The sequence below is a fragment of the Cervus canadensis genome, chromosome 7 (genome assembly GCF_019320065.1).
Source record: "Cervus canadensis isolate Bull #8, Minnesota chromosome 7, ASM1932006v1, whole genome shotgun sequence".
Lineage (NCBI taxonomy): Eukaryota > Metazoa > Chordata > Mammalia > Artiodactyla > Cervidae > Cervus > Cervus canadensis.
Genome location: NC_057392.1, coordinates 52,941,192 through 53,013,280, shown reverse-complemented (window position 1 = coordinate 53,013,280; position 72,089 = coordinate 52,941,192). Strand labels below are relative to the sequence as shown.

Sequence of the window (72,089 nt, the reverse complement as noted above, 5' to 3'; positions counted from 1 at the left end):
TATGGATGTCCCCGAGGCTAGACCTAACCCTGGCTTTTCAGGTATCCCTACCTTTTCATGACAGCTCATTTAGGGCAAGTGGGTTTCTATATAATTTACGGAGTTCTGGTTAATACTTCTAAAGTATCTAACAAGTAGACTGGCTCACAGACTGAGTACCCAGTAGTTGTTAAATCAATAAACGTTATCCTAAAGATCTTTCATTTTTTTTTTTTTTTTTTTTGGTGAGAAAGGGCACTATTATATTTACCAGAAGGAGAGAAACTAAAAAGAATCTCAAACATATACAAAACATTTAAAACGTTATTATTAGGACTCCCTTGTGTTGGTCTTACTGTTACACACAACAAATCTTCCTAGTAATCTGGCCTCTGTTTCTCACACCATCATTACACACTTCACAGGTAATTAAATGTCTATGACGAGTAGGGATTACCATGGCTAGACTTGGACTCATTTGCTTTTGACTTGTTGACACCTTTAACTTTGTTGTTTTCATATTTTCATTTCTACTGACACATTAATTTCTGTAATCTTTCTTTACCCTACTTCAGCCAAATATTTAAACAATTACTGATTTGTAGAAAATCTCCAAGTCCTAATCCTTTCTCTTTCAACTCTTGATCTGAGACTACAAAGGCAATGTTCTGTACACTTCTGTTTATTCATTGCTTTTTGAAAACTTTCTAATAAAAATTATTTGAGAATTAATAATTTTGGAAGCTTGACTTTTTCTCTAGTTTGATTTAAAAAATAGTAAGAATTTTAAAGAAAATATCAGGTCTCAGAATATTAGAAAATTTATGGACTTTAAATATCATTCTCAGTAATTCTAATAGTAAACATTTAGGTTGTTATAACCTTTTAAGAAATATTTCCTAACACTCCTGTGAGAATGAATATAGGGAATTTTAATGGAGGGTTCCCATTCACTAACATTCCAGTGACATGCTTATAGTCAATTTTAGGAGATGGCCATATAAAAGGAAAATTGCAGTATAATTAATGATCAATGGAGGTTTGGTACTCAAACAGAAAAGAATGGAACAGTATTCAGGTTCATAATTAGATTTTAATTTGTGTATCTTTTTAAACTTTTCTATTTGACAGACATCTGAAGTCCTCAACTTTTACCATTTAGGATCTGTCACATGAAGATCATCAGTCATTAAAAACTGAACTGAATCTAGAAGAAATTAAGAGAAAACCAATATTATTTTTCAGAAAATGGTAAAAACCATCATCTTGATGGATAGGGAATTTGAAATCTTTTTTTTTTCAGGTCCTTATATCAAACAAGTGCAAGCAATAATTAATAATTGCATCTTCAAATATTTTTATAATTGACAGTAATTAATAATTGCATCTTCAAGTTATATTTATAATTGCATTTTATAAGATTAACAAACAAGTGTGAGTATACCTTTTTTAAGATTGTTCTGCTTTAACTGCTGATATAATACTGCTATAGCAAACATAATATGGGATCATAGAGCTGTAATAACTTTCAAATTTAAATGGTTATTTTCTGTAACACATAGTTATATACATTGGGCTTCCCTGGTGTCTCAGCCCGTGAAGAATCCACCTGCAATGCAGGAGATGAAATGGCTGAACGACTTACACAAGCATAATATTATCATGGAGCCGTAATAGTTTTCAAACTTAGATGCTTCTTTTTTGTAACACATTGTTTGTATACATGGAGCATAGATTCATGTCTGGACGAATCTGAAGATTTTCAGACTAATGGAAAGTTTTTGAATTGCCACGCACAGATAATACTGTAGTAAATTACCTATCTGTGGTAAACCAAGGGCATGTTTATCCAAAATTATTATATAACCCTTCCCTAGTCTCATCTAAAACACAATGTTATTCATATTAAAACACAAAATGATTTACTTTGTAGCAAAGCTGGCATTTAAAACAGTAGGGATATGATATTCAATAAATAGTATTGAAATAGCTCTCTATTTTGAAGAAAGTAAAGTTATATCTTTCCCTTACACTATAAAGTCTTGCTGAAATAAATATTCAGTGTTATAAAAGAGAGCAAGGATTATCATTATGACTATGAATCATTTATATCATTTTGAATTTTAATAATTTCAGGTAACATTCTTTATTTAGGTTTATCTTAATATTCAATGATTAAGTGTGCTATATAATACTGTATCCAAATTTAGAATTTATCGTGTGTGAACTAGCAATTATGGAATTAGTATAGTAGGTATATTCTTTATATTAGATTATGCAGTCTTGCATATATATTCTCAAAAGATGAAAATTAATACTTTATATTAATTTTTCTTCTGATTGCTCTGTTTAGTTTTCTTCTAAAACTATCTTCTGATTGTTATCTGATATATGCAAAACCCTTTTCAGTGTACCCACTTTAAAGGAATTCTACTTAATCACAATTCTAATTTTTCTTTTAATTTAAGAAATTGCCTTCATTTTTACAGAAGATGTTCACGTGGCATGACTATCCTTCTGTGGAGTGTGTCATAGTAATTGAATTTTGGCTGGATTCTGGAGATGTGCTCATAATACATGAAACTTCTTCAAGACTATGGAACTAGTAAATATCAGAGCTAGGATTAGACTCATGATAACCTTGACTATTCTTAATAATTAAGCTATATTCTTCGCTGAGAACTTTGAATTTTGCTCTGCAAAATTTTCACATTCAATGCTTTCTCTTTACCCTCACAACCAACAATTTGGATCAAATGTCTTCACCTTTGAAAAAACTATGTGGTAAAATACAATAATAAAACTTGCCACCCTACCCATCTTTATACAATGCAATGGTATAAGGTACATTCATAACATTGTGTGACCATCACTGCATCCATCTCCATAACTCTTTTCATCTTGTAAAACTGAAACTTTGTACCCATTAAACAATAACTCTCCATTTTCCCTTCACAGAAGTCATCCATGAACCCACCTAGAGTCATCCTGTTAGAACAAAACGTACTCCTAGTGCCTTTGTCACAGAAATTTACAATGGCTTAAGGAGCCCTTTGTCAAGGTTGGGGTCAAAGACACATAACAATAAGAAATGCTCCTCATGCTCTTGTCACTTAGGAAATTACAAGAGTTTTACATCCACTGAATCACAGGAAAAGCAAGGGAATTCCAAAGCACATCTGCTCTTGCTTCATTGACTACACTAAAGCCTTTGACAATGTGGGTCACAAAAAAATGGACAATTAGAATTGGGAATACCAGACCTATCTCCTGAGAAACCTGTATTCAGGACAAGAAGCAACGGTTAGAACTGGGCATGGAACAACAAACTGGTTCAAAATCAGGAAAGAAATACGTCAAGGCTGTATATTGTCACATTGCTTATTTAACTTATATGCAGAATACTTATATGCATATCTAATTTAACAGATATGCAACTGATAGCACTCTAATGGCAGAAAGTGAAGAGGAACTAAGAGTCTCTTGAATAGAGTGAAAGATAAGAGTGAAAAAAACTGGTTTAAAACTCAGCTTTCAAAAAAATAAGATCATGGCATCTGGTTCCATCACTTCATGGCAAATAGATGTGGAAAAAGTGGAAACGGTGACAGATTTTATTTTCTTGGGCTCCAAAATTACTGTGGATGATGACTGCAGCCATGAAATTAAAAGACGCTTGCTCCTTGGAAGAAAAGCTATGACAAACCTAGACAGTGTATTAAAAAACAGAGACATCACTTTGCAGACAAAGGTCCGTCTAGTCAAAGCTATGATTTTTCCAGTAGTCATGTATGGATGTGAGAGTTGGACCATAAAAAAGGCTGAGTGCTAAAGAATTGATGCTTTCAAACTGTGGTGCTAGAGAAGACTCTTGAGAGTCCCTTGGACTGCAAGGAGATAAAACCAGTCAATCATAAAGGAAATCAACCCTGAATATTTATTGGAAGAACTGATGCTGAATCTGAAGCGCCAATACTTTGGCCACCTGATGGCAAGAGCTGACTCATTGGAAAAGACCTGATGCTGGGAAAGACAGGACAGGAGGAGAAGGGGACAACAGAGGATGAGATGGAATCATCAACCTAATGGACACAAGTTTGAGCAAACTCCGGGAGATAATGGTGGACAGGGAAGTCTGGCATGCTGCAGTTTATGGGGTCCCAAAGAGACGGACACGACTTAGCAACTGAACAACAATGCCAGGAACCAAGGCCGGAGACCTAAGTTTGAATGTGTATGTATATAAATATATACATGTGTTTTTCCTATTGTCTCAAATACAGTATTTGTCTTTTATGACTTCTTGTTTCAGTTAGTATAATTTTCTTTAAATTTATTCATGTTGTAGCAAAATTTACTTCCTTTTTAAGACGAATAATACTTCATTGAATATACTACATTTTGCTTATCTATTTGTCCTATGATAGGCACATAGATTGCTTCTAGTTTTAGCTGTTGTGAATAAATTTAATATGATCATGGATGTACAAATATTCTTCAGGACCTTGCTTTTAATTCTTTTGCTTGTATACTAAGAGGTGGAGCTACTGAATTATATGGTAATTGTATTTTTAATTTTTTAAGGAACTTACACTGAATGTATGTGTCATTTTACATCCCCAACAATGGTTCACTAGGGTTCCAGTTTCTCTACATTCTTGCCAACATTTGCTTTCCATTTTTTAAAAAAGTAGCCATTCTAATAGATATGATGTAGTATCTCATTGTAGTTTTGAGATTTGCATTCTCCTAGTTGTGGCATTGATTATATTTTTATGTGTTTATTGACTATTTATGTATCTTTTCTGGAGAAATGTCTATTCAAGTCTTTTGTGTTTTTAAATTGGATTATTTGCGTTTTTTTGTTGTTAGTGAATTTCAGGAGTTACCTATACTGTTTGTTTTTCTCATCAGTTATATGATTTGCAAATATTTTCTCCCATTCTGTGCATACCTTCTTTATTCTATCAATATTATCTTTTGATGCACACATTTAAAATATTCATGAAGTCCATTTTGTCTATTTTTTCTTTTGTTATTTATGCCTTTGGTTATATCCAAAAAATCAAAGTCAAATCTAATGTTATAAAGATTTTGTCTTGTGTTTTGTTCTAGGAATTTTGCTTCAGGTGTTATATTTAGGACTTTGGTCCATTTTGAGTTACTTTTTTATATGGTATTAGGTAAGAGTCCAACTTCATTCTTTTGCATGTGGATATCCAGTTTTCTCAGTACCATTTGTCAAAAAGCCCGTCCTTTCCCCATTGAATGGTCTAGGTGCAGTTAAAATCATTTTTACATATACAAAAGAGTTTATTTCTGGGCTCCCTATTCTATTCCACTGGTCTAAATACCGTGTTTATGTCAAAATTACACTGATTTGATTACTGTAGTTTTATAGTAAGTTTTGAATTAAAAAGTGTGAGCCCTCCAGTTTTATTCTTCTTTTTCATAATTGTTTTGGCTGTTTAGGGCCCCTTGATATTCTATTTTAGGATATAATTTTACATAAACCATCATTGGGATGTTGATAGGGCTAATATTCAATCTGTTGATTGCTTTGGGTATTGGCATTTTAACCATATTAAATCTTCTAATCCATGAATATGTGATGTGTTTCCATTTATTTGTGTCTTTTTAATAGTAACATATGTCTTACTATTTTATCTTCTTTATTTTAGTGATGTTTTCTAGTTTTCATTATACTAGTGCTTTAGTTCCTTGGCTAAGTTAATTGCTAAATATTTTATTTATTTGATGCTATTACAAATGGGTTTGTTTTTGTAATTTTATTTTTAGATTGTTCACTATTATTGTATAGAAATGCACTTTTTCCATTGACTTTGTGTCCCACTACTATGGTGAGATCATTTTAGTTTTAACAGGTTGTGTGTATATATGTGTGTGTGTGTGTGAAATCACTAGGGTTTTCTACATGAAAGATCATATCATCTGCAAACAGAGATACTTTTTACTTCTTCCTTTCCAATTTGGTTTCCCTTTATTTCTTTTCTTACCTAATTTCTTAGGCTAGAACTTCTATTAATCTACAATCTCTATCTTTGTCGGGACTAAAGCAGTCTTAATTTTTTTCCTTGTTTTTATTTTATTTATTTTTTCTATCCTCATTTCAGTTATTCTTCCACACTTTACTCTGTTATAGAGTAATCTTTCTACATTTTAAACATGATCTTTAAGGGCCGCTGATATCCCCAAAGCTGAAGTCCAATTTCTTAGCACTGCACTTAAAGTAAAAGGACTCCTACACCACACCCTACACTCCTTGGACATAGATTGCATTTTTATTTTCCGACTTTGGTGCTTTACCCATGGTTTTCTGTCAGCCTAGATTTCAAGTCTTTCTTATCATTCATAAATCTCTGCCTTTAAAATCCAGTTCAAACATCTTAACCTGTCTAGAGCCATCTTTGAGTCTCCCTGTCACTTAATTTCTTTCTAATTTACCCCATGGCACTGTCTCGTGGTTCTTTTCACACTTTAATTCATATTAGCATTAGTTTCTCTCTCTCTGCCACAACCTTTAAATTCCTTGAGGGGAGGAATTGCTTATTTTACTTCTTCTCCAGGTTATATGGAGTAGCACATAGGCCTGTAAGTATTATTAGTAAATGTTCAATACATAGTTGTAGAATGGGATTCTAAACATATTTATATATGTTGAGGAATAAGAAGTATAAAATAGTAGGAATCTGAAATATTGATTTCTGTTTTCTGAGTTCTCTCATCTTTACATTTCTTTCACAAATGAGATTGAATATATTTTTTGTTGGTGATACAGGAAAAATCATTTTCTTCTTGTTTCAAATTCTTCTTTTGTAAGCCCAGAGTGTGACTGTGAATTTAAATCATAATAAGGGCCACTGAGAGATGCTATAAAGATAAACCTGAAATAAAATATATTTTATAAAGCAAGTTTTCGCTCACAATGTAAGAAGAATATCTAACCATCAGTGCACTCATTTCTCCAGTTCAGCAACTTTTAAGAAGTGCCGCATATAACTGAATATGTAAAGTAGAATAAAAATCTGACAAATCCCTCCTGGGTACAAAAAGATGGATCAGTCAGAGAAACTTACTCCATAAATTCTGCAGCACACACAAAAGGTGGATTGGAAAGTCAGAGCATCTCCAGAGACACCACCACTTGCAAGAGGATTGTAAATTGTGTGGGATTTTGAGATGAGAGCTAGATGCTTATTCCCAGGGTGTCATAATTAGTCTCTTCAGTGAATTTTTCCTGAGAAACTCATACATAAGTCTATTGTTCAAGACTTTTAAGAAGTCAAGATTGCATTAGAAAACAGATGATGGCTTGACTCATTGTATTGGCCTGTCTAAATTGAAATTCAAAGAATGTAATCTTTTAATTAAATCAAACTCTGCTACAGATCAGGTATATTTCTCCCAGTTGTCATTCTTGGAAAGGCTTCAGTAGTTATTGAAATGTATAGTTCAGTTTAGTTGGTAAATTTACCTGAACGAAAGATATTATGGCCCTTCCTTTGGAAAATATTTAAAAACCAGAACATTACTGAAAACTTATTTATTATTATTCTTTTTAGAATACAATTTTACAAATTGCAGGTTGTCTCATTCTGGAATAACTTCATAATGCTGTTATTTTGATACATACATGTATTCAAATTAGTTAATAAACTATTGTTGAATAGAAGCCTTTTGAACTTACAGCACAGTAAGTATGATTTATAATAAGGTTATCAATTTTCTGTATATGATTGGATACTTTTAAATGCTAAAATATGTTGAAGTGTTATTTCCTCAATCTTGTTTGTACTATAGTTTGTCCTATCTGTGCAAATGTTTTGGCAAGGAATCATTATTACCAATTTTGCTTTTGAACAAATAAACGTTAACATTCAAGTTAACTTCAGACAGACGGTAAAGCGTCTGCCTGCAATGTTTGAGATCCGGTTTCAATCCCTGGGTCAGGAAGATCCCCGGGAAAAGGAAATGGCAACCCACTCCAGTATTCTTGCCTGGAAAATTCCATGGAGGGAGGAGCCTGGTAGGCTAAGTTCCGTAGAGTCGCGAAGAGTCAGACACAACAGAGCGACTTCACTTTTTTTTTAATACACCTTATATGAGAGACATAAATTTGACCTCTCTCTACCTATTTTGTATTATTAATCGTAAGTTCCTTCCCAAGACTCTTGGACTCTAACACTATGTAAGTTTTTAGTAAATTCTGGTTGAATTAAATAAGTGAATTCAGTGCAACTTTCTTGCACTCCTATAGTTGTTTCTAACCGGTTGGTGGATATAACTCTCCATTCTTTTTTTGTTTTTTGTTTTTTGAATAGGTTTCTTGTTCTAGACCTGATAAGCTATATGTTTCCTCAACTATTATTTAGTGAAAATCTTTTTAATATTAATATCTGCGTTAGTATTAAGAGCAAAGACGATACAATGATAAAATCTTGTTCCTTGCAGATTGATGGTTGGAGCAGGCATACAGTTCTTAACAATTTAATGTGACCTGTCCAAAGTAACTTGGGACACTGAGGACAAGAAGGCAGGCTGACTCTGTTTCTTATAGTATGTGTGAGATTTCAGCCACCACTTAGAGGATCAGCAAGAGTTCCCAAAGCGAAGAAGACAGTTAGAGGATCAGTAAGAGTTCCCAAAGCGAAGAAGACAGTTAGGGTATTTCAGAAAGAAGAGAAAGCATAACAATGCAAATAAATGACATGGAAATCCTGTCCAGGGAATTTCTGAAATTTTGTAGCTATAAAATATAGTTTAGGAAGGAGCTGTGAAGCATGGCATGAAGGAAACCGTATAGTCGAGTTTTGACAGTGCAACGGTTTTGAATTCTCCTGCTGGGTTCGATTCCTGGGTTGAGAAGATCCTCTGGAGGAGGGCATGGCTACCCACTCCAGTATTATTTCCCGGAGAATCTCCATGGACAGAGGGGCCTGGTGGGTTACAGTCCATGGGGGTCACAAAGAGTCAGACATGACTAAGTGACTAAGCACAGTGTGCGGCTGGCCAAGCTAGTGTATTCTGACCAAGACTGGGATTTTTAACTGGGTTTAGCTGCCTTTGTTGATTGGGCTGAGTTGAAATTGAGGCTTGGTTAACCTTTGGTCTTTAATTATGGAGCAAAGAAGAAGCCAACTACAGTATATATGACAAAAGAAAACCTTTAGGAAACCTATAGGAAACAAAGAAACCTTGCAAACCAAGTATAGATGCTCAAAAAACTAGAGCAGGCACTCAGAAATCTAGTCCAAGATAAAGGGTCTGCATATGCTGGTACTGATGTAACATGTGAGAAAGTTGAGACAGGATGACCATTTTAGGAAGCCTTCTCAGTCTTTAAAATGGAGATGATAAGAAACTGAACCAGTATAATAAGAGAAAAAATGGAGAGGACGAATGAGGTAAGAACAATACGTAGCTAGAGCTTTCAGGCCACTTACATTTAATACAATTATTAGATTTTAATCTTTTTAAAATTTTTAATTATTTATTTTTATTTTTAAATCTTAATTGGGGTATAATTGATTTACGTTGTTGTTAGTTTCAGCTATACAGCAAAGTTATCAATTATACATAAATGTATATCCCCTCTTTTTCAGATTCTTTTCCCAAATAGGTCATTATAGAGTATTGAGTAGAGTTCTCTGTTATACAGTAGGTCCTTATTAGCTATCTGTTTTATATGTAGTAGTGTGTATTGATTTTGTTTGACTTAAGTCTATCATCATTCCATTTTTTTTTTTCCCCGTTTTTTAGAACTTTTCTCCCTTTGCTGCTTTCTTTAGATGAGCTATTTTTTCTTAGTGTTTCATGTAATTTTCTTTATTACTTTTTGACTGTATCCTTTTATTTCTTTTTTCCCCACCAATTACTCTAGGGATTAAAATATATATTCTTAAAATATCATAGTCTTATTGTTGCTGTTCAGTCACTATGTCATATCCAACTCTTTGTGACCCCATGGACCACAGCACAGCAGGCTTCCCTGTCTTTTACTATTTCCCAGAGTTGGCTCAAACTCATGTTCATTGAATGGTTGATGCTATCCTACCATCTCATCCTCTCTCGCCCTCTTCTGCTCCTGCCTTCAGTCTTTCCCAGCATCTGGGTAGTTTCCAATGAGTTGGCTCTTCTTATCAGGTGGCCTAAATTTTGGAGTTTCAGCTTCAGCATCAGTCCTTCTAATGAATATTCAGGGCTGATTTCCTTTAGGATTGACTGGTTTGATCTCCTTGTAGCCCAAGGGACACTCAAGAGTCTTCTCCAGCACCACAATTCAAAAGCATCAATTCTTCAGTGCTCAGCCTTCTTTATGGTCCAACTCTCACATCCATACATGACTACTGGAGAAACTTAGCTTTGACTAGATGGACCTTTGTCAGCCAAGTGTTGGCTCTGCTTTTTAATATGCTATCTAGGTTGGTCATAGCTTTTCTTCCAGGGAGCAAGCATCTTTTAATTTCATGACTGCAGTCATCATCCGCAATGATTTTGGAGCCCAAGAAAATAAAATCTGTCACTGTTTCAACTTTTTCCCTTTCTATTTGCCATGAAGTGATGGGACAGGATGCCATGATCTTTGTTTTTTGAATGTTGAGTTTTAAGCCAGTTTTTTCACTCTCCTCTTTCACTTTCATCAAGAGGCTTTTTAGTTCTTCTTCACTTTCTGCCATTAGAGTGATATCATCTGCATCACTGAGGTTATTGATATTCCCCCCTGCAATCTTGATTCCAGCTAGAGCTTCATCTAGACTGGCATTTCGCATGATATACTCTGCATATAAGTTAAATAAGCAGGGTGACAATATACAGCCTTGATGTAACTCCTTTCTCAATTCAGAACCAGTCAGTAGTTCCATGTTCATTTCTAACTGTTGCTTCTTGACCTGCATACAGATTTCTCAGGAGGCAGGTCAAGTGGCTTGGTACTCCCATCTCTTTAAGAATTTTCCATGGTTTGTTGTGATCCACACAGTCAAAGGCTTTGGCATAGTCAGTAAAGCAGAAGTAGATATTTTTCTGGAATTCCCTTGCTTTCTCTATGATCCAGCGGATATTGGCAATTTGATCTCTGGTTCCTCTGCCTTTTTAAAACCAAGATTGTGTATCTGGAAGTTCATAATTCACGTACTGCTGAAGTCTAGCTTGAAGGATTTTGATCATTACCATGTAAGCATTTTAAATGAGTGCAGTTGCATCAGTCTATTTTGGGATAATATTATAATACTTAGAAAAGTTAGACATTTACAAAACATACATATATTTACCCCTCCTCTTCTCTGTGCTATTTTCGAATGTGATAAATTCCATATTTATTTGTTACTATTCTGCTTTAAACCATCAAATGATTTTTAAAGAAATTAGTTTAAGGCTTCCCTGGTGGCTCAGACAGTAAATAATCTGCCTGCAATACAGGAGACCCGGGTTCTGTAGAAGGGAATGGCAACCAACTCCAGTATTCTTGCCTGGAGAATTCCATGGACAGAGGAGCCTGGTGATGGGGTAGCAGAGTTGGACATGACTGAACTACTAACACACAAGGAATTTAAGGTGTTAGGTTTAGTGTGAATTTTCTGAGAGGAACTAATTCCCTCAATTTCTTTTTTTATTGCAAATGCCTTTTTTATCTTATTGGGATTTTTTTCTAATAAAGGGCAAACATTTATTATTATAATCACACAGACAGTAAACACTTAAATGTAATGCGATTCTTTCATTCAGCTAGTACTTATTGAGTGCCCACTACATGAAAGTCACATAATTAGGCAGTGACATCTTAGTCTATATACTATTTATGAAATGCCCATTATGGATTGAACATTTGGGCATGGGCATTTGATTGGTATAGTCAAGGCTATGGTTTTTCCAGTAGTCATGTATGGATGTGAGAGTTGGACTATAAAGAAAGCTGAGCACTGAAGAATTGATGCTTTTGAACTGTGGTGTTGGAGAAGACTCTTGAGAGTCTCTTGGACTGCAAGAAGATCCAACCAGTCCATCTTAAAGGAGATCAGTCCTGAGTGTTCATTGGAAGGACTGATGCTGAAGCTGAAACTCCAATACTTTGGCCACCTGATGCGAAGAACTGACTCATTTGAAAAGACCCTGATGCTGGGAAAGATTGAAGGCAGGAGGAGAAGGGGATGACAGAGGATGAGATGGTTGGATGGTATCACCGACCCAATGGACATGGGTTTGAGTGAACTCCGGGAGTTGGTGATGGACAGGGAGACCTGGTGTGCTGCGGTTCATGGGGTCGCAAAGAGTCAGAAATGACTGAGCGACTGAAATGAACTATCTCACTTAATTCTTATTTTAACTTCATGTTAGAAGGCTATTTTATTTGAATTAAAATTATAATTTGACCTCTTGTTTTGACTTGCTTTGTTTCAACTCTTAAAGTGTTATTCTATTTTTTTTTTTACTTATATTGTTTGACTGAGAAATCAGTAATCAAAATAGTCATTCTATTTCCCTATACATTATATACATATTTTTTCTTTATGTTTCTTTTTTCTTTGCTTCTGGCTTCTTTCAAGACTTTCTCTTTATTTTTGGTTTTCATAAAAAACTTGTCTAGGTGTACTTCTTTTTGTATTTTTCCTATTTAGGCTTATTGAATTTTTTGGATTTGTACATTGATATTTTTCATCAAATTAAAAAACAAAGTTGAGCAATAACCTTTAAAATGTATTTTTGCTTGCAATTTATTTTTCCTTTCATTCTATGTAAACACTTACAATCATGTTACACACTGATCATTTATTCACAAGTTACTAATACCTCAACCCCTAGCATTTTTTCTGTTTCAGTTTAGGTGATTTTTATTGGCTTATCTTCAAGTTTGCTATTTTTTTTTTTCTTTTACTTTCCAGCATGTGAGCCCACTCAGTTAGCATTATAATTTCAAATATTGAATTTCTCAGTTATAAACTTTCCTTTTGGTTCTTTTTAGAGTTTCCATTTCTTTCTCTCTAACTGTATCTATCTTTACCTATAAATAGTTTATCATATTTATAATTATTATTTTAAAGTCCTTGGCACTTTGAATAAATAGGTTTGGGTCATTTGTTAGACTGTGCCTGTAGACTCTATTTTCTTTCTATTATTAGTCACAAATTTCTACTTCATTGACTGTCTCATACTTTTTAATTATGTTTTTATCTATAGTTCAGATATTGTGAATAAAAATGCAGACTAAATTATAATTTTGCTTTGTTTCGTTTCTCTCCTCTGTCTGGAAATTAGAGTGTTATGCTTGTCAGTTAGATTTCTCCAAGTGTTGAGTTGAGGCTATCCCCGCAAACAAGTTATACTTACTGACTGATGTCAGCTGCCTATTTGTTTTTGTTTTTTTTTTGTAGTTTCTTTTTTTTTTTCTTTTCTTTTTTTTTTTTTTTTTTATTAGTTGGAGGCTAATTACTTCACAACATTTCAGTGGGTTTTGTCATACATTGATATGAATCAGCCAATAGAGTTACACGTATTCCCCATCCCGATCCCCCCTCCCACCTCCCTCTCCACCCGATTCCTCTGGGTCTTCCCAGTGCACCAGGCCCGAGCACTTGTCTCATGCATCCCACCTGGGCTGGTGATCTGTTTCACCATAGATAGTATACATGCTGTTCTTTTGAAATATCCCACCCTCACCTTCTCCCACAGAGTTCAAAAGTCTGTTCTGTATTTCTGTGTCTCTTTCTGTTTTGCATATAGGGTTATCGTTACCATCTTTCTAAATTCCATATATAGGTGTTAGTATGCTGTAATGTTCTTTATCTTTCTGGCTTACTTCACTCTGTATAAGGGGCTCCAGTTTCATCCATCTCATTAGGACTGATTCAAATGAATTCTTTTTAACGGCTGAGTAATATTCCATGGTGTATATGTACCACAGCTTCCTTATCCATTCATCTGCTGATGGGCTATTTGTTTTTTTTATTGCCTCTTTCATGATAGATGTTCTCTGGTGGACAGGTGATCCAAGAACCACACTTTGTGCCCAGCCCCACTGACCTGTCCCTAGACCTCTTTTTCCCCAATCTAACTTTCTTTCAGTCTCCCAGCCAACTATTTGTTATTGTTCTTGAATTTATGTATATTCTTACTAAGAAATATTTCTCTTATCACACATAGTGAATGATTACTTGAACCGCCTGAAGTTCTGCCTGTAGGAGGATTTCTCCTCAGTGCTGTTTTTAGTGTTGCCCTGAATAAGGCTACAATGTGAAATGGCCCATTTTGGTTCTCACCACATGTTGAGCGAAACTATCTGTGATGGAAGTTTGTCCTTTTTCTTCTTACTTAATCCAGCCAGATGTAAGAAGCCTCCATGTGAACAAAGTTTGTTTGTTTGTTTTTTTTGTGAACAAAGTTTTGACTCAAAGACAGGTGCCAGTATTCTAGAAATGTACAGTTTGGGAGTCTAGACCACCTAGCTCTGATCCTGTTCATGCCATCTTGGATGTGCCTCTTCTGTCTAACAATAAAATTACTGTGTATATTCCTGATATTATGACTCTGCCATTCTGATAAGATATAGTTCATGATGGGTAGCTCTGGTCAATTGTCTTTTTGTTGTCCCACAAATAGATATTCTTTCTATACAAGGCCCCAGTAGCACATAAGGACTATTCTCCAAAAAGTGTTTACTTGCATGGCCTTTTACCAGAACTTGCTTCATAAATCTAGGTATTTATATGTTATTCTCTTTTTGGAACTTGTCATACTTCTAATAACATTAGAGTTTGCTTGTTCATATGACTCAGGTGATAAGATTACCTTCACTGCTGTCTAAATAACAGAATCCTTTATGATCTGGGCCCATTCAAAGCTGGCAGCCTTGCAAATCATTTGGTAAATGAGGAAGTATGTTGTCTTCAAAGAAGGCTGCCCAGTGTTTTTGTTTGTTTGTTTGTTTATTTCAGAGAAGTCTTAGAAAGTTATGGGCTTCCCCGGTGGCTCAGACAGTAAAGAATCCTGGCAGGTGAGCCAGGTTCAATTCCTGGGTTGGGAAGATCCCCTGGAGAAGGGAATGGCTACCTACTCCAGTATTCTTGCCTAGAGAATTCCATGGATAGAGGAGCTTGACGGGCTACAGTCCATGGGGTCGCAAAGAGTCAGACACGACTCAGTGACTAACACTTTCACTTAGAATGCCATGCACCAGGAAAGTCCCTCAAAATACCCCTGGATGTTTTTTAGATGTTCTCATTGGGGCCTTGTCTCTCATTTCTCTCCTTTAGCCAATGGCTTTTGGTCTTGAGAACCGGCTCAGATCTTGAAACTAGGACTTAGATTAGACAGTTGCCCCCAGCCCCTCTTTATTCATCCTTGATTTGTTTGATTGTATAAATTAAGCAGCACTGTTTTGACTACCCAACTCTCTTGTTCCTGAGAACACGATGGTCTGTTAATCATCTTAGGTCTGCAGGTGTGCACATCTCTCATTTCCTCTGGCTGCCACTTTAACCTTTGCAACAACGATCCCTTTGCCTCCGATGGTCTATTGCCACCACTGGCCTGTGTTCTTTTGGGAATCCTCATTATCCTGTAACTGCCCCTCCTGGCATCAGTTTTGGTCTACTGCCGTGACTGATCTTTTCAACCATGCTGATGCATCACTCATTCCTTATTATATTAGTAAATGGAGCATCTTTTGGGCTTTTCCATGGAAAATAGCTGGGTGGTGGGCTTCCAGCCTTAGGTAGTATAACTGTTCTGGCATGCTCCTGTCTTCAAACCATTTGCTATCTCCTGCCACCATCCTTTGTGAGAGTTCTCATATTTTCACTTCACCTAGTAATGAGCCATTTCTTTCCTCAAGCTTCCTAGAGCCATCCTAGAAGCTTATTAGTATTGTTTTCTAGAAAATTTGACAAAGAATTAAATCTTGTATCAAAGAACAGCAATCACATATCAATCAAACATTGAGTTCTGCCCACCCTCTTCCAGTTTGCACTCTTAGGGCTTGTCCTCTACCTACTCTTTCAGCTCCAGCTCCTGTCACTACTTTGGGTAAATCTAGCAATTTTTTTCAGCATTGTGTCTCATTCCTCATTTTTGAGACCCATTTCTTCCCAGTCAAATTATGTTAGCATTATTGGTCTAGAGGAGAAACCTTGATAATATTCAAAGGTAGAGAGGGTATGTGTTGCTTTGCAAGGCAAAAATCTCTACATAGTTCTTAAATAGGGGGTAAACTAGGCTTTTAACTTGGAGGAGTGGCTACTCTTACAGGTCCAGGGGATTCAGGTTGGGGAGTTCAGTTTTTCAAGCACACCAACTTAGTTATTTCCATTTCAAGTCTAAAGTTCATACTCCATCCCAATGAGGGCCCTGATCTTGGCATAGGACACTCACTAGGCAGCAGTTCATTCTTTGGAGCTCTTGAGGACTGGATTGCTCTTACTGTATCAGTCTTCCAGCTATAAGAGATAAGAATCTCTGTATATATTGCAGCTGTTTTATACTTTAAGTTGATCATTTAAATAAATAATGACCTTTGGCTTTTAGTTGTCTTTCTCCAAATGTATGGTAAATTGTACCATCAAGGTATTCCATTCCAGTGTTATGCCATCCAAGTTAATCACCAGTGAAAGTTTCTATTTCACTAATGTAGTATACCAAAAACCATACTTACTCCATCAGTAGGCAGTCTGGCTTCTAAAGTCCCATTGTCAAAATCTGTCTTAGTCCCACTCTGAATACTAACAGTCTTAAGTTCCCCGGGAACAATGGTTCCAAGATGGAGACTAGAAATCAGATTTACTAAGAAATACTCACTGAAACATATCTGTAAGTGGTGAGAAGAGAAGGTTGGACAGAGGGAGAGGTTGAACTGGAATGTAGTTGCAGTAAGGATTTGGCTAATCCCATAGGGAACTCTTGACTTTGGATGCCTGGATTGTCCCAAACTAGGGAAAGGTCCCATTAATTTGTTTCCCTACATCCCAAGATGTGAGCTGCTTCCCTGGAAGGAGTATATGTTTGGTTAGGAGCTCCCTATAACTGAGAGAAATACTGAAAGAGGGGATTAGTTAGCTATGATTCACCAGTGTCCAGCACTCCCAGAATCTTAAGGGAGTGGATGCTTTAATTTTCAAGAAGGTTTGGCCAACATACCACAGCTTCCATTATATTTGATATGACATGAGCTGGGGCCTCTAAAAATAGGAATGTTTGAGGATTTCAAAAACCTTAAAATTGCTCTAGGGCAGGATGTGGGAGTGTTCAAGGAACAAGATAAATGAAAACATACAAAATGTTCAACACACCATTTGAAATCCTGAGTTATTTTTTAATCTTCTAATTTAAGTGAAGACTATCTTTCATATCCTGCTTCCTTTTGAGTAGGAAGATAAATTTTTCATTCTGAAAGAAAAGTTCTTTTTCTCCTTTGTTTTATGATGGGGTAATACATTCTGTACTGATAACTACAAATGTTTGTATTTGACAATGGATATAAAAATACATAGTGAAACTTAGAGTGTGATAGAAAGCAAGATAATATATATCATTATTACTTCCATGCAACAATCTTTCCATCCTGTGACCTTTTGGAAAATTGATATTGCCTAGAATTCTAAATTATAGGCATAAATTACCTTCCTTCAAGAATTTACTCACACATCAGCTGAAACCTATCAAATAATGAAACTTGGCATGTAAACTAGAGACTCAAAACTACTATTCTGGGGTGAATTTCTCCACTGAGAACATTCAAGTCACACTTGTTGACTAATCAAGGAGTATATAATATATTAGGATTAAAGGAGAAATCAAAGTGGAAATGTTCTCCAAATGTCCAGTTAAATGTTGCCAAAGAGAATTTCATAGAAAACAGGGCCTACAGAATGTTTTGTTTAAAAAGACTTTTATTTTCCCCAAAGAAACATGCTAATTTTGTTGCTTGAACTCTTCTATTCGCAGACTCCACTTTATTGTGGAACTTACAATCCATTAGAATTAGAGTTTCATGGGAACACAGTGAGATTTAATTATCTTAGATTCCTGCATGGTATTATAGAAGCCGATGCTGCTCCTGGCTGCAGAGTGCTGATTATGATTGTAGCCAGACTCCAATAAACCCCCAATGTTCTCCTTGCTCCTGGTATTTACATCCTGTGTAGTTCACTCTTACCTCTTACAGGTCTGTGTGACTGGTAAAATTTGGCAGAATTGATGGTATTTTTGAGATTAGGTTATAAAAATGATTGCAGCTTCTTTCTTGAAAGCACACTCTCCCTGACCACTCCTCTGTAGGCAGTCAGCTGTCGTGTCTTGAAGACACTAGGAAGCCAATGGATGGGCTTATATCATGAAGATCTGAAGTGATCAGAACTAGGGCCTGCCAAAAATAGTGGAGTGGAAGCAGATCTCTAAACTTCATGATAACTGTTTGATGATGTATGCAAGTCAGATCATTGTGCTATACACTTGAAATTTATAGATATACACACACACATAGAGAGAGAGTAAGTATAGTAAGTGAAAGTCACTCAGTCATGTCTGACTCTTTGCAACCCCATGGACTATACAGTCCATGGAATTCTCCAGGCCAGAATACTGGAGTGGGCAGCCTTTCCCTTCTCCAGGGGATCTTCCCAACCCAGGGATTGAACCTAGGTCTCCTGCATTGCAGGCAGATTCTATACCAGCTGAGCCACAAGGAAAGTCTGAGAATACTGAAGTGAATAGCCTATCCCTTCTCCAGCAGATCTTCCCAACCCAGGAATCAAACTGGGATCTCCTGCATTGCAAGTGGATTCATATATATATATATATATGTATATGTATATGTATATAATATGTATATATTTCCAGTTTTAATTAGGTTTTGCATATTTTATATTATATATAAAATATATCTGATGGATATATTTTAGATAATTTTAATTGATAGAGTAGTTTATTATCTAGATTTTCTAATTTTTCTATAATAAATATTCACTAATAAAAATGATAGAATAATCAAATTATACCAATTCTTTATATTCTGCCTTATGAATATTCATTTCTCAAGGTAAAGAGATCTTTTATTGCAACCAATATATATTTAGTGAGCAACTATTATGAAATCAGGCTTCCCAGGTAGCACTAGTGGTAAAGAACCTGCCTGCCAGTGCAGGAGATGTAAGAGACACAGGTTCAATACCTGGGTTGGGAAGATCGCTTTGAGTAGGAAATTGCAACCCACTCCAATATTCCTACACGGAATTTTATTTGAATCTTGTAATGGCTTTGTGAGTGAGCCAGTGAGAAGATATACTGGACCTGGAGCCTTAGTGGCAATCACCACAGAGAAAAGAAAAGGTAGTGTCAGGGTGAATGGACCTGTACTATACTGACTTTAGACTTGGCCACTCAAAGGAAGCTATGATCTGGGCATCCTGTCTGAATTAGAGCGTGGAATATGGAAGCAAGATTTTCTACTCAGGAGACAACCTAAATGGGGGTGAACAACAGTGTTTCATTGAAAGGAATTCTTCTGTCAAGAAGCAAAACTCAAGACAGTCTAATCCAGAGGAAGGGAAAGGTGAGCTAATCAGGTTGTCAAACCCTCTGACCAGATGTTTGAGATACAGAGACTCAGGATGTTTTACAAGACTACTCTTTGTGGTGTAATAATAGGTTATAAGTTAAGATGCTTGTTAAGGTTTAGAGACATGGTCTTGTCTTTGCCTGTGTATAGACTGAGTTTTATAGATGGATGAAACTGGAGCCCATTATGCAGAGTGAAGTAAGCCAGAAAGATAAAGACCAATACAGGATACTAACGCATATACGTGGAATTTAAAAAGATGGTAACAATAATGATAACCCTATATGCAAAACAGAAAAAGAGACACAGATGTACAGAACAGACTTTTAGACTCTATGGGAGATGGCGAGTGTGGGATGTTCTGAGAGAATAACATTGAAACAAGTATACTATCAAGGGTGAAACAGATCACCAGCCCAGGTTGGATGCATGAGACAAGTGCTCAGGGCTGGTGAGCTGGGAAGACCCAGAGGGATGGGATGGAGAGGGAGGTGGGAGAGGGGATCGGGATGGGGAACACATGTAAATCCATGGCTGATTCATGTCAATGTATGGCAAAAACCACTACAATATTGTAAAGTAATTAGCCTCCAACTAATAAAAATAAATGGAAACAAAAATGAAACAAAAGATAAAACAACGTAAAAACTCTTACTAAAAATCATCCTAAACTTCAGGAACCATTGGTAATTTTGTTTAACTTCTCACAGTAAGAAGCCATAAGCACTGGAAGACTCACAGAGATGAATACTTTCATTGTTAGCAGTCGTCTTGGGAAGGTCTACACAATAAAGTTTCCCTCCTAATTAAAAAAAAAAAAGAACTTGATGCTTTCAAACTGTGGTGTTAGAGAAGACTCTTGAGAGTCCCTTGGACTGCAAGGAGATCAAACAAATCAATCCTAAAATAAATCAGTCCTGAATATTCATTGGAAGGACTGATGCTGAAGCTGAAGCTCCAAAACTGGCCACCTGATGCAAAGAGCTGACTCATTCAAAAATACACTGATGCTGGGAAAGATTGAAGGCAGGAAGAGAAGGGGACAACAGAGGATGAGATGATTGGATGGCATCACTGACTCTATGGACCTGAGTTTGAGCAAGCTCCAGGAGTTGGTGATGGACAGGGAGGCCCGGCATGCTGCAGTCCATGGGAGTCGCAAAGAGTCAGACATGACTGAGCAACTGAACTTAAGCAGCTTAAAACAGTAAACTTTTGTTTTCATGGATCAGGAATACTGAGTCAGCTTAGTTGGATGGTTCTGATTCAGGATTGGTCAAGGGTGCAGTCTCATCTGGAGGCACAATTTTATTTACATGTATGTGTGTGTGTGTGTTGAATATTTGTTGTTCAGTCACCAGGTCATGTCCAACTCATTGCGAGCCCAAGGACAGCAGCATACCAGGCTCCTCTGTCCTTCATTATCTCCCAGTATCAGTTCAGTACAGTCACTCAGTCGTGTCCAGCTCTTGGCGACCCCATGGACTGCAGCACGCCAGACTTCCCTGTCCATCACCAACTCCTGGAGCCTACTCAAACTCATGTCCATAGATATGGTGATTCCATCCAACCATCTCATCCTCTGTCGTCCCCTTCTCCTCTCACCTTCAATCTTTCCCAGAATCTGGGTCTTTTTCCCGTGAGTTGGTTCTTCACATCAGGTGGCCAAAGTATAGGAGTTTCAGCTTCAGCGTCAGTCCTTCCAATGAATATTCAGGACTGATTTCCTTTAGGATTGACTGATTGGATCTCCTTGCTGTCCAAGGGATTCTCAAGAGTCTTCTCCAACACCACAATTCAAAAGCATCAATAATTTGGTGTTCGACTTTCTCTATAGTCCAACTCTCACATCCATACGTGACTACTGCTAAAACCATAGCTTTGACTATACAGACAAGTTTAGATTTGAAAAACCATAGCTTTGATTTTGTTGGCAAAGTAATGTCTCTGCTTTTAATATGCTGTCTAGGTTGGTCATAATTTTTCTTCCTAGGAGCAAGCATCTTTTAATTTCATGGCTGCGGTCACCATCTGCAATGATTTTGAAGCCGAAGAAAATAAAGTCTCTCACTATTTCCATTGTTTCTTCATCTATTTGCCATGAGGTGATGGTACCGGATGCCATGATCTTAGGTGTTTTTTTTTTTAATTTTGACTTTTAAACCAACTTTTTCACTCTCCTCTTTCACTTTCATCAAGAGGCTCTTTAGTTCTTCTTCGCTTTCTGCCATAAGGGTGGTGTCATCTGTATATCTGAGGTTATCGATAATTTCTCCTGGTGATTTTGATTCCAGGTTGTGCTTCATCCAGCCAGCATTTCTCATGATGTACTCTGCATATAAGTTCAATAAGCAGGGTGACAATACACAGCCTTGTCGTACTCCTTTCCCTATTTGGAACCAGTCTGTTGTTCCATGTCCAGTTCTAACTGTTGTTTGTTGACCTGCATACAGATTTCTCAGGAGGCAGGTAAGGTGGTCTGATATTCCCATCTCTTTAAGTATTTTCCACAGTTTGCTGTGGTTCACAGAGTCAAAGTCTTTGATGTAGTCAATGAAGCAGAAATAGATGTTTTTCTGGAACTCCTTTGCTTTCTTTATGATCCAGCAAATGTTGGTAGTTTGATCTCAGGTTCCTCTGTCTCTTCAAAACCCAGCTCAGCCATAAAAAGAATTAAATTTTACCATGGGTATCAAGAATGATGGACCTAGATGGTTTTATACTAAAAGGGTACTCTTGGCTGTTTCAATTTTGGAGTAAATTATCCTACCCCTTTTTTAAACAAGACTGTATATTTACATTACAAAAATGAGCCTTTACTATTTATTAACTGTCATTTTAAAATATATCTTTTTTGTCATTTAAAATATATCTTGAATATCTTTCCATGTCAAAAGAATATAAATATGTTAATTTGTTTACCGGGTTCAATGTAATAAAAATCATTCTGTTATTTATTTCTTCTATCTTTAGGAAAAACAGTAACTCACCTTCCTTATGATAAACAAAATCTTATGAAAGAATGGATGGAAAAATGACCAAACCAGCTTTGGCTTTGTCAAGACTTGCTAGAGGGAAGTACTAATGCTATTTTTCCTTGCGCAAATAAAAGTAGGTGTGGGTAAGTGAAACCTGTGAAGCGTCTGTGAACTGAGTCAGAATTAGCACAAAGTTTCAAGACAACTTTTATACTCTGAGAAAACCTGAAGCATAGAGATGGCATGCTGAATCTTTCACCATTTAGGTGACACTCTCTGTATGAAGGTCATGATAACATAGTGGACAGAGGACCAAACAGGCCTTCAGGAATCTGGTTTCTGAATCTGGGTCTGTCACTTGCACTTCTATAACGTTAGAAGAGTCTCTTTTCATTTCCCATATCTGTTAGAGGTGTTCTAGCTCTGCTAGTTTTTGAATCTTCCACGTTAGTTTGAAAGATGTGGATTTTTTTCTTTTAAAAACATGTGGAAAGTCAAATTTTGCTTCTTCAAGTATTTTTATCTTTTGCAAGTTCCTCCTTTCACTTGGAATAAGACAGGAGAAATATGATATTTCCTCAATTTATGCTTTATTTTTAGCAGACTACTTTAAAATTTTTAGTTTTTATTATATCTTATTATAAGATATTAAGTATAATTCCCTGTGCTATAAAGAAGGACCTTCTTTTTATCTGTTTTACATGTCACAGTTTGTATCTGCTAATCCAATATTCCCACTTTACCCCTCCTCATCTTTTCCTTTGGTAAACTTGTTTTCTATATCTGTGAGTCTTATTCTGTTTTATAAATATGTTCAGACTGAGAAAGACAAATAACATATGATACCATTTATATGTGGAATCCAAAAAATTTATACAAATGAACTTAGTTATCTCTTAGAAAAGTTTAAGACTGCTGGATATGGCCATTCAAGCTGTGAGCTGCACATCTGTAAGGATGTAATTCACATAGACTGTGAACTGAATGATGAACTAGACTTGTGTAATGTGGAACCTGCCTATATTTCTAGTGTGTCTATGGATGTTCTCATGATTATTAAGCTTCTAATATAGGCAACCAGGTAGATATGAATAAGTCATATGTGTGTGAGGGTTACATTTATTCATAATGTTGTTTGTTGTTGTTGTTCAGTCACTAAATTGTGTCCAGCTCTTTGCAACCCCATGGACTGTAGCATTCCAGGCTCCCCTGTTCTTTACTGTCTCCTGAGGTTTGCTCAAACTCATGTGCATTGAGTCGGTGATGCTATCCAACCATCTCATCTTCTGCCACCCAGTTCTTCTTTTGCCTTCAATCTTTCCAACATTTAGGTCTTTTCCAGTGAGTCAGCTCTTTGCATCAGTTGGCTAAAGTATTGGAGCTTCAGCTTCAGCATCAGTCCTTCCAATGAATATCCAGGTATAATTTTTAGGATTGATTGGCTTGACCTCCTTGCAGTCCAAGAGATTCTCAAGTCTTCTCCAGTACCACTATTAGAAAGCATCAGTTCTTTGGTGTTCAACCTTCTTTATGGTCCAACTCTCACATGTGTACTTGACAACTTGAAAAATTATAGCTTTGACTATACAGACCTTTGTTGGCAAAGTGATGGCTCTGCTTTTAATATGCTGTCTAGATTATTCATAATAATTTTAAAAATATATACCCTGACACCAGTAGTGACTCCTGCTGTTCTACCCTTCCAAACTCTACACTTTACAGATTCAATATCATTCTAGGATTTAAGACCAAGTATGACTTCCCTGGTAGCCCAGCTGGTAAAGAATCCACCTGCAATGCAGGAGACCCCGGTTCAATTCCTGGGTCAGGAAGAGCCCCTGGAGAAGGAATAGGTTACCCACTCCAATATTCTTTGGCTTCCTTGGTGACCTGCCTGGTAAAGAATCTGCCTGCAATGCTGCAGACCTGGGTTTGATCCCTGGATTGGGAAGATCCCCTGGAGGAGGGCATGGCAACCCACTCCAGTATTCTTGCCTGGAGAATCTCAGGGACAGAGGAGCTTGGTGGGCTACAGTCTATGGGATGGCAAAGAGTCATACACGACTGAGTGACTAAGCACAGCACAGCACATGTTCCTATTAGGAAGAAACCTTTAAAGTCTTAGGATAATATTTCAGGCTAAGAGAATAGAATCAGGCTCTCTGATGTTCTCAATTTGCCCAATAATGTCTGCTCTTCTAATTACATTCTTGCCTTGTTCCTTGGGACCTGAATTACTTGCTACTTTCTTTCTTCCAGTGGAAAGTAAGTTCTATGAAGGTGGGCGTTTTTGTCTGCTTTGTTCACTCAGACTATCACAGGTTAAAACAAGAGTTTGAGATCAGTACATACAAAATAAATTATTGATTTTAATTACTGGATGCATGCATATGTGCTTAGTCCTGTCTGATTCTTTGTGACCCTATGGACTGTAGCCCACCAGGCTCATCTGTTCATGGGATTGTTCAAGAATACTGGAATGGGTTGCCATTTCCTACTCCAAGGGATCTTCCTGACCCAGAGATTGAACCCACATATCCTGCATCTCGTGCATGGCAGGCAGATTCTTTACTGCTGAGCCATCAGGGAAGCCCCTAATTAATGGATAGAACCATGGATTATCCTATCCAAGTCAACTGGCAGCAGGGATTTTGCCTGCTCCAAAACCTGAGTTCTAAGTCAGGCACCCAGACATCTGCCCTCACACCTTCTGCCATTCTTCTTGGTTCTGTATGTTTCTAGACCCCAGACTCTGACAGTGGCGCCTACATGCATGCTGCCCCAGGGAGTTGAACATCTGCCTGACTAAAATGCTCCCTATACATGGCCAACATGATTTTTTTTCCCCTGTCTTCTGCCTTCTGAGCTGTTTACCTTGTTAATCTCTGAGGGCTTAGCCTGGCTCTGAGCACCTGCTCTAACGTGAAGCATGTCTCATTTCTGGGTCCCAGGCCTCCTCAATTTCTCCCAGCCTTCCTCATTTCCTGCTTAGCTCACGCCTTGGCAGGACTTACTATACTTGAAGTCTGATTATTTTTAGATTTTAATTTTGACAGCATTTGAAGTTGTTTCCATGCCCTCCTGACAACCTAAAGAACTGGGTGAAGTCACTCAGTCGTGTCCAATTCTTTACGACCCCATGGACTGTAGCCTACCAGGCTCCTCTGTCCATGGGATTTTCCAGGCAAGAGTACTGGAGTGGGGTGCCATTTCCTTCTCCAGGGGAACCTCCAGACCCAGGGGTAGAACCCAGGTCTCCCGCTTTGCAGTCAGAGGTTTTACGGTCGGAGCCACCAGGGAAGCATTGCAAAAAGAAACAGGGTTTACTTTCAGCCAAGGGGCTTATCACCAGATCTTTTCAGGATGGACATTCAGCTCTTTCATGTTCCCTGAACCTTAGGTCAGTTGGTAACATTCTCTGAACCTCAGTTTCCTCAAAAGCAAGTGGAATTAAAGAGCTCACATTTGTGAAAGGACATAATATGACATTTGACACCTAACAATTAGATGCATATTACTCTCTATTCCTTTTTGGTTCTTTTTTTAAACTTTTTTAAAACATTTTTTTTGATGTGGACCATTTTTAAAGTTTCTATTGAATTTATTACAATACTTCCTCTGTTGTTTATGTTTTGGTTTTTTTGGCCAGGAAGCATGTGGAATTTCAGCTTCCCAACCAGAAATCGTACCCCCACCCTCTTCATTGCAAGGTGAAGTCTTAACCGCTGGACCACCAGAGAAGTCTCTCTATTTCTTTTCTTTTTTTTTTTTTTTCTATTTATTTTTATTAGTTGGAGGCTAATTACTTTATGAGAAACACAAAGGCTTGGGATTTGGCAAAGGCCAGCCTTAGGTATTAAGGTCTTCCAAATGTAGCTGACTTGTTTCTGGTCTGTGGATATGATCTGCTTGCCAAAGCCTGCTTCTCAGGATTCTATTCCCTAACTATTGACATTAGCCTTTGACTGCTCACCTCTGGTATTTCTGTCTGTCTCTCATTCTTTATTGTATATGCTGAGTATCTATCCATTTCTCAAAATGCAGCCCTTTTGTTTTGTCTGCCTCCAGTACCTGACATCACCAGCCCGACTCTGTCTCCGTTCCCTTGTCTGGTTTAGGAAATTAAATTTAAAATAAGACTTTTATGCAGCGGAGAACCCTCTTCCTTTCCTCCCCTTGCTTTGAAAATGAGGCTGAAGGTAATGAAATAATTTAAAATAATGAATATACTTCTGAATTGGGGCTGAAACTTTAGTCCCCCAGTGCCTTGTCCATTGAGTGATTCGCTTTGCTCCCTGTTCCTCATTCATAACTTAGCTCCATCTCAAGGGTGTCACTGAGACTATTAGCTAGCAAATTCTTACTTCATACCTATGACAGCAGAAACACTTTATTAATGATTCCATAAACCATACAGGGAAAGAACATATTGTATTTTTAGAAGTGACTCATTTATGAAAAAGAAGTATGTTCTGTGATTCCTAGTCTGCTTGGCAAGCTCTAGTAGAGAAACTTTGACTTTTAGCTATGTTTTTAACAGAAGTCTTAAGAAACTCTTCTGTTTTGAAACTTCTTAAGTATGAGGAGTATATAAGTATCAAATATAGCTGTAACTCATGGTATTTAATGTACATTGTCCCAAGAAATGCTATTATGGTCAAAGTAGATTGTGAGCTCCTAGAAAACATCCTCTTAGTCATCTGTTTGTTATTCAATAACTCACGCAACGCTCAGGCAACATTTTTTTCTTTATGAATAAATTTCTCAGAACAGGTCAATGATGTAGAAAATCTATGACTAGTTCTTCAGAACCAATCAATGACAAAGAAAATATATGACAGTTCAGAATACACCCATACTTTTATAAATATTAGGCAATCAGAGTATTGTTTTCATACTTTGGTTAGGGATCTAAGAGATCCATATACATAGTTACCCTGCAATTAAAAAATCTTATCTTACTTATTAAGGAACTTCTGACTCCCCTTTTCTTCCACTTTTGTTAAGGAGAAACATCCTAAGGGTCATCTTGGATGTTTCTTCTCTCTTATGGGTGATGGCAGTAAGAGAAGGGATTTTAGGCAGGAGAGTTTGAGCTTGTTAGTTTATATCTTTTGTAATTATAGAACTCAGACACAAAAAAGTTCTATAGAGTTAAAAATGCAGGTAAAAACCTCCAGATACCGAGTATCTATATTGATCTACCATGTGATAGGTGGGGCCATCCATCACCGGAAGCAACAATGAGTTTCTCCATTTTCTTTCTAAGAGTGAAAATAGCCTCTGTGTGTGTGTGTGTGTGTGTGTGTGTAGTAGTTTCCCCTGAGGCAGAATCAGAGATCCTTAATGCCTATAGGGCCAAACTTGTAAGTTCTCAGCAAGTTCCATGAATTGCTTTAGAGCTGAAAAAGTTCACAGCTCTGAAGGAGGCCATTGAAAGGAGTGGCATATTGACTGCTTATTTTCTTCTTCTCCTGATCTTTCTAATATCATGAAGCACTCTATTCCCTATCTCTCTGCAGGACTGGACTCACTGTTGGCCATCTATTTGGAAAACAATCCTCTCGTGGTTGAACCTAATACGTGCAGCACATGGAGGTCAGCATGTAAGATTCTTGAGTTCTCACCCATATCTAGACACCAACTTATCTACCTAGATCTAGGTACATCACTTGTTAGACTTAATTTTTCAGTTGACACTATTTTTTAAAAAATTCAGCAATACCAGCTGTTAGAAAAGAGTTTTTTGTTGTTGTCTTTTTAAAAAGACTGAAGGCTACAATACCTAAAAGAATGTTTTTAAAAGTTTATACACACTACATGCTACATTTTAACACTAGATTTGCTGTAACTTGAGCATTTTAAATAAGAATATAACCAAAGATTAATTAGAGTTAACATTGTATGTGGTATCTTCAGATTAAAAGTAGCAGAATAGAGAACAGTTAAATAAGTTTAAGTGGCATTACAGATTTATATCTAAGCCATGTTTCTTTATTAAAAGGGGTGTATGCTTACAAAACTTTCAAAGACCTCTTGTGTGTTATTGTGAATTACTCTATTTCTGTTTTTCTCCTTTCTGTGCCTACCCCTGTCATTTTTACATATTCAGAATGAGTGTTCAAACTTCAGTTTAGTGAAACACACTTTAAGATAAATGGTAAGTAGTCCTACCTTTTCCTTTTACATATAATTCTCTAAGGTCAAATAAATGGTGTTTGCTTGAAAACTTAACTGACAGCATTTTTGCAAATGTTAACTGACCAAGGGGATTTAGGCTGTTTTATTCTGTTTTGAAGACTTAACATTTAATTTTGTTTCAACCCCTGGACTCTTTGGAATGTCAGGGTTATGAGTATAGCCTCATTCAATATCTGAGTTAGGTCATACTGGAGAAAACCCCTGGCCGTGCAGGAGCTTGGGGAAGGGAGACCCACATGAAGCAAGTCAGAGAACATGCTTCAGATATGAGTGTGACTCATAAAGGAAGAATCCAGTTTGTTTTGTGTTGTAGCCCAGTTACATCTGAGAGATTTAGACTTTTCTGTTTAAAGAGGATGACAGAAAAGAACAGAGTGTAATGGTACTACTTAAAATTATGGACATTAATTGAGCCAGATGATCTTTCAAGCATTTATTAATTAATTATTTATCTATTTATTCATCATTTAGTTGATCCCCTTCAAGCATCTACTCTCTACCAAACAAGGTATTTGTGAGTTAATCCAAAAATAAGTGCCTCATATGTTTTCTATTTTTAGACGATTTACCCTTTTCAACTTAAATGTTACCTTCTTCTGGTTATGTTTCTTCTCTAAACCTTGTCCATTACTCACTCTTGCCTGAGATTAGCTCTTCCTTTTACAAAATCCCTGACTGGTTACCTGGTTACACATTTATGTGTCTGTTGTCTCAGGATTTTGTTTCAGGTTTTCACATCTGCAGCAGTAAATCCAGTAACCACTTCCTTCACTTTGTCAATTCCCACAGCTATTCTCACTTACTGTTTTTACTGACAGGTCCTGCTTGACATAGTTTGGAGCTAAAGAGACATTAAGTTTGGCTGATTGAGGCACAATTTGCAAACTAATCCACATCACTGCCTTCAGAATAAATTTTACTGAAATCATCTATTACAGATTTACTTATTACTAAGAATTTGTCTCCCTGTTCTATTGCACTGATTACATTCTACTCCAAAGGTCTGAAACCTCATCTCTCTTCTGTTGGAGATGTGTGTGTGTGTATGTGTGTGTGTATATATGTGTGTGTGTATGTGTGTGTGTGTGTATGTGTGTGTATCTCACATATTGATATGAGTGTGGTCCTCATAAAGTTTGGGAATCAAAGCTCTGCATGTGAGATCAATTTAAGATTATTGGATGCATTTCTGCATACTATATGTTATGTAGTCATAAGGTTTTTATTTTAGGAATGTGAAAATTTTAGAATATTTTAGAAAATTAAATAAAATTTTGGTTTAATTCAAAAAGTGTGGGTAGGGTAAACTGATCCCAAAATTGAAAAAGACTTAGTCTCTAACATTGAGGGCTCAGAACTCAGTGGGAGAGATACACAAATACATAAATATAAGTCAGGCTATAAAGTGTTACAGGGCTTCCTTCATAGCTCAGTCAGTAAAGAATCTGCCTGCAATGCAGGAGACCTGGGTTTGATTCCTGGGTTGGGAAGATTCCCTGGAGAAAGAAATAGCAATCCACTCCAGTATTCTTGCCTAGAAATACTGGTGGGCTACAGTCCATGGGGTCGCAAGAGTTGGACACAACTTAGCAATTAAACCACATAGTGTTACAAGAAAAAAAGAAATATATCTGCCATAGTATTTTACAGCAAGGAAAGGTTAACCAACAGGATCTGAAAATGTTATCAGAAAATAAAGGCATAGATATGCTCATGTGTAGGTAGAGAAAACAATTTAAGCAAAGAAACGGATGATTTGCCAACTTCTTTTATTCATTTATTCCTCCACTGCTTATTACTGGTCTAATGCTAACTGGCATCAGAGAAACGGAAGGTATGTCTTTGCTGATAAGGAACTCTTGACCTGGGATGGAAGAGAGATTAAAAGGCAAGTTATCTATGACAGTGATTTCTCAGAATCTCCAGGAGATATTTTAAGAAATTATGATTCCTGTAAATCATAATATCTCTGGGTGTCTGCTTTTTGGTAACAACTATGCAGGTGATTCAGACAAGCAAAGTTTTAGAGTCAGCCAGCTAGGAAATAATGAAACCTGAGTCTATAAGGAGGCAAGAGGGAATTAGTTAAGTGGTGAGGAGAGGGGAAGTGCAAGGATCTTCCAGGCAGAGGGAAGAGCATTTTCTAGATCCTGAAGAGATAGTTATTGGTTCAAAAGAACATGCCTGCATGTAAGAAGTCATAACAGGTGAACCTAGAGAAGCAGAGAAGTGTCAAATTGAGAGAGATGTTGCATGCCATTCTAAACACTTTGTATTTTATCCTCAGAGTGATGAGAATCTTTAAAAGGGTAGTGGAGAGCAATGTGGTAGCGGAGGCACAAGGAATTACTGCTAATGTATTTGATTCTGAAAGCTTTTATTTTTTCACTAATGTTTGAATTTTGTAGTTGAAACATTTCACTAAAATGGAGGAATCACATGATTGATCTTCTGTCATAAGAATTTCCATCCTTGGGCTCCACTTTGGGTTTTATCACTTTTAGTTAGTTTCATCTCTGTGTGTCAGTTTAGCTAAGCAGACTTCAGTTGGTCCATGGTTAAGTAAATAAAATCACACCTAATACCAATGTTTTGCTATTCTGTTTAAAGCCTCCTTATATATGCAAATAAATTATCATTATTAGTTTGTATCTACATATGTAATTAGTAATCACAATATGCTAAGTGAAAGTGAAGTCACTCAGTCAAGTCCGACTCTGCGACCCTATGGACTGTAACCTGCCAGGCTCCTCTGTCCATGGGATTTTCCAGGCAAGAATACTGAAGTGGGTTGCTATTTTCTTCTCCAGGGGATCTTCCCAACCCAGGAATCGAACTCAGGTCTCCCACATTGTGGTCAGACTCTTTACCCTCTGAGCCACAAGGGAATCCCAATATGCTAAAATATGTATATTCTAATTAGTGATCTCTGATAACAAAACAACCCAATAAAATTAAATTCTTAAGCACTTACTATAAGCAAGATGTCTGTGCAGTACTGCAGGTGATAAGAAGATGAGTTTCTCACTCTAATCATGTGTTTCTTTATCCATAATTGTATACTAGAACTACCTCTTGCACTTGTTGGGAGAATGTAAAAACATAACACTCAAAAGTCAACCAGCTTAGTCCATAGCATATAATAAGTCCCCAATAAGTGTTTTACAAGCTAAAAGTTAATATTGATTCAAAGAGAGATTACATACAAATGGAGCCTCACAATACACTCAAACAATGAGAACATTTGAGAAGATCCTGGAAGATGGAAGAAGATCTCAGTGGATAGATTTGGGAGACAAGAGAGAGAAGAGACAAGAGTGGGAGGAGAAGGAGGGTAGAACTTCACAGCATTTATACATGTGCATGAAACAGGACATAAAGTACAACAGAACGGCCCATCCTTCATGAGTGATGTCACTGCCTCCCTGAGGTCAGATTGGTTGAAACTATGTCACTGATAAATTCAAATGAGTAAAATGACTTGCTTCATAGTTTCAGTAGAGAGCTTTCATTGTACCGGTATGATAATACAAATACCATGACTGCCAGGTCCTGATTCTTGCCTATTCAGTGGTGGTCATGATGGATCTTACACCTGACTCCTGCTTGAGGATTAAGGAGTCAGGATGTTGGACAGGTAACAGATAGAGTGGGACTGTCCCTGAACACTTGCCAGGTTTGAGTAGGCCTGTTCTCCTCAGGAGGACTTCCATTTCCCTGACTCATCTCCATTCACTTTTATAGTTTCCACTGGATGCTTGCCTGTGCTCCACTTTGGTATTCTTGGATCCTAACTCTGATTCTGCCACTTTCTAGCTTTGTCAATCTGGATAAGTCACTTAGCAAATAGCCCTTACATTCCTCATCTGTAAAATGGTGATATGATGCCTCTCCAATTGTGTCTTTAATACAAAATGAAATAATATAAGTGAAAATATCTACAAACTGCAATTAAATATGACTAAAATTCGGAATGTTGATTCAGAGTGTTTTCATTAATTCTTTAAGAACTGGTATGTAGACCTTTTTGCTCATTTGAGGCATAGGTAAAGAAATATACTTGAAATTTTGTCTTAAAACTAACATGATGTCTGACACATGGAACTAATTCATTCATTTTTTTCATTCAACATGTATTTATTGAAACCTAGCATTTAATAAAGCTAATCAACACAGTTTCTATTTCCACGGGGCATAAATTCTTAAATAATCAGGCAAATGTCCCCAGCAAGTGTGCTTCTACAATGATGCCATCATTGTACTGGATATTGTGGAACATTTAAGACAGGCAAGAACAAATAAACAAACAACTAAAAAACAAAGATCCCTGCTTGCTTATTGGTGTTTGCCTCAAACTCATTTCTCAATAATGTGATGATGCACATTCACCCTCCCTCTCATTTTTTCAAGATGTTTAATTTGTCTGCTCCCTTCTTTTATGTTTAATGAATTATCATCATTTTAGAACGAAACCAGCCATCTTCTCTTTCATGAAGCATTTTGTATTTGCCTAGAGATGTCAACCACTCCATCATTTATACTCCTAAAACATTTTTCAAAAACAGATATTTCAACAAAGGATTGGTCTTCCTTTCTATATTTATGTTTCTATCTATCTCTTCTCCCAAACAATTGCAAACTTCATGAATGGTGTTTTATTAATGTTTGGATATGAAATACTTAATGTGTGCCTGACACTCTCTACTTGGTAAATTTTTTTGTGTCTTTGTTAAACATCATCTGGAGACATCAAACTAATGTATCAGTTCAGTCACTCAGTCCTGTCTGACTCTTTGCCACCCCATGAATCGCAGCACACCAGGTCTCCCTGGCCATCACCAACTCCCGGAGTTTATTCAAACTCATATCCATTGAGTTGGTGATGCCATCCAGCCATCTCATCCTCTGTCATCCCCTTCTCGTCCTGCCCCCAATCCCTCTAAGCATCAGGGTCTTTTCCAATGAGTCAACTCTTCACATGAGGGAGCCAAAGTATTGGAGTTTCAGCTTCAACATCAGTCCTTCCAATGAACACCCAGGACTGATCTCCTTTAGGATGGACTCGTTGGATCTCCTTGCAGTCCAAGGGACTCTCAAGAGTGTTCTCCAACACCACAGTTCAAAAGCATCAATTTTTCGGCACACAGCTTTCTTCACAGTCCAACTCTCACATCCATACACGACCACTGGAAAAACCATAGCCTTGACTGATGAACACTTGTTGGCAAATTAATATCTCTGCTTTTTAATATGCTATCTAGGTTGGTCATAACTTTCCTTCCAAGGAGTAAGCATCTTTTAATTTCATGGCTGCAGTCACCATCTGCAGTGATTTTGGAGCCCCCCAAGATAAATAAACTAATGTATAGAAACCTTGAAATAATGGCATGCTAAATGATATTGTTAGGTAGTTAGAATAGGGAAAAAGAGTCCAAAATGGCGGTGGCTAAAAGACCTGGAAGGGAAAGCCCGCGAAATTAGAACAAAGGAAGGTCCGAGGACCGGAGTGAGAACCTCAGGTAAAACAAACAACGCTCCTGCCTAAGCCCAATTTACATAAGACAGGCCCAGGGACAGAGAAACATATAAAAAGAGGAGCCAAAGCCCTCTTCTCCCCTTTTTTTCTCTCTCTCTCTCTCCAGCGCGATGGGGCGATCTTCTCTTCGCGTCTTCGGATCGACGTGCCTTCACGCCTTAAAGATGGATTTTCCTGCTATTATCTAAATAAATAGAGCTGTAACACTGAGCTGTAACACTGATTTATTTAAGAGCTAGAACACGGTCTGTTTGAGACCTGAGAGCTATAACATGGTCTGTCCTCTGAGAGCTGTGACCCGCCAAAGGGCTTTAATGTCCGTCACTCCAAATTTTTGTTGTGACGAGACAAAGAACCGAGGAGCATACACTCGCGTGACAATATGGTTACTGATTACATGTCAAACAGATAGAGGAGAGTGAGCTAAAAATATCACATCAGGCTTTGTAAAGTTAATATTCATCCCTTGATTGATTATTCAGTTCAGTTCAGTTCAGTTGCTCAGTCGTGTCCGACTCTTTGCGACCCCATGAACTGCAGCACGCCAGCCTCCCTGTCTATCACCAACTCCCAGAGTTTACCCAAACTCATCTTCATTGAGTTGGTGATGCCATCCAACCATCTTATCCTCTGTCGTCCACTTCTCCCACCCTCAATCTTTCCCAGCATCAAGGTCTTTTCAAGTGAATCAGCTCTTCACATCAGGTGGGCAAAGTATTGGAGTTTCAGCTTTATTAGGATTATAATAAATAGCCAGAAAAATAAAAAGCATTCCATCCAGAAGAAATAGCATAAATATATGTTCAAAGACAGAAGTGACCAGAGGTTAAGAAAAAAGTGCATAATGTCTAGAATGAAACTCTATGGAGAAGGATTGAGTGAGCAAAGAGGAGTGATATATAATCTTATGAGATATTTATTAGGGTTCTCCAGACACACACACACACACACACACACACGCACACATGTACATACACATACTGGATTATGGAGGTGGGAAAGTCAAATTCCACGACCTGCTTGGTGAGTAGACAAGCTGGAGACCCTGGAGAATCCTAGGTTCAACATCCAAAGCTTTGAAAAACAGGAAAGCCACTGGTATATTTCTCATTTTAATGTTGGAAGTCTCTAGACCCAAGTTTAGCTTCAGCTCAAGGCTAATAGATGAGGAAAGCCAACGTTCCAATTCTAAGGCAGTCTGGCAGGAAGAATTCTCTCTCTTTGGGGGGATGGCCAGCCTTTTTTGTTCTACTCAGGCCTTCAATGGATTGAACAAGGCCCACTCATGTTAGGCCCATGTCTAACATAAATCGGCTTGATTTAATGCACTGATTTAAATGTTAATCTCACCCCAAACACCCTCGTGTTTGGATATTTTGACCAAATATCTGGTCACTGTATGGCACAATCATTTTGATACAGAAAGTTAGCTATCAAAAGACATACAGAGGAAATAGTAGAAAGATAATTTCATCCAGCATTATTGATAAGAGGTTTTATGAAAAAGATATCTTGAAGAATATGAAAATTTGGGATAAGTAGATTTTGGATTTTAGTAGGGGTCATTCCAGATGGCAAAGCAGCATGAACAAAGGTACAATTCGGGAAAGGAGAGGGTATTTGTGGTTCTGGCAAGAGTCACCTACATGGAGCATCACTTAGGATACAGAGAGGGAGTGGTGGAGTGACCCAACCTTACCTCCTCTCCCCTGGACAATTAAGACCTTTGGGTTTCTGTTTTCTTCTCACTCTCTCCTGCTTTTCCTGATCAAAGTTGACCGTGAAAATCCTGTTGGAAAATTATGAAGATTAAAAAAGTAGGACTGTAGATTTGTTTCTAAATTAGTAGAATTTTAGCTCACCTGTCAATGAATCAGAGAGACAACCAAGGCTTGGAGATACCTCCCCTCTGTGGACAGAGGGAAATAAGCCTGCTAATTAACTGATACAAGGTCGGGTCCCTGGGGCCAGAGCTGAGTAGAATACAATGGAGGTTATTCAGATTGGTGAGGGTGGGCATGAGCTGTGCCCTAGGGAGCACCAAAAGCTAGGCAATACAGTCAACTTCTAAGTCTGAAAGGTCCATGGTAGGATTTCAATGACAGATAAACTCCAAAGACTGAATCCAGGAAGACAGGACAGCAGTACAGGATGATGTGGGGCAAAGTGCTAGCTAGGCACAGAGTGAAGAGGGAGGACCGAAAATAGTTTTCTAAAATATAATTAATTGACTAGAACTTGTTTTTATTAGTTTCTTCATACTTTGTAGAAGATCACTCTGGTTTAAAGGCTAAAGATTAGGGTAGATAGGAATTAATTTTATAGATAGTAGTAAAAAGAGATGCTACCTGACCTGCCTACTACTTGACCACTCTTGCCCCCTTGTCTAAAACCTTCTGTGGCTCTCAACAAATTGTATGTTGATCCATGCTCCTTAGCCTAGGATTGAGGATCTTCTGTGATGCTGCCACTCCAGCTTGCTTTTCCTCTACTCTCCTAAACATACACGTAACTCTGGGCATAGCAGAGCACTCAGTGCTTCTTCATCTTATACTTTGTCCTTCTGCCTCTAGACCCTTGATAATGTTATTCTTATCACTGATATAATCTCTCACCAGTATACTGAATGAAACCCCAAATTTGCCATCTACTGTCTTAGATAAGGGCTTTGTGCAATTTCCATTCCAAATGAGCTGAGTTAAGAACCAATTAAGACAACTGGATTGTAAAGCTGAACACAAGGACAATGATAAGGATACAACTCAACAGTATATAAGGGCATCTTCTACAGTTTCCTGACAGTTTCAGTATTTTCCTACTCAGTGTGAACTAAGTATACAGTGAACATTCACTGTAAATATATTCATCATTAATATAGCCTTTGTAATTAAAAAAAAGAGCTGAAACTGACTCATAAGTGAATGCTTAATATGTGGAAAGAAAATAAGAAGGAAGTACAAAATGACGAGAAAAAAATTGTAATAGTCGAATGTGCTTGAGTCAATTAAAAGATGTTCAAATTATAAGATAACTGATTTTGATATATTTATTTAAAACCACTTTAATAATGAAAATAAGGATACATGTGGAAGGATGCAACCATTCAAGAGAAAAGTTTCATGTTAGGATGGCTTCCTGAGTTACCAGTTAACTCACAGGGAGTAAAACACTAACATTTGACACTGGGTTTATTATATTGTGGTTCACCCAAAGCACCCTTGATATCTTACTCATACTGCACCGTAATGAAAATTTTGGTTCTCAAGGGGAAATAAGTTACAGAATGAATAATGATATACACATTGCTGCTGAATTTGAGGTGTGATTATTGATGAATGATTCACTGAGTCATCTCTGAAGTTTGGCTTAAGAAGGTCTCATATTCTATGTGAGGTAAGAGATAAATTAGGAATACAAATTTTCCAGGACCCCATGCTCTCCAAGCATTCTCCAAATCAGAGTTCAATTATCCCATCATGAATTGACTCAGGAACCTTTGCAAATGGTAATCCTTTCTGTTTGAACATCTCCAGTATTAAGGAACCCATCAGACCAGACCACTTTCTTTTCTGTCAGTTCTGATTGTTGGCAATTCTTCCTGAATTGAGCATAACTTTTCCTTTCTGTGCATTTACAACATTTTGTTGTGTTCTCTGAAGCCTCCTGGAAAGATTATTACTCATTTCCCTTTTGACAACCCTTCTACTACTTAAAACCCACTGTCATGTTTACTCTCTCCTTTATTAAGATTTTAAATATCCTCTTCTTCCCAACTTCTTTCAGTTATACTTAATATAAGATGGTTATCAATCTCCTCACTTACTTCACTAACTGGAACCTTCTCCTCTAGGTAAGCTTAGGTCTATCTTAAATGATAAGACTCATGAGCAAACACAGTGATTCCAGATGGGGTCTAGCTAAGATGAACACCAGAGTTTCAGTTTAACACAAAGAAAGTCTGTGTATTAGGTTTTTCAGTTGGAACTGTTTTAGTCCCAGTTTCGACTGAAGTCACTAGACAGTAAATACCACATTCCAAAATGAGATGAGGGACCCCACACAGGAGTTGCAAAAGAGTTGTCTTTGAACCAGTTTTGCAACTCTTAGTGGGCCAGTTATCTCCACTCTGCCTACCCTTCTCAATCTCGCCACACACACATACAAAATAGACAGTTATCTCCAAGAAAAGAGATGGATATTAGGAGAGATTTTCAGAAAATTCTTGATACATATTGAGTCCCACTTCCCTGTCTCCAAGCAGAGTTCTCGCACTTTAATTTAAGCCCAGAGAAAGGAATTTCAACTTGTCTACACTGAGAACCTGGTATTTGTTCCCTGAACCTGGAAAGATATAGTGGACTGCTGTCCACCTTTGGGTCCAAGAAATCTAAAGGGTGGAACTGTGGTAGGCACATTGCTATGAGCCTTGCACGAAGGAAGACTGGCTACAAAGAGTTTGGCCATTGTGCAGGGTACGGATGTTTTTATCACTGGAATGACACTGTGTCTTTGTGCCTTGAAATGACTGCTAGAATGTATATTACCCAATAATGACAGCAATATCATGGGACTTACCCTAGATTTAATCCAAGAGGTAGGTGAAGAATTGGCCCCAAATGAATGTATTTGAAAGGACTGTAGGAGAGAAAAATGAGACTGCTTCATGATTACACCTTTTGTTTCCTCTGTGTTCAGTTGACTAAGTTGTTTTACCTATCTATTTATCTATCTATGTATGTATCATGTCTACGTGTATGTACATAGATATGCAGAGGCATACACAGATACATACCTGTACACACACGTGTATATATATATATATATGGCACATCTGAAGAAGAGCAAGATTGTAATGTAAAAAAATAGTAGCTAGAGTTTATTTATTGTTTCAGGCCCTGTCAGAAGATCTTTACAAATATTATTTATTTTTCATAGTCATCTTAGACAGAATTTGTCATTTTCATCTTATTGAGCCAGCTATTAATTAAGTAGCAAGTAGTGTGCCCATGAGCTCATGTATGTTAAGTGGCTTAGCCTGAACTTGAGTCTGCTGACTCTGAGCACCAAACTCTTTCACCGTGGATTTATTTTGCCCTTAGATGTGGGCAGTATGGTGTTTGACAGCAGCAAGTTGATTTTATTATGTACATTTTTCCATTGAGCATTGGGCAATTAAAAAGTAGTGAAAAGATTATTCATAAGATGTGGTATAAATCAGCTTATTTCTCCTAAGAACATATAATGAACATAGAAGGAACAGCGTGTGACACTAACAGAAACAAGAGCACAAAAACAACTTGCTGTTTTTTCCCAGCTGAAAATGCAGAGCTGCTTCCACCTGCCGGCCAAAGGAACAATTACAGCATTTCCATCTGAGCTGAGATCCGGAGTCAGGGTGCTCGGCTGAGGGCACCACTCACCTCATCACCAGGTGGCTCTAAATCTGCAACCAGCAGTCATTCAAATGCTGGGCCAGTGGGAACGTGGTGCTTGTGAATCAACCACAACATCTTATGGATCCTGAGGAATGAACAGCTATTCGGCTGCAAGTAATGGAGCCACCCCTGTTGGCCCAGTATTTATCCTAGGGAATGCTGGTCGATTCTGAAGGACCAAGTCCACTGTCAAATGTGAGAGCTGTGAGAAGTAAATAAAATGTATCATCTAGTTGCTGAGAGCTTGCTATAGAGCGGGCTGACTTTTAAGCCCTTGAGGGTAGATTGGTCAACAAAGCAAAACTGTCTGTCTTCATGGAGCTTAGATGAGACCATGGGTTTGAAACTATTTTGTAAACACTGCTGGGTCCCTTGCAGAGTGCTGACTGTCCTCCGTGTTCATGCTACACTGGGAAACCCTGCATGTTCCTAGCCGATGGGCCTCTGCACTACGCTCGGAAGCAGTACCATCATTCCGGTGGCTGACGGAGCCCTTCACTTCCTCTCGCGTGCCAGGTCTCAGGCCACCTTCTCAAGGACAGGGACCAGAGCTTCCGTATGCTACTTTCTCTGTCTCCAGGATCTAGCAGAGCACTGCTCAGAGTAGGCTGTATGTGTGCTGAATGGAATGGACCTAACCTAGGATTGAGTTGATAAAGCTAAGTATTGGAATCTAGAGCATGAGAATGAAGAATAGATTTAATTATACAGACTCATGAGTGTTTTTTTTTGCTTTTGTTTTTGTCTTATTGAAGTGTCATTAATTTACAATGTTGTGTTAGTTTCAAGGTAAAGAAACTCCCTGTATTGCAGGAGACCTGGGCTTGATCCCTGGGTTGGGAAGTGAGTAGTAACCCACTCCAGTATTCTTGCCTTTGTCCCTGTCCTTAAGAAGCTGCAGTGAGTGGCCCAGTGAGTGGCCCAAAACCTAACACACAAGAGGAAGTTAAGGGTTCCGTTCAGCCAACTCTGAGTACAACCTGGAGAATTCCATAGACAGAGCAGCCTGGCAGGCTACAGTCCACAGGGATTCAAAGAGTCAGACATGACTAACACTTTCACACTTCACACACACACACACACACACACACACACGGGGCTTCCCAGGTGGTGCTAGTGGTAAAGAACTTGCCTGCCAATGCAGGTGACATGAGAGACACAGGTTTGATCCCTAGGACAGGAAGATCCCCTGAAGAAGTTCATGGCAATCCACTCCAGTATTTTTGCCTGGAGAATCCCATGGACAGAGGAGCCCAGTGGGCTACAGTCCATGGGGTTGCAAAGAGTTGGACATGACTGAAGCAAATTAGCACATATTTTGTATATCCTTTTTTCAGATTCTTTTCCATCATACCTCTTATAGGATACTGAATATAGTTCCCTGTGCTATACGGTAGGTCCTTGTTGTTTACTTATTTTATATATAGGAGTGTGTATATGTTAACCCCAAGCTCCCATTGAACACCTCTGCTGTGTGCTTTGGTAAGCATCAGTTTGTTTTCTGTGCTCATGAATGGTTTATTCCACACCTGCACCTCCGTCCTCATGGCTCCCAGCATGTCTGTCTCCTCTTTTGAGGTGCACTCAGACCACACCTGTGACATCCTCCTTACTCATTGGTTAGTCTGCATGGCTCTCCTTTCTTGGATCTCCTGTCGTATGAAGGACATAGACATAAACCTTTAAACATGCTTGTCCTATGTTACCCTTTAAAAGTACTATACTTTGATTCAGGAATAATTCTATGGTCATATTAGTAGTCTCCCAATCCTTAACCACATACAACATCCAGTACAACTTTGGGAATGAAATAAATTAAGGTACAGCCTACATTATTCTTGTGAAAGAATCTCTGATTTCTAGATATATATAGATATATGTGTGTGTGTGTGTGTGTGTGTACATGTATATTTTTGCATACATAGTGCATGCATGGTGCTTAGTTTTTTTTTTTCCATTTCATCTTCTCTATTCAGTTCTGATATTTGAATTTGGGACCTAATATAGCAGTAATTGGGAGAAGGCAATGGCACCCCCACTCCAGTACTCTTGCCTGGAGAATCTCATGGACGGGGGAGTCGGGTAGGCTATAGTCCATGGGGTCGTACAGAGTCGGATACAACTGAGCGACTTCACTTTTCACTTTTCATGCATTGGAGAAGGAAACGGCAACCCACTCCAGTGTTCTTGCCTGGAGAATCCCACGGACAGGGAGCCTGGTGGGCTGCCGTCTATGGGGTCGCACAGAGTCAGGCACGACTGAAGTGACTTAGCAGCAGCAGCAGCAGCGTAGCAGTAACTAAGGAAGAGTTGGTACCAAAGATGTGATTCTGGTATCCCCCTTTCCATAGATTTGTCTGTGAGCTATAATATAGTATGAAAGTGTTAGTCACTCAGTCCTGCAACCCCGAGGACTGTAGCCTTCCAGGCTCCTCTGTCCATGGAACTATAGTATATGACTCTGTAAAGTACCATGCTGGTTTTAACGCTGATTTTTCTTCTCTTCTTAATCCTTCTAAGCATGGTTGCTTGGCTCAGAATCAGAATTTTGTACAAAACATTTACAAAATGTGAACTCTTGGCTTTCATTCCAAATTTCCCGAATTCAAATCTCTGAGGCTGGAGCTCCCAGGTCTGCATTTATAACAAGTGGCTTTGGAGATTCCAGTGTGTACTCAAGTTTAAGAACCATTGCCCTGGGGTGCATTGTTAGCAGGAAAAGTACATTGTGAAAGGTCCCTGGGTGGCAAGCTAGCAGCCAAGTCCAGGACTTTTCCTGTAATGGGCATGTGCTTCTGGAATCGGTTTCCTTGCCCAGATCAACAGAGCATGAGCATTTTAGATTTTAGAGCACAGGGACAGACTCACTTGTGACTCACGAAGCAGCATGTATGTGTTGTAGCGGCCTTACACTATAGGAAATGCCATTCTTTGAGTGAGCACTTTAAAAATAAGTATTCTTTTCTCCAATTATTAAGCAAAATAAGACAAATAAAGTAAATAAAATTTAAAAAATTTGTAATGCACCAACTAATGACAACTACTGACATATATATGTGTGTGTGTGTATATATATATGTAGCCTTGTTTATGGCAATAAATAGACTTATATTCCACATATGGCTTTACAAAAGCTCTCACATTTATATTTACATTCTCTACTTTTGAACACAAATCAATTAAAGCTAGAAAACAAGAAACTTTAGTCACAAAAGTATATTATTTTAATATATACTTGAAGGATGTTTTATCAATACTGATTTTAGCCTTTTACCCTAAATATTATAACTGAATCATTAAATGGAAAAATGTAATCCCAACCTCAGCTGTCACTAAAATAACTGTCTTGGTAGCTGATTCTTCCCAGAGTAATGACCTGTTTCTAATCCTTTTCTCTTATTCCTCTTTCTCTTTCTCTTTCTCTCTCAATCTCTCTCTCTCTGTCTTTCTCCTTCCTTCCCTTGCATTAAGAACAACATAATTTTTTTAATTTTCATTTACAAATCTGTATTTTAGTGTAGAAGGATCTGTCTGATGATGATTGAATGTTCTTTTAAGTATTTTGAAAATACCACTCGTTATGGCATATTTAGCAACTTCCCTAGGACTCAAATGGTAAAGAATCTGCCTACAATTCTGCGGGAGACCCATTTTCAATCCCTGGGTGTCTGGAAGATCTGCTGGAGAAGGGAATGGGTATCCACTCCTGTATTCTTGTCTGGAAAATTCCCATGGATAGACGAACCTGGCAGGTCACAGTCCATGGCTTCACAAAGAGTTGGACATATTGAACGCATTCCCTTTGCTTCTTTGAGCATTTATACTCAGTAAGGCTACCTATTTGGGTGTAGGTGAAATTCAAGTTGCCCATGCTATATAGCACACTTAAAAAAATTATTTTATTCTAGCACACACTGTTTCTTTTTCAGGCATCTTTTCAAACGTTGGTTCATGGGGAAAAAGTAACCGTATAGGGAATTCTTGGTCATGTTAATATTTACCATTTAGCTCTTTTGTCTGACACTATTTTAAATGATTTACAGACACAATATTGTTTTATTTTCCCAAGCACGTCATGATGTCTGCTTGTATTAATATCCTCATTTTACAGAAACTGGAGCCCAAGCACCTTCAACCTATAAACTTCAGGACAAGGATTTATACCCTGAGCTGTCTGGATTAAAATGCGCACTCTTTCCCTCTGAATGATGTCAAAAGGTTAGGAGCCATGGCTCTACCCGGGGCCCAGGTGCTGGGAACCCTTTATGGGCTGTTCTGCCCAGCACTTTGGAATGCAAACTCCCTTGAGCAAGCCCTTCTTGGCATAGTTTCACCAGTAGCCTGTCTTAGGTAGTTAGAGAATATTAAAATAGTCCTAATAATAAAATAGCGCTTGGTCAACCGTGTAGCCCCCTTACTGAGGGGAGGAGGAGAATAGCTCACTTTCCCTGGAGGGCCTGAGAAAGATCAGTTTACAGGCGTCAGCATGGGGTGTAACCCTTCTTCCTTCTCTCCATCTTGACGCCAGCACGTGCTTCTTGTGACCATCATGTCCCATTAGCCCACGGTCTGGGCAGAAACCATGAACAAGGCTCTTTTTCTCCCCCACCCAAAACACGCTCAGTCCTTTCACTGACCTGGCTTCTGATTGGAGGCTGGTTGCTGCAGATAATGACCTCCAAGACCCCTCTGTGGATTACAGCCTGTTTGTTAAGACACCTTAACAGTAGTATTTTCGACATCCCCAGGAACCAGAAGCAGAGGAGACTAACAGCATCCCAGCCACCTGCATGGGCCCAGGGCTGGCAGCTTCCCATGTGTCCTTTCCAGACAGTCTGCTCACTAAGATGAGGGATCTTCTTCAGTATGTTGCCTGCTTCTTTGCATTTTTCTCCGCTGGGTTCTTGGTTGTGGCCACCTGGACAGACTGTTGGATGGTGAATGCAGATGACTCCTTGGAGGTAAGAAGTCAATAGATTCTTTTACTGACCCAAGTCCGTCTGACTTTTCTCTAAGCCCGCTGTGTCATTACATTCTAGGACTAGTGATAGTAGTACTAGCCAAAGTGGATAGACTTATTCCTTACTTGCTACTTACTGAATCTTTACATTATTAACTTATTTAATACACACAGCTCATCTATGGGGTAGATATTGTTATCCAGTTTTACAGATGAGGTAACTGGATAACCCCCTTTCTTCATAAAGGTAAACTCATACAAGTGTAATTATATAAGCTTTCCAGAAACACCTCTTCCACTGCTGTGTATACCCAATTGAATAACTTTCCAGTAACATCCTTTCTCACAAATAGAAATTTGCTAATCTTGAATATAGCATTAAGGGTAATGTGATAGACCTTCTTAAGAAATGATCATCTAAAATATTGATCAATTGATTAAACTCAAGTCATATAAAACCTACCCAATTACTGTGTAATGGAAAAATGTCCTTTTAAGGAGTTTCCAAACAGGATAAAAAATTCCATGTGAAACCAAATCTTTGCAGTATGTCCCAAAGTGCAGGGGACAGATGTGGATTCAAGAAACCCTCTTTTAAAAATGAGTTAATATTGGGAACCTAATGTTTGTCCAAGAGATGAGTGAGCGGTTCACATCTGAAAATTTTATTTTTGTCACTAAAGAAGTTCGAATGAAGTAATTTTGAAATTTAGAATTTTTTTCAGTGGCTATAAGAATCTGAAAGAGGTAAAAATAAGTTCTTCAGAATCAGCAACTATTCATTAGCAAGACCGCAAAAAGTGTAGGTAAGAAAAAGAAACTATATCAGGAACTCAAATACAGAACATATAGCAACCCACTATGTTCTCCTGTGTACATCCTGAAGAGAACAATTTACTCTAACAAATGCTATAACTTTATGAAGTTTAAGAAAGATGCCCGAGGGCAAGTTTTTTATACTTTTTCTACTAATTTTGTTTATTAAACTCTCAAGTTGGAGTTTCAGATGGAAAGTCATTATCTTTCTGTTTTTCTGTGTATTATTATGTTTCTGTTTTATTTTTTTCTTTCTTTTTAAATTTCCTCTGACTCCTACATGGCACTTCAAAGCCAATAGAGTTTTAAGTATTTCTTTAGCTAGCACTTGAAAATTATGTTTCTGAAAATTGTGATAGAATTGAAATATTATAAAGGATGTCTGTTATATGGTAGTCCAGGGTGCATTATCTGACCATGCACATAACTGGTGAATGAAATAAAAAACTGTCCTTTTAACAGTACTCAGAAAGTGCAGATAGAAACATTCTGCTACCATTAGCTTGCTAGAATGTGGACTGTCAGTACTCGGTGATGAATACAAAAATATGCTGGACTTGAGCACACTTAAAATTACCTTTTTAAAAATATGCAAAATCACATCTAAAAGCATTCTTAAAATATTTTCTAATCAATTGGAAAATCTTTCTTCTTAAGCTGATGGAACTGCTAACTTCACTTGACAAGAAATAAAAATATTAAAAGGGTCAGACCTTGCTGAGATAGATTGAAAGTTCTAGCACTTAAAGTGTCTCCTTGATTTCATCTCGGTACATACAAACGATTTGCCATCTCTTCTGTGCAAGAACACTTCTGGTGAAAATGAATGGAATGAGCAGTCCAGTTTACTCACCTCCAGTAAATCCTTGCGAACCTTGGGCTATAGTTAGTAGTTCCTAGCTTTTTTCATATTTCCTGTACCTGAAATGTATCATAATAAATACTCCCCAAGAAGCCTCCTAATTAAAAGAACCTTCAAAAATTCTCTCCAGCAGTCTATTTGTCAATATTTTGTGGATCTCTCATAATAATTGCTCTTTCATTTGGTAACATATAAAGTCATAATATTATCTTTAAATGTCAAGATATGATACTCACTGACACAATTATACTGTTCTCCCTCTTTGCTTCCTTCTCATGGATATATATACATATATACATATATGTATATATTCATATATGTGTGTGTGTATATATATATATATAAAATTAGTCCATGTTAACAACTCACTTTAAACAACTGTTGGAAAAAAGTTGACACAATAAAAGTGCTTTTTTAAAAAAAAAAAAGCATAGCCATAGAAAATTTAAACAAAAAGGGACATAATGAATTTTTAACTTTGTTAATCTTTATTGTGATGAAGACATCAGAGTGGGAAAATGGATTCTATAGTTCAGGATAACATAACAAACATGAAATGTATGTCTTGTAAAAGGTGCTCTGCTAATCCTACTAGGGGAGGCAAAGATAAAACAAGAGCAGGTCCTGCCTTTCATGAGTGTACACTTAGACAGGAACAAAGATACTATGAAACTATAATAAAGGGCATAGGCCAATTCATATTGAGAATGAAATGAAGTACCAATGGAACAAAGAAGATAGGCGATTATTTCCTGTCAGGGACATTGAAACAAGCCTCAGGGAGTAAAAGCCATTGAACAAAGCTTCAGAAAGATCCAAAAGGATTTCAAAAAGTAGAAATGGCAGCAGAGGTCTTCCGAGGGAGGACAAATAGAAAAAAAAAAATACAGAACAAATGTGAGTAACAGGGAGCAGGAGGCAGATAAAGCTCAAACACCCCCTTTGCCTTACTAGAGAATATTCAAAATACAACAAAATAGTATTTTGTCTTATTTACACCTGTCCTGAAGAGAAAAGTTCTTTGAGTTAAGAAAAAGAATAGATGCATATGTATGCATGACTGAATCACTGTGCTATATTCCTGAAACCAGCATAACACTGTGAATCAACGGTACTCCAATATAAAAAATAAAGAAATAAAAAAACATTAGGAAAAGAGCACATGGGATGGTGTCGTGCACAGCCCCAAGTCAGGCAGCAGGGGTCCTGAGCCACAGTGCTGCTCCTCCTGTCGTTCCTGGGTCCCATGTGTCCTAGAGACACTTCTGTGTGACTAGAACTTGGGTTTTGAGATTATTGTAGCCCGTGTTTGCATCTTAACCGTCTTCTACTGAGCAAGTCACAGCTCATGTCTTAGGCCCAGTTTCCTCAGTTATAAACATGAAGTCGAACTCAGTTGTTTCAAGGCCCTTTTCAGTCTTATATTCTCCAACATCAGAATTCCTTGGCTATGACTCTGTCTAGAGACATGACTATGTCTTCCAGAGAGATGGCCAGCCAACATAGGAGGACCAATGGCATCTACAGCCTCCCCAGAAATTTCCACTAAGAAATCTAATGTTGATAGTCTTCATTTTTCTGTAGCTTCATATGTTCTTTCTTCTTGTTTCCCACTCTCTCCTTCCATCCCTATTTTTTTCTCCTTTCTATTCTGCCCCCCTCCCTCCTTTCTTCCTCTTTCTTCCTCCTCTCATTTCCTTCTCCCCTTCTCTTTCTTCCTCTCTTTTAAAAAATCTTTTATGCTCTACTTCCTTTTTCTTCTTTTTTCTTCTCCCCTCCTCTTCTCCTTGGTCTCTTTATCCCTCTATTTGTGCTCCCCTTTTTTCTTTTCTATCATCTATCATTCCACAAGTGCTCTTTGTCTACCTGATACTGTAGTGGGTACACATTATGAAAGAGGATGAGTCTTGGATCTTCCTTACGTTTCTCCCAGAGTATTGGGAGAGACAAGAAGGTGAGCTCATAGACACAGTATGCTATGGCCAGTGCTGTGATTACAGGTACCTCTGAGTGGCCAGCTCACTCAATCATGAATAATCAGTGAAGGCTACCCAGAAGAAGTATCCAAACCAGACTAGAGGAACAGGTGAAAGGGCCAGAAAAAGAAGAGAGTATTGCAAGCACAGGATATGATATAGGCAGAGATCTAGGTATGAGAATGCTAGAATGCTGTATGTTAGTGTCTTTGGACATATTGCAGCATGGCAAGAGTTTCCAGTGTAGGGAAAGAATATAGGTGCTGGATCATCAAGGGATTTGTCTTCATGTAAAATGTAGACCTTATATGGGGCTTTCCCTTATCTCAGTTGTTAAAGAATCCACCTGCAATGCAAGAAACCCAAGCCAGGTTTGATTTCTGGGTTGGAAAGATCCCCTGGAGAAGGAAATGTCAACCCCTTCCAGTATTCATGCTTGAGAAACCCCATGGACAGAGGAAGCTGGCAGTCTACAGTCCACGGGGTTGCAAGGGTCAGACACGACTGATCTAAACCACTACCATAGATCTTACATCATAGACAAGAGTGGTTCACTCTAAGAAAACATATATAAATATATATGTTTTAGAAAAATCCATCATTCTGGTTAATGTGGGGATTAGAAAGGGTAAAATGAATCACAGGGAGACCAATTAGGAAGCCTGTGCCATAGAACAGGAGGAAAACATTGATAATCTAAACTAGTGCGGCAACAAGCATTAGAAGATCTGTAGATATGAGAAGCTAAAGAACTTGAATTGGTGGGATTGATAGTTGATTGCAAGGCTGATGCACAAGGAGAACTAAAATTTGAAATCCACTTTCCTGTTTTGGGACAATGAAAGGAAGGATGGAATCATTCACCTAGAGCTTAAATGGAGGAAAATTAATTTTTATGCAAAAGCTATTAAGCAAAAATGTTCCTACACCATGCCATTTCTTTTTCACTTAGATTGTTGCACAGCACCTTGTGGGGGCCAGAAAGGTAATGCTTTGTAGTGTGGATGTTTACAGGTTGAACTTGAAGTTAGAAGGACCTGAGATGAAATCCCAACCTGCCAGGCAATAACTGTGTGAATTTGGACAAACGTTTAAGTTTTTGTAAAACCACATTTCCTCTCCTATAAAAGGAGAATAATGATATGCACATCATAAGTGTCTTGTGAGGGTTAAATGAGCCTATATATCTAAAGTATTTACCACAGTACCAGGCAAATATAAATCAGTCAATAAATGTTTAGATATAATATTGTCTATTTGCAGTTTATTGCTTTGTTTTTGTTCTGGAGGAGGAGATGACATTTTGTAGAATGTTCACTGAAGGGAAAAATATGAGATTTAAGTCCTGTTCCTATTTTCTCTATTGATTCTCTTGGACAAATTCTGTTTATTTCTCTGAGCTGTTGGTTTTTCCATTTTAGTTCCTATGATTGTACCCTTTTTGTCTAACTAGGAGAATAAGGCAGAGAATAAAGACAAAATAGCATAAGTATTCCATTAAATGCATTTTAACAGAAAATAAATTATGAATTAACAACATTATTAATATGTTAATTATATTATGTGTAATTCTTTGTTATCCATAGTGAAATTGAAAAGTAGCTTCTCTACAAATTATTGGTCTCTCAATTATCAAAAAGAAAAAATGTTTTCACAAGTTTTTTTTCCCTCATTTTTAAGTTCAACTTTTGTTAGTTATTTACTGAGAAAATATGCCTTATATCAAGCAATGCTATGATTAAAATTTTATTACCTCAAATAAAAGGTAATCCACATTTGGATTCATTTTATTTTCATAACCAGATTTTCCCCTGGGATTTCCATTTGTATTAATGATTCTACAATTCTTTCAGACATAAGACAATTTTCAGACATAAGACAAGCATTAAAGATGCTACAATTCTTTCAGATATAAAATAAATATTTAAATTATTATAACTAGCATATACTCTGATTATTTCTATACTAGTTGTACTTTTTAACTTATTTCCAATTCCTTCAGCAGACATTTGAGGCTACAAATGCTCTTTAATTCGCCTCATTGTCTCCTACAGTTCCTAGCACCCCCTTCTAAATAATGGGAACTTAGGAGGTATTTGTTAATATAAACTGAATGGGTACCTACTATGATACTTGACACACTTACTAAAAGAACGAATAAATAAATGAAATAAAATATGAAGTACTATTTGGAAATCTCACATTGAACAAGAAGTATCTCTATAGAAAGATCATTATTTTTTCTTTGGCAAGACTTTTCATCTTGTTGCAATTTAAATTTTTCCAATATGTGGATCTGGTTCCTCATTTTAATCAGATAAGAATAAAGATCCAGTCCCCTGAGATGTGTGATAAAATTAGTGAAGACAGTATTCTCATCTAGAAAACATAGCTTTTCTTCCTGGTGCTTCAAAGAGGGAAAGAAATGAAGAAAAGGAGAGATACAAAAGGAAATTAATATTTTATAATAATTCACTCAACATAAATTGTGATCTCTGTCACTGGATAGTAAACATTGCAAAATTAAGATACCATACTTTCATAAGGAAAACATTTTAAAAAGATGAAACATATGGCTTAAATTAAATAATAAATATTACAATTGAAATACTTATATAGCCTATATATGTAAATTAGATATTATCATGAAGACCACAGACATTATATTTTACCCACTAAGTTTGCGTCATCCCATTCTTGCCATTTATACCTTTAGCCAGTGCTTCCCAGCTAAGTAAGCAGAGTTAACCAAACATATTTTAGCAAATAAATTCATGGTATGTAAATGGAGTAGAAGGGAAAGATGACATTTATTAAGTTTATTTTAATTTTGCTTCCTCATCCTTATAAATACCTGTCTTGAGTTCTTTTAGGCCCTAGAATAGTAAGAAAAAGAAAATAAAATATAAAAATGAAAATTTCAGAACTCTAGTATAAAAAAATTCAAAAGCCATTTTTGTTCAAAGTGAAAATATTTCATGTTTTAGAAAATGTTGTTTACTATAGTATTATTAAAACTTTTGCATCTTAATAAATATATTCAAGTAAGTACTGGAAACAAGTATGTTGCGTCTTCAACATTACAATATACTAGCATGAGGTTGGCAAAGTGATGTGAAACTATAAATTTCTATTTTACGGTGATTTTTAAAAGAATATATCTTCATGACTTATCCCAGTTTTCTTTTGACTAGTGCATTATTCTTCCTATATTTTATATTTACACATAAATCACAATGCATATGCATTTATAACATAATGCATGGTGAAAAAGAAAAACCTTGTTTGATAGTGGTCAGCCAAGAAAAAATATTTACTTACTTGCCGTGTATAATTACTACATATGAAAATCTGAATTAAGGTATTTTAAGTTTCTCTCTTCTCAAAAGATATGTAAAATATATACAGGCAAGACACACACGCAAAACTGTAGTAAATAAGACAATGCAGGCAAAATTGTGTGTTGCTGCTCGTAACACAGAGTGATGAGAAAAGAGAAATTGGCAAAGACTAGGATAGAGACGCCTTAATGGGAAACTACTAAAGAGTTTAGAATAAGAAATCCCAGGATTAAGGAATTAATTTATGCCATTATATACTCAACTGGAAGAGAGATCATCAATCTAGTTTCCTTAAGTCTTGTCTGTGTGGTATCCTGTTTATCTTTACCACCGTGGTAAATACTTTCCAGAGCCAACTGCGTAGATAGGGTCCAGGCTGACATCCAATCAGCATAAACTCCTAGTCTCAGTAATAGTTCTTCGACTCCTGGATTTGGCTATTCTACTCTATTCAGTCAAGCTGAAAGGACATATTAAGCATCAATTGTACATCTAGTGTAACAGTAACCATTTTCCATGGCAAATTTGAAATGAGAGTTAATGTGTATGGATTAGAAAAAAAATGATAAATATTTTCTCTCAGTAAATGTCTACTGAGCATCTATTATACCCTGAGAAGCAGGGGTTGTAAGCTCCTTGAAGCAAGGTGCCATGCCTAACTTGGTCATTGCTGTATCCTCAGCATTAGGTGATTGACTGACATGGGACAGACATTGAATGAATGAACATGGTCTGAAAGACAGACTTGGGAGACTGATGCACATAAATGCATATGAAAAGATAAATGCAACATTATAAATGCTATAGAAATACAGACAGGTTGCTGTAGGATCCAAGAAGACATTAACTCCAGCTGGAGAGACTGCAAGAATCTCATGGAAGAAGACATACCTTTGAGGCAAGATTTCAATGATAGGCAGAAATTTGAAGAACCACTCAGTTCTTGCTAGTTGTTGCTACATGGAACTAGGAATTCCAGGTGGCCAGATTGGCCAGAAATCTGAACTCTTATAAAACCTTTATGTTTTACTGCTGGCAAATAATAAATATTAAGAAATTTATGCTGGCTTCATATTTGTGACTTGTACTTTTACTGTCACACCTTTGGTAAACTGACTTCTCCTCACTTCAGGATCAACAGATATTCATTGCAATGGTATAAAAATTCATCAAGTATCAGGACTGCCCTAGTGGTCCAGTGGATAAGGCTCTGCACTCCTAACACAGAGGTCATGGGTTCGATCCTTGACCAGGGAGCTAGACCCCACATGCTGTAACAAAGATCAAAGATGTGTCATAGCCAAATAAATAAATAATAAAAATAAAAACTCTTTGAAAATAAAATTAAAAAGTGAAAAACAAACCAGGGAAAACATTATTTACAGAAAATTAAATGCTTTCTTTTTGCATTCACCCTCTATGTTGTTTATCAGTCTAACTTTATGGAGGCTTTCAATGGCTAAGTCAAATAACTGTCTTGGTAAATGTCATATTGCACTTGAAAATATGTGGGTTATTTTCAAGTATCTTTGATATTAATTTCTAGCATAATTCCTCAGTAATAAGAGAACAAGCTCTGTTATGATTTCAATGCCTTTAGACCATGAAATTTTTGTACCTCGTTTTACATCCTCAGATATGTTCCAGTGTCTCCTAGCGTGCAGTCTATGGGAACTTGAATAGAACTTGTATCCTACTGTTGTGTGAAAACTGTATAAATCTTAATTATGTTGAGTTGGTTTACAATGCTTTTCAGGTCTACTGTATCCTTTTACTTCTCTGTAGATTCATTCTGTGAAGTTTTGAATTTGATATTGAAACCCCAAACTAAAAATCTTAATTTATCTACTTAAAAGATAATGGTAGTATATAGTGGAACCACATGTAACCTTGTTCTGTATTTTCCAAGTCTTCTGTAAATGTGTTATCATACTTTTATAATTAAAAAAAATAAAAATTGAAATAAATAAAAATAAAAATTATGGAAGTTTTATTTTATATGTTATCTGTTAATATATGGATCACATGTTAAAAGGACAAAGCTTAAATTTGGAATTGTCCATTTTGGACAACATTGTGAGATAAAATTATAGTTAATGTCATTTTTGCCCTTTAAGAAATATTAACCATAATATTTTAAGCATCAGTCTGCTTTGCAAGAACCTTTTCTTAAGACTTTAAGGATTATAGAGTTACCTGACTTCCTCAGAGGGTAAAGAATCTGCCTGCAATGCAGGAAACCCAAGCTCGATCCCTGGGTCAGTAAGAGCCCATGGAGAATGGAACTGGCAACTCACTACAATATTCTTGCTTGGAGCATTCTATGGACAGAGGAGCCTTGCAGGTTACAGTCCCTGGGATCACAAAGAGTCAGACATGACTGAGTGACTAACACTTTCACTTATCTTTCTGCCTTTTAGAGAGTTCTTAATAAGCCATTATACAACAGGAGGATAAGTGAAGACTCTAAATTTTAGGCAAGGAGGGCTTTCCTAAATGTGATAAATAACCTATAGTCTTTTAACCTTGTTTTTTGGGCACAAAGGCACCTTTAAGGGTGTCTCCAGTAAGTGCTATATTAACACAGAAGTTTAGTTAATTACAGCCACTATTCTCACGTACCTTGACTGAGTGTGAATACCAAACAATCTAATATTGTGCCCTAGAGCATTAATACCTAATGAAATTGGATTCCTTGTTTCCCCTAATGAGCTCATTGCTTTTCTAAATGCGGTCATTGCAGGTAAATGATCAATAGCCTTGAAAAATGACACCACTACTGGATTATTTTGGCAAGAAACAAATACTTTTTAGCTTAAAATAAGTATCCTCAAATATATATCTCAGCTCATTTTCTAAACCTCACATAGAATGACTAAATTAGATTTCATTAGTTCATTTTAGTAGCTGAATTAGCAGGAAATCGATTATTAGTCAGTCTCTGATTATTAGAATAGTGACTTCAGGTCCGTATAACCTAGTTCAAGTTGGAATGAACTAGACCCAGTGTGTTCCTGTTCATTGAGACTCCAACCAGTAAAAGGCTATGAAAAGGCTTTTTTTCTGTTGTATTATAATAGTTTAGTACAAATTGTCTCTACTATACCCATTTCCCCAGGCTGCCATAACGCATTACCACAATTTGTTAACTTAACACAAGAGAAATTTACTCTTTTGCAGTTCTGGAGGCCAGAAGTTTGAAGTCAAAGTGTTGGGAGGGCTGCACAGCCTCTGAAGGATCATAGAAGAGAATAAATGCATTCCTCACCTCTTCTAGCTTCTGATGACCTAGGCATTCGGTGACGTGAGGCTGAGTCACTCCGAAGTCTGTCTCTGTGGTCACATGGCCTCCTTCTCTTCTGTCTGTCTCTCCTCTGCTTTTCTCTTCTTTTTTTTTTTTTTCAGACTTTAAACTTTTTATTTTGTATTGGAACATAGCTGATTAACAATATTTGGTAGGATGAGGTGAAGAGGGAAGGTACTCAGCCATACATATACATATATCCTTTTTCCCCCAAACCCTCCTCCTATCCAGGCTGGCACATAACATTGAGTTCCATATGCTATACAATAGCTCTTTGTTAGTTACTCATTTTGAATATAGCAGTGTGTACATGTGTGTATCTCTTATAAGGACACTTATCACTAGATTTAGGGCCACCCTGGTAATTGAAGATGATTTCCTTATCTCAAAATTCTTAATTTAACTACATATGCAAAGTCCCTTTTTCCAAGTAAGGTCCCGTTCACAGGTTTTGGGGATTAGAACATGGTTACATTTAGGGGCAGGGGTTGCCATTCAACCAATTACATCTGCTTTTCTCAACTTTCATATGGTTCATTAGTAACGCTCAACTTAGTCACAACTCAGGTTATTATGATGTGTAAGTACTTTACAAATTTTATCATTTATTGAGCAAATTACTTGTATTATGTATGTTTGCAATTTTTAGTTCTTATAATCACTCTGGTATTAGTTCCTATATAAAGACAAGGAGTTTGAGGCTCAGAAAGGTAAGATCTTGCTCAAAGAAACAACACAAGTAATGAGTGTCAATTTAAAGTCTGTTTTATCATTTATAGTTTAAATTTTATGTGTATATAACTTTGGGCTTCACTGGTGGCTCAAACAGTAAAGAGTCTGCCTGCAATGCAGGAGAACCAAGTTTAATCCCTGGTTCAGGAAGATGCCCTTGAGAAGGGAATGGCAACCCACTCCAGTATTCCTGCCTGGAGAATTCCATGGGCAGAGGAGCCTGGTGGTCTACAGTCCATGGAGTCACAGAGTCAGACAACTTAGCAACTAACTCTTTCATTTTTCATATAACTTTGTATGCTCATATCCTCCTTCAGAAACTGATATATTAGATTTCATAAGATGAATTTTCTGTATTAAGTTTTTAGTCTCTGTGGTGTCTCCGATCAGATGTGTGTACTAAGTCGTTTCAGTAAAGAGTCTGCCTGCAGTGTGGGAGACCCACGTTCTATCCCTGTGTCAGGAAGATCCCCTGGAGAAGGAAATGGCAAACCACTCCAGTACTCTTGCCTGAAGAATCCTGTAGATGAGGAGCCTAGCAGGATACAGTCCATGGGGTCGCAAAAAGTCGGATACGACTGAGGGACTTCGCTTTCACTTTCAGCCAGCAGTGAAATCTTGTTTGCTGCACAAAACAATTTCAAAGCAGAACATGGGGCAGGGAGTTTCATAGTACAGTTATTCTCTGATATAATTTTCTTTTGCAAATCAAAATGTTCTATATTCGTTTCTTCTCCACATCAGTTATAATCGTCCTGCCTTTCATTTCTCTTCCCACTCTGCTCTGTTATTTATTCTTTCTTTAAGGAATATTTTAAGCTTTCATTTTCCAAGATAATTTTTGGTTAAATCTTACTAAACTATTCCCAGATTGCCAAAATAATGTAATCTGTAATTGAATCAGAATAAGCAATCATATTAGCTCTGTTCCATATGCAACAGTTCTGTCAAGAATACTTGAAAACATTTCCTGTTGGCATGTTTATAATTCTAGGAAATCTGTTTTGACTTACAGCTTATAAAGTATGAGAAGTTTCAGGACACTGCTACCTTTTAGCTTTAAAGTGGATATTTAGAATCATCTGTACAACATTTCTAAGTAGTAGTGGTTTTCAACTGTCAGGTTGTACGAAATTAATGTTCAGTTTGTTTACATCCACATCTTAGCTTAAGCATTTGTAGTCTGTCAGTGGAGCAGGGGTGAAGTCGTGCGGTCTTTATATTTCATTTATTGTTGTCTTCCTGTATAACTTTCTTTGACCATTATTTTAAACTTGTGAATTTCATGTATAATAAATGTTTCTTCATGGGATTCATGTTCATGATGAAGAAAAATTAATGTACATTCCTAGTAGATTCAAGATGTCAACAGTGGTCACCTACTGTTATATTGACTTTTTTTATAAGTAAATGTCAGCATAGCAAAATGAAATGAAGTGCTGCCAGATTAGATCGACATGATGGAACCAGCCATAGGCATCTGCATATGTTTAATTCTGATTTTATCCATCTTCAGCATGACTTATTCCCCCTCCACTCCCAAATCAGGAAATAAGTTTACTCTCTGTTGAGAAAAGTCTTTATTGTTAGTGCTTAAGAGAAAATACTCTAGAATATATGGTGTTTGTTGTCAATGAAATTCAGATCACCCTTGTAAGCACTGTACTTTGCTATTAGTCTCATAACAGCCAAGTTCTTCCTTTGATCAAGGTAAACTGAAGTGTGTCTGCCTGGCCGTTTCACATGTTGTCTTCTCCAACATCTAGGTGAGCACCAAATGCCGAGGTCTCTGGTGGGAGTGTGTCACAAATGCTTTTGATGGAATTCGCACCTGTGATGAGTATGATTCTATCCTTGCTGAGCACTCCTGTACGTATGCCTTACACATCCCTCCTTGTCAGGGCAGGGAGACCAAAGGAAATTGAACTCAGGTTTCCATGATGTGTTTTTGTCTTCTACTATACTATAGCAAAGTTCTGTTCAGTTTTAAATGCTTCAATTAAAATTTTAGTTTATTATTTCTGCAATGTGAATTGAAGCATTTTTAGCATGTTTAATCTTTCCCCATCTATTTATAAATTCCTTTAGGGTAAAATTGTTACTTTATTCAGGTCTGCTCTCCCACAAACAGTCTGTTATAGTGCTTATACACAGTAGGCTCATAGTAAACACTTAAAAAAATGAAATTAATTCCTTAAGGTCAGTGACTTCTATGACTAGAGTTGATAGGTTAGATGAAAAGATTTCAGAGAAGTCTTTTAGCAATGACTTAGGTCAGATAGAAAGTTTACAATATTTCAGTGACTGATTTGCTAAGAAAGAGAGCAGGTCGAGGCAGAGGGGCAGATAGGGAGACAAAGAGAAAGGCAAAGAGACACAGACTGTGGGATCAGGGAATGAAAAATATTCAGATATGTGACACATTTTTTGAAAATATAAAAAGCCAGTTCCTTCATCTTCTCTACCTTTAGCTTTAAAATATAGTTAGGTGTCAACAAGGCCCTTGTTTCTCTGAATAAAGAGATTTCACAGATTGAAAAGCCTTATTACTGATTTCTCTCCACTCTTCTCCATACTATTTATTTATTTATTTAGACCATCAAATTGTGCTAAGTACTGTTGCAATCATTAAAGCAAATTTGTTTTAATCTCTTTCGAATAAAATGATGGGTGGTGGTACAACATAGCAACTTCTTTTTTCAAGATAAATGACAAGTAAACCCTTAGAATGTGACTTTTCCCCTGGACAGCTATTTTAGCCCAGGGAAAAACACTTAAAAGGAGTTGTGCTCTAAAAACAGCATTCTCTGCCATTTAGGATTTGAGTGCCTGGAACACTGTTTAACATAATTCATAAGGCTTTTATTTCATTTTTTTAGTTAAAAAAAAAAGCCTTTTATGTTTTCTCTTTTTCCTTGCACTAACCTAGTTCTACATAGAAAGAAGCACGATTTGGTCAATAGGAATGGACATTTGTGTTCATGTGAACACTAGGTTATTCTAGAAATTCAGGGCTATGTTTAAGGCTGAGAAGAAAATAGAAAGCTACAATATTTCCAACTTTTAAAATATTGTTATGTACATTTATGCAAGAAGAAAATAAAATCATTCATAAGCCTACTACACAGAGAAAGCCACTGTTTGTACTTTAAAATCGTCCTGTATCTCTTGCCTATACTATTTCACATTTTTCTCTTGATATATTTTTATCTATTACTTTTAAACAATATCCTAAAAAATCTCTTAATATTCTTTAAAAATTCTACCATATGCTTAAAGACAAAAGAGATAAAAATGTGTTCTAAGAAACTAATAAACTGTATCCTCTAAGTTAAGATGTTACCTATAAGAGAGTAGGATTTTATTTTTAGTCTTTGATATCTTTTATACAATCACAATTAGACCACCTTTCTCATTGCTCTTGTCTACTTAGGGTATTTAGACTCAGATGCATTTTTTAGGACTCTGTTGATACTATTAGTCTGAGTCCATCTCACTTCTTCAAATCAGAGTATTTAATATTCTGGTAGCCAGATCCCAGACAACCTCCAAAAGGAGATTCCTGACTGGCCAGCATTAGCAACCTACTTGCAGAGCTGCCTTCTTGAAACTGAACTAGCTATACGGTCCTTGGATGACACCATAGGAGTGAGTCCTCAAGTTCCACGGAGCATCTGAATCACACTTTGTATGGGAGTATAGGTCAGACAGGGGAAGACCAGGGCCCACAGTGATTTCAGGGCACTCTGTCCAGATGACAGTCCTGGCCCTGTTGACCTAAGTTTCAAAGGGGACTTACAAAACTTCAAGGGAAATACTCCAGAGTGTGGGACCACTTGGTTTGGAGTGCTTAACAGGCGGCTTACATGTGTATGCCCATTTGAGGATCAAGGAGATCTGTCGAAATATACAAATTATCACCTAACAAGTTACATATTTTAACCTTTCTTCAATTTTGAAAAAAAAAATGAACCTCAGATTTGGCCTACATTTGAGTCTAAATTTTTAAAAATATCATCACATTTTGATATCTTAAATATTTACCTATTAAGGTACAGATTGATTTTATGCATTGATTTCCTCTCTTAGATGGATTATGAAAATATTTTATATTTGAAATGAGGAAGATTGGCAACATTTTTATAGGCAGTCTATAACTAAGTAGGTCCTAAAGTCGTCTCATCATTGGGGAAAAAATTATTTCAATAAAATGAAACCCCAAATCACTACGAAAATAAAACATAATTACTGTAACATCAAAGCAATAAATTTTATTATTCCTCTCCACTAGCCAGATAAAGTACCAATAGTTCTGACTTCAGATAATTAATCCTCCGTTAGTGGTAACATTATCCTAGCTTTAATTTAGTATCACTGGGACTCACAATTGAGGAAACTTTCACAGTTGATATTCCCATTATAGATGACTGCTACTATTCTACTTCTATTTACCTGATCTTCTCTCTCCTGGACTTTCTGCCATATATTCTCATTGGCGATGGCTTTAAAATATGTGCAGTTGACAATGCAAGGTGGATAGATTAATGCAGAGTGTTGGCCAGGAAGGGTCACAGTATAAAGGAATTAAAAGAAAATATGATTCTGGATTCCAGAAATAGTCTACTTAATAACAGAAGTCCCTTCTCCTAAAGATCTTCTGATGGCTCCCACCTGAATTGGCATGAGACATCTTGAAGTATTTTATTCTTCTCCTCTATATCAAATTCTAACCAATTATTTACACTTTTTCAATAGAAATTCAAACAAATATAATGATTAATTATTTACTGAATATTTATTGGGTATCTTTGGAAGAAGAAAGACTCTACTTTCAATATGGCTTTCAGCTAATACTTGTGAACAACACTCATTCCAAAACAGGAGGAAAAAGAGAAATAGTTATTTAGTCTCCACCATATGCCAGGCACTTTGCTAAGAGGCCAACAAGATCACAATAAGCAGTGCTTAAACAAATAATGTTTGTTTAAACAATTAATGTCAGTTGTCTTATAATACTTTTGAATTTTATGAAAAAATTAAATAAGAGTGTTTATTTTCAAGTTCACGCACATTTAAAGTGTGATTGTGTTCACTGGGCATGTCTTGATGTATGCGGTTGTGTTTTTCTCTTTGGTGCACCTCTGTGTATTAACACGTTTCCTGCCTCTGATTATGCTGAAACCACGTGCTCTGATCTTCTAGTGAAGCTGGTGGCAACTCGGGCGCTGATGATTACTGCAGATATTCTAGCTGCGTTTGGATTTATTACCCTGCTCCTTGGACTTGACTGTGTGAAATTCCTCCCTGATGAGCCATACATCAAAGTCCGCATCTGCTTTGTTGCTGGAACCACATTACTAATAGCAGGTACTGGTCTGGACTAGTGATGGGGATAAAGCTACTCAACTAAGGTCTTGGGATGAAGAAGGGTGTTGTTCTGAAGGAGTTCATTTTAGGATCATATGTGACTTGATTTTCTAGAATGAAGGAATAAGGAGCACATCCACCAACCCTGCTTTCCTTAGTTTTGTAATCAGATATTAATCTTTGGTTAATATCCCCAATCAAGGTTTTTGATGTCCTCAAACAATTTTTAACCACTTAAAAAGCATATAAAGCTTTAAATTTTTAAAAACTTTTTTTGGTGATTATTCTTGAAGTTAAATCCTACAGTAATCCCCAAGCTGCCACCACCTTGCCTGTCCACATCCTCATCAATTCTTTACAATGACCTAAGTTGCATCAAGTTCTATATTAGACTTTTCTCATGTGCCAACTCATATGATCATATCTGTAACAATAAACAAGTATGATCTTATCTTCACTTAAGCAGAGAATAAGTGGATTTCTGAAGACATAAAGCAAGCAAGACTAAAAAACAATAAATCAAGATGCACTTTATATGGGGTTTATTAGTGAAACAGGAAAACTGATATTTTCCTGAAGTCAGTCATTAACTTCAATTTAGTCATCCTAAATAAAATACTGTGTCTTTCTTGGATCATAATGCAAATTGGGAGGAAGTGCACTATGAAAAAACCAAAATGTAGGAAGATTGAAAACTGATAAGTTTACCCTCCAAAGTGAAAACCATCTTCTTTTTTGGTAGCAGCAAACAATCACCAAAGCAAATTTAAGTGGGAAACTGACTAGAAGGGTAAATTGATGAGAATTTTAAAACTAAAAATACTTGGAGATATGTATATATGTGTAATGTGGGACATTAGGCCAGTTAATTAATCTGTCTCCTTTTCTTGATCTGAAAATTAGGGTAAAGTCCCAGCAATAGTATCCATTCTTAATTGTTGCTGTAATCCCAATGTGGGCAGAGTAAACTCATAGCAGAAAGTCTTACCCATCACATGGTCAAAAATGGGACCTCCCTGATATTTTCACACAAGGTCCTAAGGATCCTAAATTGCACTAAAAAGTCACAATAATTTATTAGTCTTTTTTTTTCTTTTCAAAATATCAATTCCCATATCCAGCTTAGTGAAAACATAAACATTTTGTATGTAACAATGTGCTTTATTTAACAAATTTAGACATCATTTAATGTTATGCAATTTTGTTCTAGAATTCTTTTTAAGACATCACTAGATAATCTACTCTATTTTTTTTTATAAAATATCAGAACTAAATTTAAAGAAAAATAAGTCAATGAAGAAAATTCCTGCAGGATTAGCTAAAGAGATGACTGAATAAATCACCCAAGATGACTAAAGACTTGGAATTATATATGTACTATATATATATATATATATATATATAAAATATATATAATATGTTTTAAGTTTCAAAAAAAAGAATTTTCATGCTAAACCTATAGGTTGCAGTATTACAGAAAAGATGTAGTAATTTATGCCCTGTATTCTAAAGGTTACTATGTGTTCATGATCAGGTCTTTCTTAAACTTGTTGCATTAAATAATTGTGAAAAGAATGCAATGAAATTGTGGCTTGAAATCACAGACTTACTAGGAAAAATGTGAGTGTTTCTTGGGGGCTTACGGATTTCAGAAACACTATTTTCATATAGTCTTTTGTTCTACAACTGCCCATGATTTTTTCTTCAATCTGAGCCCTGACATGCAATGTATACCTGTAATTTATACATGTGAAAGGACTTTAGTTGCATCATTTAAAACCAGTCAATTTTCAGAAAGACAAATCTCTGAGGATTAAATTTTATTTGAAATAAACAAAATTTTTAGTCTATTCTTACATGGTGGATGTGGTAGATAAATTTTCAATTTCTACTTCAGTTATTTGTTTTTAACCCCAAATCACTAAAATTATAGGTGCTGATTATGTAGTAGACGTAACTTCAATCATGGGTCTGGGTGGTGGGTCAGGAGAGTCATAGACTACTCTTAAATACAACATGATAGAATACTCTTATATACAATACAATAGAATAACTTAATCTTCTTGGATGTAGATTTGGAAAAGACCTGAATTATTTTTAGCAATTTCCATTTCTTTCAGGTGCCCCAGGAATAATTGGCTCTGTTTGGTATGCCGTTGATGTTTATGTAGAACGTTCTTCTCTGGTTTTGCACAATATATTTCTTGGCAACCAATATAAATTTGGTTGGTCCTGTTGGCTTGGAATGGCTGGTTCTTTGGGTTGTTTTTTGGCTGGTGCTATCCTCACATGCTGTTTATATCTCTTCAAAGGTAAGGACAAAATAAAATAGCACACTTCCTTGCCTCCAGTGTTATTTCTCCCAACCTAATGGAAACACATCTCACCAGCCCAAAGTCATATTGATAGCTTGATACTTATCTATTACCATTAGGAATTTCTACTGTTCAAGGACAACTGATTTTTAATACTAGAACCTTACTATCCAGTTAGTGATATATTTGCTGAAAAAGGGGGAAAAAAAGCAAAGCAGCTACAACTGTGTCCAATACCCAAATAGATAGTGATTATTTCAATGTGTCATTATCTTATATATCTCATCTCACACAAGTGACTAAATTTTTTTCTAGAGTTAAACAGAGAAGTAGATGCAGAGTCAAATCAAATGTATCCTTGTTGTTAAAGAATGTAATGTGTTACTACTAGGTTACTAAAATGTCACTGAGAAAAAACTAGGAAATTTCTCTTCTCATAAAAAAAAAAAAGGGAAATTACTTGGCTGAATTTTAAATCTAAAAACAACTTTCAGGTTGAAACCCTTAGATTTTCTTCTAGGGTTCTTAGATGATTCCTTCTTAGAATATTTATATTCTTGCCTCTTTGAAAGAATATATAATTACATTTTCTTGAAAGTTTACTGAGCCATAATTATTTTTATATTGCTACGTTTATCTCTTCCAAACAGATGTTGGACCTGAGAGGAACTATCCTTATTCCACGAGGAAAGCCTATTCAACCACAGCTGTTTCCATGCCCTGGTCACATGCGACCCCTCGAACACAGACTGCCAAAATGTATGCCATCGACACTAGGGTGTGAAGTGACATGTATCAGTCTTGTGTATATACATTGTTTAACTAATCAAGTGAGTTCAAATTAACCAAATAGCAGATCTATCCAGGAACAGACATCTAGGCCTCAAGGCCAACTAAATTAATTGCTCAGCTTACGCAAAAAATTAGAATCTCTTATTGTTTCTCCTTCTCAATTATTACTTTCTTCTATGTTCTTTTACCATCTCTCTATCTCTCTCTCTCACTCTCTCTCTCTCTCTCTCACACACACACACACACACTTCCCAGAAACTTTCAAAGGAGGCCGGAGATTCTAATCTTTGAAGGGACTGACAAGCTCTTAGCTCTTTCCTTGGCTTTTGGCTCACTTTCTGTATTCTCCACTGAGTGAGTTATTTGATAACTCTGAAGAAGATGATTTTTCCAAATTCAAACCAGTATATCAAAGCTTACCATTGGTCTGATTCTGTTAAAATAGAAAAAGAAAAGAACAGCTCCATGTACCAGCCACTGGTGGGAGTTAAAGATAAAATGTGCCCTCTCAATGCTCTAAATGTCAAAAGCAAATGCTAAATTAATACCAAATTAATATCAGAGTCAGTGCTGCCTTTCTTCCTCATGAGCAACATAAGAGATCTGTGTATTATTTTATCACTACTCCAAGTTTGCTTGCATATTGTCAAACATTAAACCACAGCAGTTAATAGCTAAACCAGGGAGTTCACTTAGTATTGATTGGGCATCTAAATGCCTTTCAAGAATGTGCCATATTAGAATTCACTGATTCAGGTGTCCTCTCACCACTGGATCCTCAGCAGCCAGCAAAATAGCCAACATATGATGAAATGTAATAAATATTTTTTTGCTTGAAAGCAATAAAGGCTCACAATTCTCTACTGGAAAAAAGTCAATTTTCCTCACAAAATATGTGCTTTTTGAAAAAAATAGAGTTATATACACATTTAAAGAAATCAATGAAATATTGCTAATGGCTTTCATTCACATACATAATATAACAATTCTTCAATTTTTAAACTGTAGAGTTTTTTTTAAAGCTATAAAATTTAACCTTAGTTTTTCTGTTTCCTTGAAAGTCACATGAATAGCATTAATAGTCATGCAGTACCTTAACAGATTATAAAACCAAACTAAAAATCAGTTCTCTGGAAAATGGAAATACAGTTATGAATTTCTGAAGCCTTCAAAAAAAGTGTTTCCAATTTAAAAAGCTAAATAATGTAAAAATAAGATAATAGCATCTTGTTCACATATCATTGAAAATGATTATCTGAGAGAATAACATTGAAACAAGTATGTTATGAATTGTGAAACAGATCGCCAGTCCAGGTTTGATGCATGAGACAAGTGCTGGGGGCTGGTGCACTAGGATGACCCAGAGGGATGGGATGGGGAGGGAGGTGGGAGGGGGTTTCAGGGTGGGGAACACATGTAAATCCATGGCTGATTCATGTCAATGTATGGCAAAAACCACTACAATATTGTAAAGTAATTAGCTTCCAACTAATATAAATAAATGAAAAAAAAAAAAGAAAGTGATGTTCATACTTCACAAGCATCTCTCTACCAGTATCTCAGGAGAATTACTAGTCTAATCTTAGAATTAAGAGTGATTGGTTGATTCACTTTTACTTAATGGATGTTATTAACTGTTTAATTGACATTTAGCAAAATTAATTATTATGTTTATTAATTATATGGGTTTTATTCCAAGCATTTTAAAATTTATTTTTTGTTCTTTTTACTCAACCTTGGCATTTAAATTTTTTATTCCCACATTTATTTTATGATTTATTGTCTGTCATGTTTTGTATATTCTAATAAGTATCTTGAAATATTTCTGGGAAAACGCAGGGCAAAATTAATTAAATAATTAATTAAATTTTAGCGATACAAATTTTCCCTCCTTAAAGTTTTCATTTCTATGAGGAAATATTTCAGAAGATTATGGGGATAATTAAAATCTAAGACTGTTTTGAATTTTTTTCTCAATAAAAACATTTTGCATATTCTAGGAAAAATATTAGTAAATTTTTGAAAATTCCCTTGGGAATCTTTATTCCTAATCCACAATAATTTAATGAAGCATCCCCAAATAAAGCAGCTAGTGAAGAGCAAAGCAAATGTCAAATTGTGAAGAAGCAATTATTGACACAATGATAGATCAATATGCTTGGAAATAAAAAATAATATAAGCCCAAAATATATACATATCTGGTTATTAGATTGAAATATTAAAATAGCCCACTCAATCTGAGCACTATAATTTAATCATGTCCTATTAATTGTGATGAGAAAAAATAAAATTCATAAAATGGAAAAATAAAATATATATAAACAAAAAAGATTTAATAAAAAATTATAAATTTATAAAATTCATAAAATCTTTAATATCATATTGTAAACTGAAATTAGCCTTTTGTTATTAACAAAGTTATCTGTGTGCATTGTATAACAGAAAGTTGGAAAGCACAAACAACCAAAACTTTATCTTACTAAAATATAGTGGGACCATATGCTCTCTACCTATATCACTACTTCTAAAATCCTATTGAACATCTGCACATTCTTCTAGATATTCTGTTTATGCATATATGTACAAAGACAATATATTTCTTTTTTAAGAGTGCATTCCAGATGTGTGGCTTTTTAATAAAAATTTCCTCCATTAATTATCATTGTCTTTTCATAGCAATAACTTTTCATCTCATCTAACACACAATCCATGTTTAAATTTACCCAAATTTCTCAAAATGCACTGTACTACTGATTTCTTCAAATCAATATTTGCATTTCCTCTGGTTGTTATGCCACTCAAGTCTCTTTTAATCAAGCTACATTTTCTTTCACCATTCCCTAATTTACTTAAAAGAAAAAAAAGCTGAACAGTTTTTCCTAGCTTGTTCCATCTTCTGGATTGTCTGGTGGTTATTTAGCTTGTTTTTCTATACCTTGTATTTCCAGCAAATTGAAATTTAAATCAAAAGGCTTTGAAGAAATGAAGTTAAATAGTTTCTAAAACATACTGTAGGTGATGTGAAGTGTATTTGGAGACCTAATATCTGGTTGATTTAGACTTAATTACACTAAAGTTGTCCACTGGATCAGGGTGATGCTTATCTAATTCCTCCATTCTTCAGTTGTACGTATTTTTCCTTTAGTGACAAATACAAGTGATTATTGTGGTTTTATGTTAGAAATTACAGAAATATCCTATTCTTGATCAACCATAATAATAATTTTAAATTAATAGTTTTAAAGTTAATAATCTTTATTGGAGTCAATACATTGCTTACAGTTTGTAGAAAGATGGTTTTCTAATTCTGTTCTATCTTCATCTGTCGTAAAATTTCTTCTGAAAAATAAGCCTTAGTTTCTTTGAGTTACCCTGAAAAGGCAGGATAAATGCTTAAAATTCTTCCCCTTCATTTGCCAATTCACTAATACAAAATAAAGAGTTAGTTTATTAGTGAGATAATATGTAATTTATCATCCAAACAGGGACGATTTGAAAGTAAAAGTAGGGGCCATTAATAATTAAGTCAGGTCTTTCCTGGAAAGGTAAGAAGATATGGCCCTTCTTTTTAATAGTTCAAAAAGTGATGAATATTGTTTTTTCAATATTTGTTTGTATTAAAGTGTCATTATCAACCTACAATTTACCATTAACTCTATGTGCTTTAATCCATAATAGTGATTGTTATTATGATACTTAAATGCTTAAGGTCTGTAAATGATACAGACCTTTGGTCTGTGTGGGCTCTTGTAAACTAGCTGTTGTGTTTTCTTGATACAGTAAAGATGATTTCCACACAGGGGGATTGGACAATACAACTATACAGATGTCTCATTATGTCCTTCATCATATAATTTCCTTGTTTATAGTACTGTAAACTTGAAAAGTTTCAGATATGTTGATATTATAATGATCAATATATAGTTCATTATCTTTTCTCTCTTTGATGGTTGTGTCAGCTTCCTCTTTCCCTTCCTCCTGTCAATGCTTTACACCACAGTCAGATGGAGCTTTTAAAAAATATATATCCAATAATGTTACCTTACATGTCCTCCTATTGTTTCTAGGATAAAGTAACAAACATTTTAGCAAGATTTTAAAAGGCCGGCCATAACTTGGTCCTTGGATCCCTCTCCTACTTCTTTGAGCACTCTCTCCCTTTCTTCAGTTCAGTTGCTCAGTCGTGTCCAACTCTTTGTGACCCCATGGACTGCAGCAGGCCAGGCTTCCCTGTCTTTCACCATCTCCCGGGGTTTGCTCAAACTCATGTCCATTGAATCGGTGATGCCATCCAACCATCTCATCCTCTGTGATCCCCTTCTCCTCCCGCCTTCAATCTTTCCCAGCATCGGGGTCTTTCCAATGAGTCAGTTCTTCACATCAGGTGGCCAAAGTATTGGAGTTTCAGCCTTAGCATCAGTCCTTCCAATGAATATTCAGGACTGATTTCCTTTAGGGTGGACTGGCTGGATCTCCTTGCAGTCCAAGGGACTCTCAAGAGTCTTCTCCAACACCACAGTTCAAAAGCATCAGTTCTTCGACACTCAGCTTTCTTTATAGTCCAACTCTCACATCCACACATGACTACTGGAAAAACCATAGCTTTGACTAGATGGATCTTTGTTGGCAAAGTAATGTCTCCACTTTTAATATGCTGTCTAGGTTGGTCATAACTTTTCTTCCAAGGAGCAAGCGTCTTTTAATTTCATGGCTGCAGTCACCATCTGCAGTGAGTTTGGAGCCCCAAAAATAAAGTCTCTCACTGTTTCCATTGTTTCCCCATCTATTTGCCATGAAGAGATGGGACCAATGCCAGGATATCTTATCACCCTCCAATCAAACTGCACTTCAGCCTCTGCCTCAAAAGCCATATGCTTGTCTTGCTTCAGCTCTGGAACCACTTTTCCCTTTCCAGTTCTTATCCCGTCATCCTTCCTGTCTCCAGGAACACATCACTTCTTCAGGGAGTGCCTCCCTGACTTCCACTAGACTAGGTTCCCCAACACCCAAGGGCTCTGCTTTCATTACCCCATTGCCCTTCACTATGAGTGCGGTTTCCTGATCTGTATCTGAATCTTGCAAGTTTGCGAATTCTGAAAAGGCAAAACACTTCCTACTTTGTGTACTGCTGTATTCCCGGCACTGTGCCTGATGCATTGTAAGCCATTAATGCATATTTTTGAATAAATGAGTGAATGAATGATGATAATACCTTAGTCCGGAGAAACTAAGTATTTTATTTGTGTTCAATATATGCAATTATTTGTTCATTGAATTGTTCCTTCCATTAGTCATGCACACATTTGTGCAGTTTTATTGAAAGATCATCTCTATGTTTTCAAGCAACCTAAGGCAAAGAGGGGACAGAGGCATAAAAAAATGAAACTTTAGAGTACAATAAAATAATTGCATAATGTCACTGTGAATGAAATGTCATGGGAAAAGTGACCCCTGCTTCTACTTTTAGAGTCAGGGAAGGCTTCAGAGAAGAGGGAAATTTCAGTTGCATAAAGGAGGATGACAGGCATTTTCAAAGAAAAGAAATAACAGGGAAATGATTCCTTATAAAGAGAAAAATATGTACAAAGAAATAGAATCAAGAGAGGGCAGCTATTGTGCTAAAGATTGTAATTCCATGACCTCAGAACATAACTGGGATAAGGTGGTTTTGAAATTCACAAATTACTTTAAAATGAAAACCCTAGGAAAATAGTATTTTTCCCCTTTTCAAGAAAGAAAATGAAGATGAAGAAATTTGCTAAAAAGCACTCATTAGAAATACAATCCAAGGTCATAAGGTGCTAGTGTTACTCTGTCAGTAACTATCCTGGCTTCCATTCTACAGTCAGCCTCTTTGAAGCATCATCTATGAGGCAAAGTCTTATTAAGGCAGACTTCACCATCACAGAGATAAGTTTGATTCCCAAATTAATCTTCCTACCATATATTCTCCATTACACTTCAATCTTCTTTCAAATCAATTCTTTTACCCTTTTGGTTTTGTTTCTTTATCGCCACATCCTCATACTGGAAAGAATAGTTCCAATTTCATTTTAAGGAGATAAACTGGGAATTATTTGTAAAAAAATATATTCTTAGAGCAGTTTCTGTAACTTTGAAATACTAAATACTTTCAAGTGAATAATTTTGGCCCCTGATATGCAGTGATATATTTGGAAAACAATATAATACATAATCCAATATTGGTTACCCTAGGTTTCCATTCAAAAATCTGATGATTTTTCACTTAAAATTTTTATTGAAATAATCTTTATTTGTTTAAAACAGAAAAGAATAAAGAATAAAACATCAGACAAATAAAAACACCAATTATCCTCACCCCCAAAGAGTGTCTGTTAACATAGAGAAAAATTATATATGGGTAAGATTTTTCAAAACTTAACAATACAGAATGTAAATATTATACAATGTCTCTTTTACCCACCTTTATGGTTTTCCCCCACCATCTCTCTCCCAAGACATATAACTATCACATATTTCTTCTATCCTAACAAAGAAAAGATTTGAAATTTATGGCATATATAAATCCTTTGAAAATATATACACCATACTGCTATTCTTTATCTTCTCTTTAAAAATAAAATTAATAGTTAGCTATACTTATTGATGAGCTTCCCTGGTAGATCAGCTGGTAAAGAATCCGCCTGCAATGCAGGAGACCCTGGTTCGATTCCTGGGTCAGAAAGAAAGGATAAGATACCCACTCTAGTATTCTTGGGCTGCCCTGGTGGCTCAAATGGTTAAGAATCCTGCAGTCTCCCTGCAATGCGGGAGATCTGGGTTTGATCCCTGGGTTGGGAAGATCCCCTGGAGAAGGGAATGGCTACCCACTCCAGTACTGCAGCCTGGAGAATTCCAGGGACTGCATATACACGGGATCACAAAGAGTCAGATATGATTGAGCGATTTTCACTTTCACTTTTCATACTTAATAGCATTTCCTATATCACCTCATTCTTTTTAATGGCTGCATAGTTCTTTGTTCATATGTACCATTGTTTGTTCCCTTAATCATCTCCATTGTTGCTGCCATTTTTCCTATTATTAAGCACAGTGGCAATGAATATGCTTTTGAAAACATCTTTGCCTTCTTGTAGGATTATAACTATAAAATTGCCTTCTGTGTGTAGAAGTACCAAATCCATGAAAATATGTATTATCATTTTTGATACACGTAGCCAAATTGGCTTCCAAGAAATGTTATGCTAATTCATACTTCCCCCAGTAGTATATAAAAATGCTTATTTCCCCACAGCCTTGCCAACACATGATATTAGCAATGTTTAATACTGTTACCACTTTTATGGTTAAAAATTATACACTGTTTTGATTTTCATTTACCTAACTAAGTTGAGTATAGTTGATAAACTTTTTTAAATAATCACTAATTGTTTGAATATTTATTTCTGGAGATGGAAATTATGGTTTTTTGTTTTTTTTTTTTGTTCCCTGCTATGGTCTATTTCCAATTTCAAAACATGTATTTATTTTCTCAAAATGTGTTATATTGTACTTACTAGCAATAGTATTTGAAATATTTTTAGGTGGTACATTAAATATTTTTATTTTATAGCAACCTACTCATTTTTATGTGGATTTGAAAAAGCATGTTTCCACTTACGTAATTTAAAGTTTTCATTTAAATACATTTAAGTTTGAAACCGAGTTGATTTTAAAATAAAATAAAAATAAGTAAAAATGTTTTTGTGTATATCAAAAATAGGTAAATCCAAATTTGAGTAGCTGAATTTTGGTATGCAATTGTCTAATAAATGCAATATTTTTAAAATAAAATATACTTTAAGCAAAAGCTGTAATAATAAGTGAAAAATGGACATATGCTCAAATTCAGAGAGACTGTCTCCAGAGCTAAATAAGAAAATAAGAATGCTCATTTGATTGCTTAAAA

The 72,089-nt window shown here is 36.6% G+C and overlaps 1 protein-coding gene across 1 annotated transcript; it reads left to right on the top strand.

Moving 5' to 3' along the window:
- The first annotated feature begins 44,201 nt into the window (after positions 1-44,201).
- Positions 44,202-65,513, top strand: CLDN16 (claudin 16). Its single transcript, XM_043474141.1, has 5 exons — positions 44,202-44,654; positions 57,451-57,553; positions 60,887-61,051; positions 63,172-63,363; positions 64,017-65,513. The coding sequence occupies exons 1-5, from the start codon at positions 44,484-44,486 to the stop codon at positions 64,148-64,150; spliced, it is 765 nt and encodes a 254-aa protein (XP_043330076.1). The 5' UTR covers positions 44,202-44,483; the 3' UTR covers positions 64,151-65,513.
- Positions 65,514-72,089: the final 6,576 nt, after the last annotated feature.

Excerpts from the sequence above, each read along its gene's own strand:
- CLDN16 (XM_043474141.1), top strand. The coding sequence starts at position 44,484 with ATGGGCCCAGGGCTGGCAGCTTCCCATGTGTCCTTTCCAGACAGTCTG. Across the intron at positions 44,655-57,450 it reads ATGCAGATGACTCCTTGGAG|GTGAGCACCAAATGCCGAGG; the intron begins GTAAGAAGTCAA and ends TCCAACATCTAG. Across the intron at positions 57,554-60,886 it reads TATCCTTGCTGAGCACTCCT|TGAAGCTGGTGGCAACTCGG; the intron begins GTACGTATGCCT and ends CTGATCTTCTAG.